Source organism: Drosophila busckii, chromosome 2L (genome assembly GCF_011750605.1).
Source record: "Drosophila busckii strain San Diego stock center, stock number 13000-0081.31 chromosome 2L, ASM1175060v1, whole genome shotgun sequence".
NCBI classification, from domain to species: domain Eukaryota; kingdom Metazoa; phylum Arthropoda; class Insecta; order Diptera; family Drosophilidae; genus Drosophila; species Drosophila busckii.
Genome location: NC_046604.1, coordinates 8673871 through 8745959, shown reverse-complemented (window position 1 = coordinate 8745959; position 72089 = coordinate 8673871). Strand labels below are relative to the sequence as shown.

The 72089-nt window shown below is 40.0% G+C and overlaps 2 protein-coding genes across 2 annotated transcripts; one reads left to right on the top strand and one right to left on the bottom strand.

Moving 5' to 3' along the window:
* The first annotated feature begins 16248 nt into the window (after positions 1 to 16248).
* Positions 16249 to 69297, top strand: LOC108601054 (flocculation protein FLO11). The gene is made up of 10 exons (XM_033294166.1): positions 16249 to 16672; positions 16741 to 17003; positions 17773 to 18188; positions 18279 to 18894; positions 65972 to 66505; positions 66645 to 66845; positions 67898 to 68372; positions 68430 to 68642; positions 68708 to 68829; positions 68924 to 69297. Exons 1-10 carry the CDS (start codon positions 16249 to 16251, stop codon positions 69164 to 69166), a joined length of 3507 nt encoding a protein of 1168 aa, XP_033150057.1. The 3' UTR covers positions 69167 to 69297.
* Positions 20202 to 21980, bottom strand: LOC108598462 (mucin-6-like). Its single transcript, XM_017985110.2, has 2 exons — positions 21893 to 21980; positions 20202 to 21834 (listed from the first exon to the last, which is right to left on the bottom strand). Exons 1-2 carry the CDS (start codon positions 21947 to 21949, stop codon positions 20305 to 20307), a joined length of 1587 nt encoding a protein of 528 aa, XP_017840599.1. The 5' UTR covers positions 21950 to 21980; the 3' UTR covers positions 20202 to 20304.
* Positions 69298 to 72089: the final 2792 nt, after the last annotated feature.

Sequence of the window (72089 nt, the reverse complement as noted above, 5' to 3'; positions counted from 1 at the left end):
ATTCTGATGTCCCCCGCGCAGTATGTCAACAATCAGCTGAATATTAAATTAAAACCAAGTCCTTTTCGTTATAAATTTCTTGCAATAGCTATCACATAACGACATCAAATGCCTATAAATATTATAAAATATAAAAACAAGTTGAGCAACAAAAGGAGGCTGCGCGTATGTATTAAAGTATATTTTGATTAATTCCTCAAACGTTGACAATCTGTTACATTTACAAAGCTTTTTCTATATATCAAAGAATTCGGCATGATCTTTTCCATTTCTCCTGCTACCTCCACTTTTAACCCATTTCAACTCAATTTCACATATTCTTACATAAACTATTTAAATACATATACCTACATCCTTTTCTACATATATCCGCACATAGATTTGCATGACTTGTACACCTCTTTCGAGATTAAAACACTAAATGCTAATCACATATTTTCATTGTCTTCTATGCTCAATGGAAATAATGCGCTGGGCGAGAGGTGGGCGAAAAGAATAATTTCTTACAACTTAATATTCTAACATATTTTTTTAAAGGAGTATTAAGCCAAGCAGCTACTTCCCCAGCTACCCTTGGATGGACAATATACAATATTCATAAGTTATTTTTTGTAATGTAATTAAGACTAAGCATAAGCATTTAATGTACAATTATTTACAACACTTGTTATTGAAAATAAAAAATTATAATGTTTGAAAGGATTATAATGTTTTTATGTTAAAATTAGTCGCAGCAGAATCATCTATAGTTAATCATGATATCTTAAGTATGTCTAAATAAAAGTAATGTTTGATAAATTAAGTATCTCAGAGAGTTATGAAACTTGTTGGAGCCATTAATAATATGTCCACATTAGTTATGGCTGGCCTTTCAAGATTAGTAACTCTTTGTAAAATCTCTTTTCACGATGTTCATCAGCTTATTTTCGAAATCGACGATACAGCAGTCATCTTTAACAGCAATTAATAAGATTTAGTTTCCACATGTTTATTAGAAATCTTGTTATATTATATTATATTGTGTGTCATATTATCAGTTTATATAAATTATGGTCCCGTTTAGTAGAGTCTCTCAACTCATTTTATTGCCATCTTTAGTAGGCAATTTGTAATTGTAACTATTTATCAAACTAACCATTTTTTAGCAAATTCTACAGAAGTAAGAAGTAGAAGGATGAGTGATGAGTGCAAGCTTACTTAATAAGTTCAGAGTAATTCAAGTGATAGGGTGTTGTTTTTGTAGCAGTGCAACAACTTATTCGAAAACAATAAATGAAAAAATTTGTGTTGTCTAAATTTGCAATGTGCGCGTTTATCCGGTTTGTTGGAAGGGGGAGAGAAAATTTTCTGCATAGTCAAAATGCACTTGCCTAGAAATTAGATATAAATATATTATTTAACAGATCAGCTAATTGAGAAACATTTCGGGATTTACAAACTAGGCCAATAAAATCCCATATGCGTCCCGTTGCAGCAACTTATTTAGTATTTTTACACGTTCGTATTTTTTTAAATTTATATTTAGCGCCATCTAGTGCTCAATTGTTTCAGTGTCAGTTTCGGCTTGCGACTTTGCTAAATTAGCTGGTGTACTTATTTGCTTTACGGATAGGATTGTGTATTTGCTTAACTAAAAATGTACCAACAAGTCCCGTTTATGGTCACTCTATTTGAAAATGGTGTGTTTTCAAATTAAAATTAAATACGTATCCCATTGTTTTTGTTCTTTTTTTTTAATTAAACGTTAAACACATTTTTATTTATTCTTTTATTTATTTATATAATGGGAGTGATTAACAGATCCAACATTTGTTGCAAGGATTGGGGAAAACCCAAAAACCCAATCATGTGCAGATCCAATAAATTACAATGACAGAAGCTTAATATATAAATTATACAATTGTTTTTATACTATAAAATCTGTGATATACAAACAACACACCAACAAGCAAACAACGTGCACAAATCATTTTAATCTTTGATTGCTATTTAAAATTTTATATATAATATTGCTTAAATTTATTAACATTTTTCAAAATTTTATTGTTATTATTGTAGTATTCTATTATTATTCTTGCTTCATATATTTTGGTTGATACAGATTATATGACATTAAAAATGTTATTTTGGTTTCAGCTTAATAGAAATTATAATAGTTTTTGTTATCATTTTATTTTTAATTTTTTCAACTACTATTAGTTGCTACTGTCGCTTCTAATTGACAATTGTCTTTATGTCTGTATCAAATTTTTTTGTTGCTACAGTTATTTAATTGCCTCGATTGCTATCAAACAATAATGTAGCATTTGTCATGTAATGGTAATTATTTAATAGTTAGATTCGTGCTTACTAATTTTTTATTTTTATAAACTATTATTATATACAAGTTCATTAACATTAAAAATTGCGTTTCAGGTTAAACTTATTACTGAAGCAATATAAAAAAATAATGCTTATGAACTATGAAGCTCCAAACGCAAATGCTATGAAGATAGATTACAGCAAGTTAAGAACTGACTGTGAAGAAACTGCAAACTAAGGTTGAAGCAGAATCAAGACAAAGGAAAAACTTTCCAATCACTCATTTACTAAGAATCAATTTCAAGCTAAGATCGAGTAACAGGAACTCACTATAAATAATCTACAAAATGCAAAAGCTCTATGAAGTTAAGATTGAACAAATGGAACTCACTATTAAGAAAATTGAGCTTCAAAAAAAAATATTCTTGAACTGGAACTCTAAATCACGACACAGGAATTTCCATACAAGGAACAATTTACAAATCCCTCCTCAATGAAGGTTGAATGTAAAGCTAAGTTTGAGAGCAGGAACTCACAATCAACGACGCACATAAAGAAGCAACAATGAAGCTAAGATTAAGAAATTAGAGCTGACTTAACTACAGTTAAGGAAAGACTCAGGAACTCACATAAACGAGACTGTATCTGATGACAAAGTTTCAGCTACAGGAGCTTTGCACACTATAGCAATTTCTCAATTGGAAATAAGGCTGGATGAATATACTGGAAATGAACACACACAAGAAATCGGTATCAAAAGTGAATTATAAATTAATAATCCAATAACACACATTTCATAAAGTCACATGAGTTCGCGTATAAGGAACAATTTACAAAACATTTTTTAGGGAAAAAACGAATTTGAAAGGGTCCAAGCTAAGATTCACGAACATGACATCGAAATTAAGAAACTAGGAACTAACGCTTATATACAAAAGGAAACTTCAAAATATAAAGAAACTAGAAACGAACCACACCGCACAAGAGGAAACAGAGAAGTGAAGTGACCAGTCGCTCGGGTATTTATACCAGAGCCAAACATATCTCTTGTCTGTTGGTTAGTTTCTAAGGCTGCTGCGTTATCAGTTGCACGCTCAGCTCCCAAATCGAATGTACATATGGTCTCAAGCATGAGTCGCTTGCATGGGTTTTCTTATCAGCATATGAAGTGGGAATGCTTACAATCTTGAAAATTCTCAAATGGTTTTTAGGGTAGCATCGCCACTTGAATAGGACACCCTGTATACTCTTTAAAATTGACAAGAACTACAAAACTGACTGGACTGAACTGAAGTAACAGTTATGAAGTTGTGTTCGGCTTATGAGAGCAGTTGTAAGAGCTTGGACAAAATTCTATTTTTTAGATAATCTAAATCTGATCTAGAAAAAGGAAAAGTCAAGGACTTAACAAGAATGCTGAACTATCTATTGCCCAAAATAAAATAGTGAAAGAATAATAAAGAGAAGCCGTCGAGTCATCAACACATTTTTAGCCAATGAGTATAACTATGTGAAAAATATGAAGAGTCGCACTCATAGTGCGGACAAGCGACTTATAGTAAGCAAGACTTTCAACTACTTCCAACGACTATTTGACCAAAATTCAGGAACAATTTAATGTAAAGGCAAATAAAGAGTGCTCCGCATTTGAAAAGACTAATATATTGATTTTACTGTTAGTATATTATTATAATTATTAGAACTATTCTAAATAAAAGTCAATTATTTATTTTTATGTTCAACACAAATAGCAAACAGATTTCAGTTCAGTTGGAAAATCTTTATTCATTACTTGAGACAAGAGCAACGCTAAACTGACAATAATGATTAATTTTGAGTAATTTTACAATAACTTATAAGTAATCAATACTTTTGAACAAAAAAAATAAAAATCAATAATAATGATTATTTATGATTTTTATGTTTTCGCTCAAAATAAAACTCACTGTAAAATTACAGCCTAAGTATAAAAGCTTTTCCAATCTTTGTCGCATGTAATCTTAATTAATTAAATAATTAATAAATAAACTGTAATTGTTTATATTGCAAATTTACTAATAGAATGCTATTTTAGTACTGGAATTCAGACTGTTCTTGCTTTGTTTTTGCTTGAGACAGATTATATACGATTCTGTTTTTCAATTCAGAGCGATATCAACCAATGTACAGTCCTATTCTGAGCATAATTATTTTTAGCTTGGTGTCAACTTCTGACTTAAAATGAGAGCAACTTAATTTAAGACGCATTTTAAATGCTCTATAATAAAATAAGTCAAACAATACAAATAAATGTGCCATAAATTATTATAAAATATAAAATAAATTTTGTAAGCTGTTTCAATGCTTTTTTATAAATATAGCTTGCATCAATGCTATCAAACTAATTAGTTAAGTCACTACTAGAATGTTATACAAGATTTATAATCGATAGTTTTAAGAAATATATTAGTTTTTTTTGACAAATTGCTCTTGTTCGGAAGATAAATAATGGAGACATAAAAAATATAAGAATTAAATTTGATTTACCAGTACAATTTATTCTCATGCTGACGCATTTGTTGAAATATTATTCATGCCACTCCAACCTGTGGCATCAGCTTTGAGCCTCTCTAAATCTTATGCTCAGTATTGACAGTGAAGACATGCAGAGTCTTTAGATTGCTAGGTTATTTCTATTTATAATTACAATATAAAATATGCAAAAATGTGGCTAACGCTGTTCATAAATTTCAATCTCAGTGGTCACATTTCAATATGTCATACATTGATTTATTGATTTGAGACTAGCTGCACTCTTTGCACCTCTCTGGACATGTCTAAACCATATCGAATGTATTAACTGAATGCCTCACGCTCTTGTGGCTCTTGCATTTGCATTATGTTTAAATATGTTTCGATTTTTTCGCACTTGCAATTCAAACACACGCAGCACAGTTTTGAGTGTATGAAGAATGCAAATCAACTGTAATCGTTCAACAACAACAGCAACAACAACAACAACAACAACAATTGACCATACAAAGTGTATGTAATTTTTTTGTAGCGCAAAATTGCATAGCAAACACTCAAACCTTTAATGGGTGTGTGTGTGTGGATGGGTGGTTGGGTTGGTTGGTTTGGACCGACGCACTGATGATGATAATGATGCTAAAAATGGGGGAACCAACAACATGGTCCCATTGCTTCTATGCACTCCCTTGATGGAGTTTGTTTGCTTTTTTCATTGCAACTTTTGTGCGTGTAAAAAATAATATGCATTTTTTACACACACACACACATACACAGTTAAACAAAAGCGATTTAACACACACACACACATATGTATGGTTGGAACTATGTAAATATTTATGTGGGCACATAAGTGTTCCCATGTATTTGTAGTTTACGGGTTATGTACTTCAATGGGGGTCTCTATGTATACAATACCCACGCACAATTGCACCAGCAACAACACCAGCAACAACGCCAACAACAACTACAACAACAATAATATCAGCAACAACAACAAAGGAAAATGTGACGCGCTTTTGTTGTACATTAAAATTGCTGCCTGTCTTACTGTCAGCGTGTGTCTATGTGTGTGTGTGTGTGTGATTGTATTGATGTACGTGTGTGTGTGTGTGCTCGCGTAGGCTAGTGTAAAGTATATAATTAACGGCGCTGCACATATGTATCACGTATCGCGTATATAAGCCACACATTTCCATCTCCACCACCAATTTCTACGCCCACACCACCAACTGATTACACGGGATACATAAAGTAAATGTCAAAAGCGACACACACACACAAACACACACGCGAATTGTTGTTGTTGTTGTTGTTGTTGTTGCTGATGCAGCTGCTGATTGAGTTTGAGTTGATGATGAGTGCAACTGGCGAACCCCAATGAACCCTCAACCCTAACCCAAACTTCCCAAAATAGCCAAACAACAAGCTCAAACCCTTTTGCCCATTTGGAGCCTACCTCAATATTAGCAACACACACGCACACACACACACACACACACACAGGCACATGTTGAGACATGTAGAAGTAAAGCTGTGTCTGCTCTTGTTCTTAGTTGTCAAGGGTCTGGGGCTCTGAGTGCGCCCGCTGGCCGCTTCTTTTGTGAACTGGGGTGTCTGCTTGCATCTTGCACCTCCCTGCCCACCACCCCATCACCCGATCACCCGTTGTCCTGCACAATGAGCACAAATTACGAGTAAGACTACGCATTTGACTGTGCCTTTGCCAGTGTGTGTTAGTTGTGAGGTTGTGAGTGGGTGGTTGACTTGTCCTGGGCGCTTGTCCTCCATGGGGGTCAACGTCGCCATCATTGTTGTTGCCCGACTTGATGGCGTTTCTTATGGCAAAATTTATGTGCAATCTTAATTTATGCATTTGGCGCTCCACTGCATATGTGGTGGGTGTTGTGGCTCTGTATTTCAAGAGCCAGCTTAAGGTTACGCAGAAAGAATTTAAATCAAATCAACTATTTTACAAAAGTCACGCACATAAATTAATGAAAAGTTACTTTTTGTTTGCTCTTTTTTTATAGACAGTTATAATATTTTTTTTAATAATTTTTTTTATTTTTATTTTCCAAGTAAAATATATAGATAAAACTCGTAAATTTGTGAAATGCTTTGGTTAATAAATAAGTATTCGTGCGTTTGTATGTGTGATTCATGATGAACATACACTAAATTATATAATAAAAAAAAAATTATATATATTTTAGAATTGTCGATGCTTTGTTAACTTGCGCATTATTAAATATGAAATTCTATTGTGTTGGCGTAGAAAACTTGGCGATTACATGACCTTGGACTAATTGACGAAATTATAATAAATGGCAGGATAATATTGAGCATAACAAGCAAATTGCAGCACAGCCGCTACTAACACCACACACACACACACTCCACGCGCGCAGGCACTCACACGTTGGCTTTATTATACTTTTGCTCTGGCAACTACTATGTGTATATAAATAAGATCTGTGTTGGCCTGCTGGCAATTTTAGTGTACATAGAAAACTGTACTCGGGCTCAACACATTAAATTATATACAAACACAAGAAGAAGAAGAAGAAGCAGCAGCACACTGACCAGGCGTCTCAATGAAAAATCACTTGAAACACAAGCAGCTCCCCCCTTTTCCTTTTTGGCATTACTTAAGCATATGCAATATGCAATTTGCAATATTTTCGAATGCTTGGCTGTAAAGACAATGGGCCAGGCCAGGCAACAGTCAATGGCAATGGGCAAGCAGTAGGCTTAAGATTTCCTTCGAGTGGACAAGACACAGGCTAAAATATAATGAAATATTTTTGACAAGACACACACACACATACACACATACAGACTTCAACTGTGGCTGCTTCAATGTATTGCTTTACTCATTTGCAGAGTAAAATGTAAAATGGAATTATTTAAAATTTAATAGAAAATCTTTGCTGCGATAGTAAAAGCAAAGAGTTTGCTATTACTCTGACTTTATTTTTTAATATTTGCTGCAACACTTTGTAGTTTATAAATAAATATAACAGCTGTTATTATTATTATTCAAATAATATTCTTCTTCTTATCTTATATGCATATTTATTTATGCGCAAAATGTAAGAGCATGCAATATTTGTTGTCTCAAGCTGCAGCATGATTTTCTTTTCAGTTTATATTAATATATACTGCATGCAACACTTGACACACACATGCACACATACATATACATATATTGTTATATCAACATCTTAAGTTGCAATTCAAAGTGGTTGCTGGCTACGTTTGGAAACCTTTTGCACTGCCGTTCATGTTATCATTTCAGTAATTGCATTTTTGTGCTCAACTTTGTTGTTGTTGTTGCTTTTATTGTTGTTGCAATTGTTATTGTTGCTTTTGCAACTGCAGTAGGCCTCAAGAAAACTCAAACCAATAAATACTTTCAACTCTCTCTCTCTCTTCGCCTCTTTCTCTCTTTTGGCTGTTGTACAGCACTGTATCTAATTTAAGACAAACGACACACACACAACCTACACATGCTCATAAGATGCACAATTGCATTAATAAATATGCACAGCATGCTTTTGGGCTGTTCAGCCCGCATGCTTTGTAATTTATGCTTCACATGTTGGCTGATGAGGATTTATACAACAAATATAAACGATTTTTTCCCCTCATTTGTTGCAGCTGCTGCTGCTTTGCATTGGTCAACTTGGAATTCTGTGAGCTTCTTAAGACGGCATCAAATAAATGCATTCTAATAATTGAAATTTTCTTTTATGTACTTGCTAAATTGCAAAACGGACTTAACTATTGTACTTAACATGTAGCTGCAGAATTCCAAGAAATTTGTCTCCTATTCTGATACATGAATGAAGCTTGCATTTAATGCGAACTAATAAATGCTGGGCCAAAATTGATTTCATTATAAATTTCAATTAATTTGAGATATGCGAATTAGCTATCAGCTGTGAATTAAGTGAAGAATGCAGGCTGCTGCTGATTTGTTTTTATCTAATATTTAACGTGAAATTATAAACGCAAGGATTTATATTAAAAATTAAAAAAACAAGAAAGCAATAAAGAAATTTTGTAAATAAGAAAAATATCAGTCATATTATAAATAGATTGAATTAATTATAAATAAAGGAATTAATTCAATATTTCAAATTAATTGTTCAAAAATGCATTTGAGCGTTACTCAAGTTCAAATTGGAAAAAAATCAATGCATTGAAAATATCTTATTTCAAGACGAATATTCAAAAATAAAAATAAAATGAAAAAAGATGAAAAAAATTGAACCAATTTAAATTAAATATGAATGAGTATTGAATATAACTTTTACTTTTATCTATTGATATATCATGCGCACCTTACACTTTATATTAATTCATATGAATATTAAATTAAAAATTTTTAATTAGGAAATACAGCTCAGCTTGCGATTAGTTACAGTTTGTTATAGCAATACAATATTTAAGTTTATCAATTTATTAACAAATAAACGCTTTAACTTGTTTGCAGCCTTTTTGCCAATTGATTGACAAATGGAGATGTATATATTTTTCACTGATCAATTGTACACAACCCTCTATATTAAACACTTTTAAGCTAGTATTGTATAAATATATTCGTAATTTATATTACACACATACCACACAATCTAAGTAAATGTACAAAAATAATGTAAATATGTAAATAATATAAATACATAATAAATGGCCTAAGAATAGGTCAACCAACCAACACGAACAAGCCGAAGACCTCGCTACTAGTGCTATAGAACATAAGTTAGTTTAAGTTTCTGAGCTACTCCTACTTCGATTAACAATAATATTAATAAAATTAATATTCAAGCGACTGAAATATGTATTTTAATCTTTAGATTTTAGTCATTGCTTGGTTAGCGTATAACCAATTAGACATTGCAATGTTTATTTAAATCACTCGAGCTTCTTTTAAGTTGTTCAACTAAGGCGCCTTAGCATCGCGATATGCCTTCCTAGAAATAAACAATAAAAATAAACAAACATGTTGTTACATACGATTAGTTCGCGTTAAGGCAGAGCAACAAGTGCGAGCGCAACTTGGCAACTGAGATTTTATGAGCTTAGTCATGCGAGCGTGGGCGTATAAAAATGATTTTTAATTCTTATGTATACATTAGCTTTGCTAAGTAATAAATCAATACAAGCAAGAAGCTGGAGAAAGCCATAGACTTAAGCTCATTACACTAACCACATCGAACTCAAAACTAGCTCAAGAGTGCTCCACCTTGCAAATATAATGAGCTCAGGAGCAATGTGTTTGTTTTTAGCTCGCGCCTCGGATAAGGCTCACACTAAACTTATTCAGAACTAGCATTAGCTTACATATATATTGGCTACAATTAGTTTATTTCACATGTTGCTATATCGCATTTTGTAGTTAAGTTTTTTAATTAAGACCAATTTTTATATATACAAGTTTTTTTTTTTAGATATGATTGCATATTGAAAAGGCTCAGTCTATTGATGTATAGCTAAAGAGGAACTACGTAAGTAAGTTTGATAACTCAACCCAGACCTGATTGGGTTTTCTTCAATAGCATTGCAAACGAATGTTGGGTCTGTTTAACACTCCCAATCTATAAGCTTAACAAATTTAAAAATTTTTTTAGTTTTAACTTGTATAATAATAATAAATTAATTAATAATAGTTCATAGACATTAAATAAATAATTAAATATATAAGATCATCAGGTCAAGACCCGAGCCAGCAGGTCTTGAGGGTGTACTTCAGTAATAAGAAGTGAGCAGTGGTTTCAACGATTTTAAGCCATTCAGCTGCTTGTTGTCTCTTGTTCAACTTGAGCGTAGCAAACTTAATTGCCCTTGTTAGCGTTAGTGCAATGATAAGAAAAATGCTTCATCGTTGATTTTGATAAAATGTAATTATAATCTGTTCTGAAATTTCAGAGTAATTGTTGTAGCTGAATTGTTTTTTTTTTTAGTGATGACAATATAAACAATCACAGATAGTTACCCTCCCTTACCAATATGTTTGTGTGTCTAAAATAAAGGCGGCCACTTGATTGATGTTGTTTTCAAAAATTAGTCTAAAGAAATTGTATAGAACCAAATTAAATAAAAATATCTAAGACTTGAATATCGGTTGTTTATTTTCTAAAATATTCAAAGCTTACATACCGACATAAAATATGTCGCACCCTGTATAAAAAAACGTGGAATTGAGTGCAACAGATTTTGAATAAAGCAAAATTTGTATGTGTATTTTGTTCTACAAAAGTTAGTTTAATTTTTAGACTGCACTCATATTAAATTAAAGCTTAAACTAAAGCCCTAACGTATTTTTTTTTAGTTCAATGAACTTGATTACAGCTCATATCAAATATAACACATTAAATTGAAAGCGACATAAAAAAAATTCATAGAAGTTGAAAAATATTATTCAAATGAGAGGCTCGAGATTGACGCAACCAATTGTGATATATTGAACATAGTTCTATAGCTGCGATATAGGAACTCGATAACAGCAAGCTTATGGAGAAATTACAAGCAGACAAGCAAACAAACTGATGATGGGGGCGCAAAGCGTAAACACGGCTTGAGGCTTGAGTAATATGTGTGAGAAGAAACGCAGTCTGTAGTTGGGTCGAGGCAGGCAGATAATGAGCGTTGGTGGAGTTGGAGTAAGAGTGGCGCACACAGAATAAAAAAGAGTATGTGTGAGTGTGCATCAGTGTGTGTGTGTGGCTTAACAACGTAGCATAAATTAACGCATATTTCAGTTGCAATTTAAAAACGCACAAAGCGTACGGAACTCTGCAATGGACAACAACAGCAAAAGCAACGACGATGGCAACGTTTCAATTAATGCGGTGTTGTTGTTGTTGTATTGGTATTATCATTAACACTGTTGTTGTTGTCAAAAGTGCCAGAGCAGCGCATTTTTTGTTGTTGCCGCCGCAGCTGCGACGTCGCCGTCGCCGTCGCTGCTGCTGCACGCACAAAAAATGAATAAAACAGTCAACGCCCCTTGACCAGCTGAATATGCAACAACCCCCAGCCAGCCCCCCAAAAGTCGTTGGAGCGACTCTCCCGCATGTGCATGTGTTGTAAAAAGCGTCGCCGCGCCTAAAAGTATGCAATACATTGGCCTGGCCGCCTGCCCGCCTACCCGCCGAACCTTCCCAGCCTTTCATGCTGTACATTATTTACCTCTTCTTCGTTTTTTGCGAATGCAGCCGCTGCTGTTTTTTATCGGTTTTATTGTGTGCGTGCGCGAATGAAAAATAAAATATATAAAAATATATAACGGTACCGCTCCAACACCAGCGTCGGCGTCAACGTCGCTGCCGCCGCCGCCGCTGCACGCACATTGTGGCCAACATTGGGATTGGGCTCCAGCTCAACGTGACGTTGCTGCTGCTGCTGCTGCTGCTGTATCAAAAAATGAACAAAAAGTAAAAGAGATGCCCAAATGCGAAAATGCGTGCAAGCAAACGAGCCGAAGCGATAGCACACAGCCCAGCACGTTGTTGGGTACTGGGCAGCGTCAGCGCCAGGATCAGGACACATGCACATAGGTGCACTGATTGCCACCGCCGCAGAGTGAGAGAGAGGGAGTGGAGGTGGTGGTGGGCCTGGGGGGCGCTCACTGTCAATGTAGTTGAGAGGTAGTCATAAAAAAAAGCCCTCGGACAGTCGTCGGGGCCAATGGTGCGTATGTGTGACGACGACAACAGCAGCAGCAGCAGCAACAAATAAGCATTGCAACAACAAAAGCAACAACAACAACAATAAAGGGAAATAAATTAAAAATGGTTTGAGCTGCTGCATGTTGCATGCACTGCTGTGAGATTGCCTCATTTGTTGTTACTGTTGTTGCTGTTGTTGTTGTTAAGCCCGGCAAATATATTGCAAATATTTTCAATTTTTCTTTTTGTTTCAGTTTATATATTTTTTGTTTGATATACAATATATATAGATTTTTTTGTGTTATTGTAAATGTTGTTGTGTTTGCTTTTCGGCCACCTAAGAGCGCACAACATTTTTTAATTGGGTTAGTAATTGAAATATATCGAACAGAGCCAAAAACAGTTGCGACACAGTCCCCAGATGAATTGCATTTGACAAAGTGCATAGAAAGAAACATAAAAGAATGCCAAAAATATTAAATACAATTTTTATACTTAAATATTAAGGCAACTTGAATTTCACAAAAAATAATTATAATAATGCAAAATAAATATTTGTCTTTAAACAGCAAATGGAACTGGAATTAGTAAGAAAATAATTACACTAATTAAATAGGAAATTAGCAGGCACTTATAGGATGAGTATTAATTTATAAAAACAGATAATTAAATATCAAACTGGTTTCCTAGATAAACGAATGTAGCAAATATTAAATACAATTTTGTATACCTAATATTAAGGCAACATTTAAATAGAAAGAAATTGATTAATTAAACAGTAAATTTCTCTTTTTAGCAGAAATTTAGAGTACGTTTATTAATTTATAAGCACAGAGCATTGAATATCAAACTGGTTTGCATTTCTTATAAACTCAAAATGTGTGGACTTTTTATTGGTGTCCTTTGGCAGCAAAGCGATCAACCCATTTGAATTTCTATGGAATTCTATACATTTTCACACACGCATAACAAACTGGACATTATTTGCCGAAAATAGACAAAAAGAATAAATAAAAGGTCTACAGCATGCGGGCCAGGAAGATTGCGAATCAAACAGACAGCATCAAGATCTTCAAGAGCCACCCCGAAAACATTCGGAGTGACCAGCTAAGGAACTGGTTCAAGCTAAGGGGTTGTCTTCTTGCTGCGGGATGCATGTCAAAGTTCAAAGTCTCAACGTTACTCGTCGTTGCTGATGCTGACGCTGATGCTGTGTCCAGTTTGAAAAACCGGACTCGGCTAGGATGCGAGAGTTTCGGTTCAGTTCTGGGCTCGAATCTGTTGAAATTTTGATGTGAAAGTTCAGAAGATTTTTATAAAAGTTTCATGTCCTGCCACGGATGCTGAGATGAGAGCGTGAGAAAATTTCCACATACCCAGACCGAAAACTTGTTTATGCCGCTTGTCCTGCTGCTGCTGCTGCAGTTGCACATTATGCTGTCTTGCTGGCCACTTAGCCAGCCCAAGCGAGCGATTTATTCATGCTATTTGGCAACTTTGCTAATTGCCAAGACTTTGCAGCCAAACATTAGCTCATCAAATGGCCACAAGACTGCTTCATTGTTTGCCTCCAAGTTGCCGCACTAATTGTCCTCTTAGGCCAGCCAGCCAGCCAGCCAGCCCATAGCACTAGGATCGACTTCTCGCTGACCAATAAGCTTACATATTCCATTAGGCGCATCGATTACTCAGACATGCATTGATTTTTTCACAAGTGACTGCCAATTTCAATGCATAAACGATGAGTCGCAGTCCTCAATGAGCTGCTGCTTCTGTTTAGCGAGAGACTAGATGAGTCCATTGCAGTTGAGCTAATGATGAGTTTGCTAAATTGTTTACGCTCAGCATGAGCCGACTGTATGTCGGCCATCAAAATCAATTGAACATCTTTAATATAAAACTATAAAATATCAAACAACTTTAAAGTGTTACAGATAACAAAAATAGAATATCTCTAAATATTGGGTCGCAGTAATTGATCTAAATTATTATAACTAATTTTGTCTTTAAAAGAAATTAATAATTTTTATTTTTATAATATGTAGCTGCTTATGGTAAGCATCGGACCAATTTAGCAATCTACTGTTTAAATCTCTACAAATGAATTGATTCAATTTAATAAAATATGCAATAAATAATATATATTGTATAAAGATTGTGTAATTTTAGCCGCCGACTGCCTTAATAGATTAATTAAATAAATTAAGGATCATCGTTATTGACGCCTTACATTTATTTTCACATAAACTAATACCATATTGACTTGTCCATCAGTTTTGATATCTGACCTTTAAAACCAACTTTACCATACCGCTGCGGGACAGTTGCTGTCTAGCTTAAAGAACGTTACAGAGCTGACTTGCAGTCTCCGGCAATTTCATTAAAAAAAGTCGAGAGAAAACGTTACAAAAACCAGTTAAAATTTGATTATTTAAACAACAGATGACAGTTGTGTGTTTGGCTTTTTTGGCGGCACAACTACTAAAAATTGTATGCAAAAAAATCCAGTTTTACTGGCTAAGTTTACTGAGGTCCAGTAATTAAGCTGAACTTGTTCTGCGGAAGCTGTGCTGCAGACAGAAGTCAGATGGGCACAACATATAATTGAAAATGCGAGGGGAAGTGCCAAAGATGGTGCTGCATCGTTTGCTGGGACAGCAATGACCAATCAGCAGACAATGTTTTTTTCTTACAAGACAACAAAGCAGCTAGACAAAAGTAAAAGTGAACCCTTAAGAAGCTAATCAAAACTCACCCCAAACGCAGAGTGCACAAAATATGAAGCACACTTTTGAGCGCTTGCAGAAATTCTTTTCATATTGAGGCGCAACTTTTTCTCAGCTTCAGCTGCCTGTAAACAGTTTAAGCCACAATTTGCATGCAAGACGCAACAGGCGTCTAAGCAGTGCCAACGGTATTTCAAATTTGTTTCTTGGTCGCGCTCAAAAATATGCTGCGAATATTGTACAAGCTGCTGCGTGCTTAGGGGTTGCAAATGATTCGCCTTAGCGGGTTGGTCTGCCGCTGCTGCGTTGAAAAGCGCAAGGCCTTGAATGGGTTGGCCGACAAAAATTCCTACAATTGCGCATTTATTGAGGTAGGCACAGCTTCTTCCTTTTCTTTTTCTTCTTCTTATGCCTATGCATATGTGTGTCTTACCCCTTTTGCAGTCTGGCCTTTATTAACGTTGATGTGCAAAGTTCAAAGATGACCGGTCAAGCAACCGGTTTGCAACGGGCCCAGCTTGTCTTCGACTGGACCCTGGATCTTCGGTCAGCATCCTTAACGTTGGATCTACTTCTACGAGTCGACGGATCAGTTGAGTTTAAACTTTCATTCGGTCGCGTCGCGTTCGCAATTTTTGTTTTTTTGGGCTTTGTTTGTTGCAACGAAATTCTCGCGTTGGTTTTTCGTTACTCTGGGATTTATTATGTTTTAAATTTATTAATTGTTACCAAATTAAGTTTGTGACTTTAGGCGTTGAGTTTTTGTGTTGTTGTTAAACTTTTTAAGTGTTTATAACGAAATTTTAAGTAAGTGTGTAGCGCATGAGCAAAAAAAGTGTCCAAGTGTTTCATAAATTGTGTTTATTCCAACAGCTTTTGTACATGAAATCCCACAATACGAAGAATAGCAAACAACAAAGCAAAGCCTCCTAGAAATTTTTACAGCAAATCCAAAATTTATACTTCAACCAATGCGTAGCTACAGTGCTTGGACTTTGCCCTGATTAACCTAAAGTTCTGTTAAGTTTTCAAACACTATGGAGCCCACCAATGGCAGTCGCAAACATAGCCTCGATCTGACGCAGCCCCAGCTGCCCGTACAATCGGCAACGGCTTCACTGGCGTGCGGCAGCAGCAAACGCAAGCTCTACGCCATTGATGAGTGTGATGAGGGCTCGCCATTGACGGCGGGCGAGCTGGGCGCTGAGGCAGCCGAGGCAGCTTACGATGCGGACGTGGATGAGCTGGAGCACTCGGCCAGTCTGCCGCTCAGCAAACTGACCAGCGAGCGCGAGGTTATCTACGAGCTGTTCCAGCCTTGGGCTCTCAAGACATACGGTGATCAGGCAAAGACCAAGACCATAACGCTGCGCAAGAAGGCGCGCATACTTAAAGCACTCGAGGGCAAGGAGCACAGTCGTCCGGACAGCTCCAAGTTTCGCTTCTGGGTGAAGACAAAGGGTAAGTTCCGCAAGAGCTGCAGCAACGAGCGTACGCTATATACAGTGAGTGTCCTGTCCTGTTTGCAGGCTTTACCACCAAGCGACCCGATGGCTTCGAGGAGACACCAGGCAGTCGACGGCGCCACAAGCAATTGCCACCCACGGCCGTGCTCTCGGATACTCCGGGCGCTGTCGATCTGTTTGCCGCCTCCACAAGCAAAGACTTTGGCCGTCGCATCTATCGCAAGGTGGCTTGTGTGGAGGAGTTCTTTGACATCATTTACAACGTGCACATGGAGCTGGGCGGACGCAGTGGCATGCATGCGGGTCAGAAGCGCACCTATCGCATTGTGAGTGTATTGTATACAACCAGAGAGCTACAGTAGTCAACAAAAGTATATTGACAACAAATTTGTGCTCGGCTTGTTCTTGCTACTTTGTAATCATTAAAAAAAACTTTCGTTCATTAGAAATTCGAAAATATTTGCGTCTGAATTTCCGGTAGTATTTTAAAATACCTTTTTTTTCTTTCCGTTTTCTTTTGCAAAATGTAAGTGAAAAGGAAATATTTCTTGAAAATTATATGACTTAATAATTCTAAGGATATAATTTTTAAGGCCGCTGCAAATTAATTACAGTAGATACCTTTTTATTTTTGTTCAATTAAAGTAAAGTAAATAAAATATTCAAACTTGCAGAAATGAAGCTTTCCGGATTAGAAAGGGTCACCGGGAGCCTTTTGTGTTTCGTTTTTCCTTTTTGATCAATAAATTATAGTCCTTCTCTTTGTACCGACATATATCAGATAAGTTAGATTTTTATATATTTCTATGTAGTACTTCTAGTTCGAGCAGACAAAATGTTTCCATAAACAAATTTCTATTTCTTTATTAGTTCTTGTGATGAAAAAAAACTTTGTTTTAGGTCAGTTAGCTCCCAGGGGAGTTTGCAACGAGAGTTATATATATTTATTTACACATGTTTTTATTTTCTTTAATCCCGAATTTTTCTCTTACTAAATAAAAAGTTACAACGAAAAAATGGCAGCAACTTTTAGTCAAAATACTTTAATTAATTTTAAACTAAACGTTATGAATAATTAAAATATTTTCTATATAGATAACCGAAACTTATGCTTTTTTGCCCCGCGAGGCTGTCACACGCTTCTTAACCATTTGCCCCGAGTGCAAAAAGAATCTGCGTCCCTCGTCGCCCTCGACGGGCAGCAAAGACAACGAGCTCGCTGGCAATGAGAGCTCCTCGGAAGTGGAGACCTATCTGAACTACTCATCGCATACGGAAAGCTCATTGGAGGCGGGTCCCACAGCCAAGCGGCGTCGCCACTCGAGCGCCGAAATCAAAGCACAGGCACCACCGCTGGCGACCAGCAGCAGCATTGCCAGCAGTGCCAGTGCCACACAACTGGATGTTATAGCTGCACCCACGAGTCCCACTGGGACACAGCTACCGATCCCGCAGGCTAAGGCTGATGAAACGCAGGTGGTCAGTGCGCCTGCACCCAGTATACGCGTCAAGTCGCACTTGCTACGTCCGCTTAGTCCGGCAGCACCAGCAGCATCAGCTACAGTAGCAACAGCAGCAGCTGGTGCCGCTGAGCTGCATAGCTTTGATTTGCAGCTGATCAAGTCGCGTGATAATCTCTTGCGTTATTATGATTTCATGCGACGCTTCTATGCCGGCGGCTCCGGCTCCGCGCTGAATCAACCGGTTTTAGCGCCGCCCCTCTACGGCAGCAGCCTGCTGCAAAGTCTTAGCTACCCAGCCACCACCACCACTCATACCCAGTCCCAGTCTCTAGCTCAAACTCAAGCACAGTCCGCTGTGTCTAAGACCTCCCCTCAGTGTTCCGCGCGCGCACGCACACCGCTGGTTTCATCAGCCACGCCCACAAGCTCACAAGCACCTAGCACACCCGTTAATCTAACAAAATCTTTATTTTCCAGCAATGGTCAGCCAGCATCGACTTCAACGCCCGTTGCTCTGTTGCCGCCGCCGCTCAAGCTGGAGCTGCCCAGTCCGCCCAAGCCGCTGCCCGAGTTACGCATTCCTCAGCTGCGTGGCAGCAGCGCAGCAGCAGCAGCAGCAGCTGAGCAGTTGCCTTTGCCGCTGCCGCTGCCGCCACTGGACTTGGAACGCTTGAAGCCCATTACGTCGACCTATTTGCAGCTCACACGCAGCATGGGCTTGAGTGATGAGGACGCGCTGCGTTTTGATAACTTGGTGAGTAAAGATTTTAAATACACACTTTAAATTCAAAATTTTATTACACATTTTACACATTTTTTCTACTCTAATATTTTGATATTATTACAACAAATCACATACTGTGCACACAAGCAATTGTTTGTGCAATCTACACAATTGTTTAAGAGCCAAAATTATAGTATTAATAACGCAGTTGCAATTGTGAATCTGTTTTTGTTCAGTGCAAATTGCATTTACATTATATTTCATTTATTACATTATGTTTGAAGTATTTTTCATAAATTTGAATGCCCTTGGCTCTTTTTAAACATTTATTGCAAACTAAACAAAAAAATTTAACGAAAAAAATCACATTGCTGCGATTTTTTTAATAAATAGTTATTACAGCAGCGAACAATGCAAATATGCAAATATTTTTTTAAAAATATTTTTGCGCATTGTTTAATTGTTTTTTCGTCGCTCTTTTATGCTTTGTGGCTTTTTACAAATGCGCTTTAAAGTAGTTCAATCCTTTTAAATTAGCTCAGCGCCTGGAGTGCAACAGTTTTTTACACACTTACAGCATTATTGAAATTTATTTATAAATTATTTATTAGTATTTAAGCAATTGACGTTCAATGATCCAACAGCTTTTTAATAATTTAGTTTCTCTATTCTATGACATGCTTGGCTTATAAATCTAACGCAACTAACGCAATGTACACGAGCTAATGAGAGAGCTGAAACAACAACAACAACAACAACAATATCTGCTACTACTACAACAATCAACACATACACAAACTTTTTGGCCAACACCAATGCGCACGCATCAAGCGCCGCACAAAATTATGCAATAGTTTTTTATTACGCTTGGAATTCAATTTGAATTTCGCTTGATTTGCTTTTGGTTTTTAGTTTATTTAAATGAATTTTGATCTCTGTATATTTATTTGCTGCAATTTATGCTTTTGCTTTAATAATGTTGTAAACATGCTTAATGCATGGCTTTTGTATTTATTTTTTCTATTAATTTGCTTTGTTGCATATTTTATTTATGTATTTATTTATTTCTTTCTTTTTTAATTTTCAGCTCAGTTATTAGCGCCAGCCAAAAATTTGTTGTAATAAATTAGTTAAATACCAATTAAAGGCTTTTTTTATTAAATCAATGCAAAACAAGTAAAATAAATTAGAATGCTTCTTAGAACGCTTTTGTAGTTAAATATTTTAAGCTATTTAGCAAGTTTTTACAGCTTTGGGGTGAGTATGCAATTTAATATTAAGCTTTGATTGCATTTCCGCAACTTTGTGATAAGACACGGCAAAAATTCAACGAATTCTATAATATAAGCTTGCTCTTATCAGCGGGCATAACCCATGCTGATAAGCATTCCGATTTATTTATTCTTTATACGTTTTAAAAATTAGCTACAACTGTTTTGTTTACTTTGTTGGCTCTGGCTGCTTCTCTTCATCGCCTTTGATAGTGCTGAGCACAAACCGAGCGCTCAATACGCGCCCCTCTCCGTCCACAATCGTCTTGACTACCTCTCCCTTCTGTGCCAGAATGTCCGCTGGGCTGAGATTAACTTTGGATAAAAAGTTATCTATGATATTGTCATTGCCCTGAGCTGGAGCTCCCACATTCTCGGGAGTTTGGTTGTCTGTGGGTTTGTCGCCTGGCCACAACCTTCCGCCATTGGCTGGTGTGGGGGTCAGGGGACGGCTAAAGACTGGATTAAACATAGCTGGCGTTTCCCCTCCTGGCCCATAGGTCTTAGTTCCCTCCGCTGGCATGGGCATTACCTCTGGGTGACCCGGCTGCGAATTCAGTCGTACAGTTGTCTTCACTATGCGTCCATCGGGCATCACACGCTCACGCGTGATCACGCCGCCCGTGGCCTGAGCTCTGCGCAAGTCCTCATCGGTAATGCCGGCACGACTGAGCATCTCCTGCACGGGTGTGCCCAGCTCCGCGGTGCTAGCTGGTGTGCTGCCGCTGAAGGTGCCACTGTACCTGGTTACTTTGGTGTTCATGGGCTGAACATTGCCTACAGTCGTAAGTGGGGTCGTCGAGCCACTTTGGTTGAGAAAATCCTCCAAGGAAGGCAGCTGCGTGGTGGTGAATAAGCCTGCATCGCTTGAGGCTGGCGTTGGTATAGGTGCCTCGCCCGTTAGCAAAGTAGGACGCGTGGGCTGCAGAGGATAGGGTAAAGGTGTGGGCATGGGTTGAGCAACGGGAACTTTTGTTGTTTGTCCATCGAAAGGATTGTTGAACCAAGTGGGCAGCGTTGGAGTATTTGTATGCCAAGTGTTGGTAATGGTTGGACTTTGGTAGGTTTTTATGGTCGTTGTTACTCTGTTTCCCTGATCATCAAGCTCGGTTTTTGTTGAGGTCTGTGGTGTTGCACCTGCAGGGATATTAAAGCTGGGCCAATTGTTGTTAAATCCACCGAAGCTGTGGGGCAAAGTTCCTTTGTATGTCTTAGTCGTGGTGGTCACTGTGTTGCCCTGACTGTCCACCTCAGTTTTGGTGGAGGTCTGCGGCGTTGCGCCTGCTGGAAAGTCAAAGCTCGGCCAGTTGGAGCTGGGCACGCCAAAGTTGGGCCAATTGCCACCAAAGGGCTGAGGGTTTAGGGTAAAGGTTCGTCTATTGCTGACAGCATTAGGCAAGTACTCCCAATCCGTTTGCGGACTTGTAGGCTGATCTGCTTGGACTGGAGTGGGAGTGGGTGTGGTCTCCAATCGCGCAGTTGGTGCCGCTTCCTGGAGCGTGGTGAAAGTTATATCCTGATTATCAGGTGTAAGCATATATGTCGTTGTATATAGCTGATTATCAACGGTCTTGCTGATTATCAGCGGCTGCTTAGTGCGCCAAAGTTCACCCAATGCCGACGGCGCCAGTCCCAATGCCATGGCGCGTCTAGTGAGCGCTACGCTGGGGCTGTTATCATCAGCACTAGCAATGCCAAACTGTGATAAGAGAGAGGGAGATGACGTCATTGCTTAGCTAGCTGACAAACTGACCTACCTCCAAACTGAGCAGACACAGGCTCGCAATGCTTAGCAATAGATTCGCGCACTTCATTGTGCTCACTCCGCTTGTTCAAATACAACTGAGCTCAGTTGCTCCAGGCAAATTCAAAAGAACAGAACAGATCTGTACGCTTACTATGTATATATAAGAGCTCAATGAGTTTAAAGGTTATCGCAACCATTGGCAATGTAAACAAATCTCAACTCACAGCGATTATTAAAATTAACCATATATTATGCTTATACAAAAAACGATTTTGCGAGCTTGCTCTTAATAGCTTGACTTCCCCCAATGCTTTCCATGCTGTTGACACATTCAAATTGCTTGCCAAGCAGCAAGTCACAAAAACTCGGCGCACTCATAATGATTTCCCTATAAAAATATAAACATACAATATAGTGCGTGCCCTTATTTTAAATATGAATTCTATTTATTAAACTTTGTCTTAATTGAAGCTTACGCTTAAGCAGATGATTAATTATCAAAGTACAAGTGGGCACGAGATAATCTTTTCTCATCTATTATTCTCATATATGGCAAACTAAACCCAAAACAAGTCGTATGCCTTTAAAAAAAATATGTAGAATAACAACACATTATAGTGGGGCGCTCATAGAAAAAACCGTTTTTAATATTTTGGATCAAGTAAATCAGGCTAAAAATGTTCAACTCTATTGAAACATACTAATTTGCTTCGGAATTATAATTATATGTTCTAAGTCTCTGAAATTCATGTGCTCATCAATCTACTCATTTCCTTCTGTTAATGAATATGCATATTAGGATCTTTATCTACTCCTGGAGTGGAAGGAGTCCTTTTGCACAACTTCATGATACCGCTTTCAATTTTTATCAAAATGGCAAAAATAATAATATACATTGTCATACTTGTATATATAAAAGTCTTATGTCAATAGAAGAAATAAAATAATAATAAATATATAATAAAGTTTTCCAACTTTGGTCAGCTTTACATCTTTGTTAAAAACTGTAAGGGGACACCTTAGGACAGTATGTGCATAACGATTTATTATAAACACATGTGCATATTTATATTTATGTTTTAAAGTATTGTGTCCCACAAATAAATGGCTATGATTGACCAGCAGTGCCACAGCAACTGTACAACAAAGCCAACTGGCAACAAAGCGTTGCAAGCGTTGAAAATATCTGTAAACAATTTTTCAAAAATCTTATTATACGCTTGCATTAATTCAAAACCCAGCCACTCTTATAATTCTGTTGAAAGATCTTTTATGCTTTAATAGTTTGCTGTTTACCCCCAACGACTAAATATACAGCTGATTCGTTTGCTAATCTTTAAAGCGAGGTCAGGATTAATTCCAAAAATTTCCAGAGTTTCACTTGCTGATAAAGCATTTGACACATATGTATACTATATAATTTTGTTAGTGTATGGAGGTGAGGCAAGTACACCAACGAAATAGAGTATATTCTGCTATGCTGCGAAAATAAAATTTTTTTAAAAATTTGAGTGGGAGATATTGAAGATGTTGTCTGTGTAACAAGCGGCGGGTCCAGTCCTATGTGGTCATTGTCTCGGACGTTGCCCACAGAAAGGGTGCAGCATCTAAAAAAAGAAAACTGTGAGTAGGTGAGTTTGTCTGCACGGCTTACCCAGCTATGGGCTATGCAGGATTTGTGCTAAAAAGACGCCGTAAAGCTTGAATGCTGTACCAAAGTAGAATAAAAAAGGGACCGAAATTGGAATTTGATAGACGCCTGTACCTCGGCCTCGGCCGCCTGCAAAGTTCAGAGGCCGTTGTACGGCCGTGCTAGCGACTGAGAGGACTGAGCATTCCGTGCGGGGTGCAGTTCCAAGTATTGACGACTTTTTAAAAGGGTCGAATGACGTCGCAGTTGTGGAGCATGGGTACAGGGAAGCTTCGGGCTTGAGCCATAGGTGTACAGAAGGGCTGCGTTGGCGCGTGTAATAAACCAAACGATTTTAGCGCTTACCAGCGAGAGAGGGAGGCAGGGTGAGTGGGGGTAGCTAGGGGTGCAGGTGTAGGTGGCCAGCACGTTCAAAGTTATAAAACTTTACAGTTAACTAGGCTTGGCAATCAAGCTAAAAGCAAAGGCGTCGTCCTCGTTCACATTTGTAGCTGCTGCTGTCTCTGTTCGGCGTCGTGTGTCTCGCCTGGCGCCACCTAGCGACCAGTACCAATCGGCAAAAAAGAATAAAAACGAGAATCCAAAACAAACAAAAAATTTGCCAAAGGGAAGCACCTCTAAACGTGCAAAGAGATACACACATTGGAGCACGGTCAGTGAATCCGCCAGGTTTGACTGTGGCTTGACCAGACCGCCGTTTGTTTGCTCAAATCGCTTCTCGCTTTAGCCAGCACTTTTTACACATTCTGCCATTTTGTCTATGGACATTGTCTGCGATCCCTTCTAAATAGCCAACGCCATTTTGGGTGAGCACATATTAAATTGTATTAATGTGCAGCAGTTTGAAAGTCCAATCAAAGATGTTTTAGCAATTCTAATTAAGCTTGAAAATTTAAGCAAATTCGAGAGCTGCAATATGTTTTGTTGTCGATTCGATTAAGCAGACACTGAAGACTTAAATTCAACACTCAACTTTATGAATTGTCTAATAGCAAAGAAAGGTGGAAAATAAAAGAAATATTTGGTGGACAAGCGTTCGGGCACGCACCCTTAGCAGGTAAGCTAACGACAACTGCAGCTTAGGGCGCTGTTTTCTGCTTCGTCTTCTGTCAGTCCCACAGGCAGTCAGTGAGTCCGTCAGTCAGTCAGACTGTGAACAAGCGGAGTTTTAGGGCCTTTGGACATGGGTCGGGCACACTTCTTCATTAATTTTCATGGTGGCGCAAGAACAATGCCCTCAACGCATCCCACTATACGACCCTGGTAGCCTTCCACGTCACCCCAATGTGTTCCGATACGAAAAATGTAGAAAACAGAAAATGTTGGGGCAGCGCAACAAAAAAGAAGAGCGAAAAAAAAGAAAAGTTACTCCTGCTGCCAAGTTGTGGGTGTGTTTGTGCAAATGAGTGGAGCTGGAGCTGAGTAGCAACCATAGGAAATAATAGTGGGAGTTGCTCGGCCTTTCTCTCTCTACCCTTCGCTCTTTGTTCGTGTGTGTGTGTGTGTGTGTGTGTGTGTATGGGTTGATTACTTTCTGTTTTAGGTGCCTGTCTGTCCACGCCCAATACCCAACTGCCAACTCCCACCGCCACCCGGCAAAGCAGCAAGCACAATTTCTAAAGGCAAGAACGCATTTTTATGTTTGTTCGCCTGGGTAGCAGTCCTTATTTTTTATCGTAGTATACGAAGCCCTTTTTTTTGTGTAGCACTCACTGTAGCCTGGCGACCCCTTACTGCTTGCTTGCTTGCTAGCCAGCTAGCAAGAAGTCCTTTTGCACAAAATAGACGACTGGCAGAGACAATTGTCGACAGTCGCTGTTCGCTCAAACTAACTGTGGGAGGTAGGGTGCTGGTGCTGGGGAGGGTAGCACAAGAAATTGCAATTTTTTCCAGAGAAAAAGCCAAGAAACGTCTTGGAAGCTGTTTGACAAGCTCAGCCTCCCTTTGGCCACTGAACGCTCTAATGAATTTCCGTCCAGGCAACTGGGCAACATCCCTCAAAAGAAAGCAAAGCACAAGAAACACACACAAAAAAAAAAAAAAGAAAAAAAAAACAATTAAAGAAGACTTAGTAAGCTATGTTTGGGGGAGCAGACGCACCCATAATCATAATTGCGAGTACGAAACTGCGACGACTTGTCGATGGTATTCTGAGTCCAAAGTCAGGACGAGCTGTCTAGTTACCCCTTTTTCTAATTGTTCAGTCCGTTTTATGTGCTCTCTTTCCCTCTTTGTATTTTAAACGTAGCTGTACCAATCCCTTTGGCTTAATTGTGTGTCCGGCGTGTTTCCCTTTCAAATATATATTTCTTCTTTAATTTTTTTTCACCACTGCACTGGTTTGAGTAAAAATTTCACTTGCTTTTAATTTGTCAATTTGGGTGCTTTTGCTACTTCATCCGATTTTTTTATTTTTTTTTTTATTTGCTGATGAGCTCTAAAAGTTACTAAACAAGGTGGCAATTACTTATTTTGGCTTGCTTGCTTGCTTTTTAATTACTGCAGAGCTGAGCTGAGGGATTCTATTTAAAAAAGGGTTCGCGGATTTACACTAAACTTCCCACGGTTAGAGTATGAAAATTTATGGACCTGTCTCAGAGCTAGCCCGAGAATTATAATGAGTTTCTTTTTTCTGCAAAATTCCAATTGAACTTGCAATAAATGCAATGACAAAGCGACAAGAGCCATAATATGATGATGATGGCAAATAAACAAGAGCTTAAAGCCAGACAATACTAAAACGTAGCACAGGACACAGCCGGAGACGGAGCCGGAGCCCGAGCACGTAAGGCACAGGGAAGAGAGAATTGCAAATAATGAATTCCTTTGGCAAACGCAAATTGATAAATTAAACGCCACTTATGACAAAGTGAAAGAGACATGGCAACAAAACAAGAAATTAAGCCAGGCAGGGGGGCCAGTCGACTTGCTATAAAGAAATCAAAATAGCGGCAAGGACACGCACTACAACAACAACAACAACAACAACAACAACAAAAAGAAAAAGAACGGGAACAACAACAACAAGTGCAAACAATACGGACAACCGCAAAGTGCACGCAAATTGAAGCAGCAATAAAAAGCAGAGCATAAGCAAAACAAAAATAAAAGTCAAAGACAAACAGACCACATGCTCTCGCACTTGCTTTCTCTTTTACTCCAATCACTTGCACATGCATACAGTGGCAAACGAGTCCAAATAAAAAATAGAAGCAAAACAATTAACGTCCTTGGCGAAAATATTTTTGTTATGTCCCTTCATTTTTTTGTTGCTGCTGCTGCTGCTGCTGTTGCTGCATCGAAAACAAGCTAAAAAGAAAAACATCGTGCGCCATACAAAAGTGCAAAAAGCAAACGAAGAAATTATCCACAAAGCGTGCGGCGTGAGCAGAAGGAGGCGTCGACGTCGGCAGCGACGCTTAAGAGAGAGCCCAAGCAAGCAAGCAAGCGACTGAGAGAGACATAGAGAGAGAGAGAGCGCAGGCTTGCGTGAGAGCGCATGCAAGTGCAAAGAGATGATGACAACAATATTGCGAATGCCGAGATGATAACACACACACACACACACACATACATGTGTAAAGAAAAGTGTTTGGAAGCAACAAATACGTGTGTGTGTGTGTGTGTGTGAATAAAAAAACAGCAAATAAATATAAAATAAAAAGACAAACTAGAAAGCAGGCAAAAAAGCTCAATGACAATGCCAGGCAGCAACAACAAGAACAACAGAACAACAAGAACAAGAGCAACAACCACAGACAGAGGCAGCGACAGCGACGGCGACGGCGGCAGCAGAGACAACAACCTGTTGCATGCAACTGTGCGAGAGACGTGCAACTCAAGCGGCAATGCAAATAAACAACAAGGGAGAGGCAGAGCTAACAGCCGTAGACAGCGGGCAACTCGCGTTGCCTGTCATTGTATTAGTGTACGCACACACACACACATAGAGGACATTAACATGCTTTGAATAACATTATGAGAGTTTCGCCTTTTACTTTTAACACGTCTGCTGTTTTTTTTTTTGATTCTTTTTTTGTTTGCTTTTGTTAACAAAACGCGCGCTAAAATGCAAAACAGCAAACAAAACAGACAGAAGCGAAAGTTGGTAAGGAACTAAAGGAATTTACGACTTTTGTGAAATCAATTGAAAACTGGCACAGCAATTGAGAAGGAACTTTGACTAGATTTTTGAGTTTTACATTATTTTGTTGCTGCCCCTTTCGTTTTTATTGTCGTTGTTGTGTGTGTGTGTGTGTGACAAAAGCGAATAGAATTTTGATTTATACTTTTGCATATATCGTGTTATCCCCAATAAGCAAAGCAAAGCAAAAAAATATTTGCTGTACAGCCTTTTGTTGTTATAGATACGCCAATTGATTGGTTTGTAATTGGTTTCTATTGAAACAGAGAGAGAGAACTGTGGAATGTTTTGTAGTCTTACTAGAGAGAGAGTGCAAATTCAATATAAATAGTTATATTCGAACAATATAAATTGGTTAGCTGCATTAAGTTTGCTTTTGACTACATTAAGAGCTATTCTTAGCTGAAATCCCTTATGTCATTCCCCCCAAATATTGTGTATTAAATCAAATTAAAGTGTTCATTATGAATATTTGTATTGCCGCTAAGGCTATTGACCTTTGCCGTGCAAAATACTTGTGGCAGCTAAGCCTATTATGCTGTATATATTTTTTATAAATCAAGTGAAATTTTAAATTGCTGCTCAGACCTTCTGATTTTCAATCTACCTTAAGTCTGGGCATGGGCTGTGAGCTTAGTTTGAGCTTGAGGAACATATTTACCAAAAGCTTGAATTATATTTTCAACTAATTTAGAGCACGTACTCTCAAGCGCATGCCGTCTCGCTCGCTTTGCCAATCCATAGCTCTGCCTCGCTCTATGACTAGCTGTGTGTCCTGCTAAGGAAGAAATGCATTGATTATGCATGCGTAAAGCTGAAACTCTGTGCTCAGTAGCTGCTACTGCTGCTACTTGGCCCGCCCGCCTGCCTTTGATCTTAGGAATAGTGTTTGCTTCTTTAGCATCCTTTCGAGCTGCTCCAGCTTCAGTTTCAGTTGCTGTTGTGGCAAGTGGAGGCTTTCAAGTAAAAAGATAAGATACTACGACAATTTACAAACGCATTCGTTCGTTCGTTCGTTCGTCCAAGGGCCCCACAAGTTGGTCCCAAGATTTGCTCAGACCCCAAACACTGTTCAATGTCTATATGTGTGTGTGTGTGTTTTGAATTTTCTTGAAAATGCTGCTCGTAAGGCACCTTTGTTTGTTTGTGTGCTATGCATGTGTGTGTGTGAGTGTGTCCTGCGCAAATTAAAAGCATTTATATGTGTACATATGTGACTTGAGTCGTCGTATGTGCCTAGTTGACAGCCTCCTGGGAGAAATTACTCCACACTACCATCAAAGCGAATTATGCACAAAACTTCATTCGTTTCTACATACGTTGCGTATACGTAACAATTTCTCTGACACCGACTGCTCAACTACGAGTGTGTGCGCGTGTTGGTTTGTGTGTGTATGTGTGTTGATTAGATTTTCTTGCAAGAAAACTGACCAAAGCGTCCTCTCATACATCAGCAGAGTCCATATAAGTATTTGTAAGCAGTTGAGTGTGCTGTGGTTACACACACACACACACACGCACACGCATACATATGCGCTTGGCCATATATATAAGAAGAGTGATGTATGTGAAAGGTTTGCTTTACTTTTACTCGAAGAATTTTTGGCTCTATGCTTGCATTTTAAGAAGCTGACCACACACACACAAGTGCACGCACACACATATAACGCACACACACACAAACACATGTATATACACATGCATTTGCAACCACATGCAGCTGCAGCTCAGCAACTTTTCAGTGGCTTTCTTGGGCTTTTCTAATGCACATTTTTGCATTTTCTCTAGAAAGAGCCAGCAGCTGTGCCAGAGCGAGAGAGCTTTAATTTGAAAATTTCTTATTAGTGACGCACACACACGCACGAGAAATGCATCTCACTCAAGTGCAAGCGAGACAGCTATGTTTGCGAAGAAAGTGCAGCAAAAGTTGAGCTTGGTTTTGGTTTGGGTTTCTCTTTCGGCTTTTTGGCCAACTGGGTGTTGGGCGTCAAATGCTTGGTCAGCCATAATGCAGCTACATTTGATTGTATGTGTGTGTGTGTGTGTGTGTGAGTGTGGGCTGACCTAGCACAATACATTTTTTTTTTTATTTGAGCAACACATTTAACTCTAATTGTAATGCATTGTGAAGAGCCGAAAACAATGACATCATATATTGAATAAATTAAATTGTGTATAAATAAAGTAACAATAGCCAAGCTAAGCGCAGTATTTAAGCCATTGAGAATCGAATTATGTTATTATGTATATGAGCAAATTTTAATGGTTCTTTTTCAACTATCAATCGATTATATATTTAATGCCCACACATAAATAAATAACTCAAGCAATATTTGTGCAACAACAACTCAAACCACTCAGCAGCCCATCAGTTCAATTTGCTAGCTAACGTATTAAAATTTTATATACGGCCTGCCACAGAAGACAACAAAAATAAATTATAAGCATCTTTAAATATAAATAAATTTGGCAAAATTCTGAGAATATGCTGTTGACCAGCTATCAAATGCAATAGCAAATTGCTCATTTATGTATAAAACACACACACACACACACACACGAAAGTCAGACATTGAGTTGTTGCAACAAGAAAATGCAATTTCTTAAGACAGAGTCGAAAACCAAAACCAAAACTTAGAGTTTCACCTGCTGCAATGCACATGCATGAAAAATCAACAAAGACACACACACGCATGTACAAATGCAGCAGTATGGGTTGCCCGTGTGTGTGTGTGTGTGTGTGTGGTGGTCGAAAATTTTAATCAAAATTGCGTCTTGAGAAAAATGAAAATGTTGCAAATGGCCGAATCGCATGCGTTAGAGCGAGATGACTCGAGTGTACTGAGAACTACGAGCAGGGCACATCGATTCGATAGTTCTAGGCCTCAAGACGTGGGCGTCAGGCTTAGGTTTGAGGCTAAGACCATCCATAATAATAATTATAGCACGGCAAACTACAAAACATTTTTAAGAGCTATTGTTTTGCTGCTGCTGCTGTTGCCGTCTCTGTCATGGCTTTGTGCGTCTAATTATAAAGGCCTAGGCAAGTGATAAAGGTGCAGGCAAGTCGAACTTGGCTTTATGTCTTCGATGATTAGGACAGCATGCCCAACTGACCAAACAAATAGTATAACTCATACTCACACTCATAGTGAGGGGGTAAAGGATCCAAAACTCGACCCCACCCCACCCCACACCCCAGCCCCGCTTTCAAACATATTGTGTGCGTGTCGCTGCCATTTCGTCTTTGTTCTCTGATGATGCATCGCCATCATTATGATTTTCTATACACCCACACACACTGACACTCACACACTGACACACACACACACACATACGCAATTGTGTAGGCATGATATGTTGTCATGTGCGCTGTGTATTTTGTGTTTGTATATAATTTTCCACATATAAATATGCATATGGAGCTCTGTTTCATTTACCCCACGCTGCCAATTTAAACGCGTCCTGCCTGTCTCTCTCTGTGTGTGTGTGCGTGTGTAATTATGTGTGTTTTGTGTTTGTATAATTTTTATATGTATTGCAATTTTTTGCAATTTGATTTTCATTGGCATGCCGGTGCAGCGTTCAGGTTTTTAGCCAACAACAAACCCCAGCCAGAGCATATGCATTCAATCAATTAAACGCATTAACTTGATTTTCAATTAACTTTAAATATGCACGCGACAAGAGCGATTTTTAATGTTCAATGTTCAATGCGCTGACTGATTGCAATTGCAGCCTATGATCAAGAAATTATGATGCATAAAAAACGTGCTAAATTAACAAATGATTGATTTCCTGATGACAGATACAGACTGCTCACTAAGACTAGATTGAGTTCAATAAACAGATAGAAACAGATGTATATATATTCTGCTGAAAATTAAAATTTCAAATGAAACTATAAATAAGTATTTGTTATATTTAAAACCATTTTTAAAAGACACCAATGAAACTCATTCTACGATTAGTCCAGTACCCAAGCCTGAGTTTGTTGTTGTTGACGGAAAATGGGTAAACAATAAAATAATTTACGGATTTATACATATGCCATTCACTGAATATTTATTTTTTGACTATAACAAGAAAGAAAGTATATACATCATTATAAATATTTAAAATAGAAAATGTTTAAGCTTATATGGTTAGATGTAAATGGAGCTGGTATATTATTGTTTGATGTTTATATTTTATTTAAAAATTATCTTTAAAACATTATAAGTAAATGACTTGGATGGCAATCAAAACTTTATTGGGGAACTAAAAGGCAGGTCAAAAGAGTGCTGCAACGGACTTTCGTCTATGAGATTTATGGCGTGTTGTTTGTTTTTATGTTTTTTTTTTTGATAATTTGTTAGTATCTTCCGTTACAGTTCAAATGAGTTGTTTGTTATGTAGCGATACATTTCTAATATAAGTAGTAAAGATCAGTTGCGCATTTAATATCAGAGGTGTATTACAGTTATTGGCGATTGAAAAAAATTATAGAAACGCACACAAGTTACTTCAGAGTTTTGGATTAAGCTCTGTCAAATTCGAAAACATTGGTACATTAATACATTAGTGAAATCTTAGCTTCACCTTAGCTAAGTTTCGACCGAAAGTCAAATTTACCATTTACCATATTACTATTTTCAAATAAAATCTTTAATTAATTTTCGTAAATATTGATTTCAATTTAATAAAATATTTGGCATAAAAAATATATTTCCGTGATAGATAAAATTTAATTCAAGCTGAAACGGTTTACTATTCGAATAAAAAGCTAAATAGACAACACTGGAATGATTAATGTCATAACCAATAGACATGTTTGTTAGAGATACGTACGTTGAAGCCGCAACGCTCATTATGAGCGCATGAGCTGCTTGAAAATAACTTAAGAAAGTTTTACTTTAGGCAGACAAACCCTTTTTGCTTTGTGCTGGTGCAACCCTTAAGCAGCCACCGAAAAATTTTCAGCACTTTTGTGCCATTATTTTCATCAAATACTCGAATGTTTTGCTTAAATGCAAAACACAATTAACTGAAATTAAAATAAGCACAGAACCAGGACAGAAAAACAACAACAACCCTTATTGAGTCGTTACCCCCAGACTCAGACCCAGACCAGTTCACCTGCGCAAACAGCGTCGCATCTTGAGCCCCTTTGACAACCCAAACTCAAACTCAAAAGCAAACTCAACCCTTGCCTGGTCTTGTCGTCTTGCCTCACTTTCTAATCACATTGCCACCCCTTAGCGCAGTCTAATACTAAGTCTAAGCCCTCACTCAAATGCAAATGCAAATCAGTAACATTTTTGGACCCAAAATGAAAATTCCGAGCCCATTTCACAAAAAATTTTACCACATTTGTGTCCCTTTTTTTGAGTTTGAAAGCAAAATTCGTTTTTGATTAGGAACACCCCTGGCAGCAGCAGAAACTCAGCCCAGTGCGTGCTCATCATCATCATCAAAACTTCAACGCACCCACCCCCAACGTTGCCCCAAACCCAAATGTACCCTAAGTAACTTTCGGTGGTCTGAAGATGTTGCGAACGGTTGCCATGACGCTGATACCACCACCCCCGCCGCCCGAAACGGCGCTACTCGTAATCCGCCAAGCAAGCTGCGTAAACTGAGCCCGCGTTGGCAGTGTCGTTAGCGCCGCCTGGAAGGACATCTTTGTATTATTTTCAACATTTAATTTGTTGCCTGCGACGACGACGCTGAAGTACAACAAAGTCACCAATGGCTCTGGCCTGCCCTGCCCGCCACTTACTTTGTTACACATTTTCGTTTGCGCAAATATAAAATAAAAAGCAAGCGAGTCCTCTGGAGCACTTGGCACCAAGCGAAATATGAGTGGGAGCGAGTGTGTGTGTGTGTGTGTGCCAAACAATTTCGGACGCTTGATTGTGCTTATGTAATAGCCTCGAATCTAATTACTTTTTGAAAATATCGAGTGGGGTGCGACCCACTTTTTCTTTTTCGCTGCCTTTATGTCGATTTCATAACTCAAATGTTTGGAAATAAAAAAGCTATTATTTGGATAAGCGTGTAGATAAATGAATTCTGGCTGGCAAATAATTTCAACGCTCCTTTTGGGTTCTATTTGTCAGCGTAGCAACAATTCTTAGGCACCCTCGCTCCCATAGTTTGATCCACTGCCTTCACCGTTCTCATATTTTAGTCGGCTTTTAAGGCCCTTAAGTTTGGCATCTTATGTGCCGCCGCCCCCTGCAAGGTGCGCCTTGTCAAAACTCTTTCGATTTTCCTTTTTGCAAAGCGTATTATGCAAAACAGCAGCCCAAGCACTTGATGAGAACCCTTTGCGTTGTGCCCCATTGCTAGAATCGAAATAAAAAAAAAGGCCCATGACTTGTAGGCAGGGTAGGTCGATCCGAGCAAACTTTTTGGTAGCCCATTTGGCAGCAGCGCGAAAAAAGTTATGAAATCCAAAAGAAAGTTTGAAAAAATGTAAGGGATCGACCCAAGCAATGAATAGCATGTAGGGTTAAGCTGGGGCATGGGGGGGGGGGAGGTTGCATGCCATGCGGCATATCCTTCATTAAATCGAAGAACAAACGAGCAGACAAGCAGCATGGAGTCGTCCAAGAGCCCAAGCCAAGGGGCTAAGCTAGCAGCTCGAGTACACATGTACCAAGCCAGAAAAAACGCTTACCCTTCACCTCTTCTTCTACCTCATGTGGCACCACCACCCAACTCCACGCCACGCCAGGGCATAAAAACCTAACATCAGCTTCAGCCCCAGCCGGATTTCTTTCATTTTAGTTTCCCATTTCTTTGCTGCTTGCCCATTTCCCCCACTTTGACTCCAGCTGCTGGGCATATGTGTATGTGTGTGTGTTGGTGTGTTGCGACCCTCTTCAAATGCTTTTGCCTGGCATGTGGCGCGACGACCGGACCCCCATATAGACTCCCACTCCTTGGGTGCAACAACGTTTCAAATTCAACAACGACAAGAACGAGGACTAAAACGACAATGATGAGAACGAGAAAGACGGCGACGATGAAAAAAATAAAAAAAAAAACTTTTTCTTGGCATTTGTTGAACAGGAAACAAAGTCCGGGGAGTGTGGGCAGGGCAGGGCAGGGCACACACTGCCGGAGAGTTGGGAAAAAAAAGGCGGCGTGCCAAGCTAGACGAATGAGCTAGGGCAGCAGCGCCAGAGCCAGCGTCTGGTGTGTCCTGGGCTGGGCCCTGGCCCTTGGCTCGCCCTCGTTCACTTTGGCTAACGAAATGGGTATAAGGATTGAGGATTGAGCATTCGAGTGGTGGTCGGGGAGGGAGAGCTTGAGGGCCGCTGACTGACGAGCGCGCATTTTCGTTTTCGGTTTGCTCTGTTTAGCTGTAGCTGGAGGTTTTATTTGGGCAAGGCCGCATATACTTGTGGCTAGGGGGAAACTCGAGCAGGGGAGGCGAATGAGAATGTGTTAGTTTGAGTTAGATGCCTGGCTGGAAAGCATTCGCTGGGGGGTTCGCTGCGGTAACCATGTCGCCTGATAAGACACAATGGACATATCAAATTGTGGCTTAGCTCATGTGTGTGCGCGCCAACTACTTCTCCGACTCTTTGGCTCTAGCTCTAGTTCCAAACAAGACTCCAAGTCGGTTCGCCCCATGGCCCAAGGGGCGTTTGCCTTGGGCGCGGCAGCTGCCATCGAAGTTGGGGAATTGGGTGTCACTCTGGCATGCTAGCAGCACAAATATAAATGGAATTTATGCGCCAGCAACCCCAGCAAAAAGCATACAAAAAATACTAGTAAAGCGAAGCGACAGCAAAAGCGTTTGGTTTATGTGGGAAACAGCGAGCAGCTCGCAGTGCCGCCAACCAGCACAGACCAGACCAGACCTGTCCGAGCACTCTGCCAACAACTAACTAGCCCAACGCTCTCTAAAAAGCTTGAACCCACATGCATATATGCATATAATGGCTAGCATATATTTAATAAATAGCAGCAACCAAGCCCCCGCCTAGGCACCTCTAGAGGTGCCCTTGACTGTCAGTTGATTGACACGCCGAGCGCTGTGGAGCACAAAATGCGTGCAACGCAAGGTGTTTGATGAACTGGCAAATGCAAAGTTACATAAATTTCAAATAGGATAAATAAGTTAACAAAAAAAAATTATAGATATTCAATAAAAATACTCGAAGATTTAAAGGTATTAGTAGAAACCATAAAATATGTGAAGCAAGCCAGAAGCTTTATTATTGTATGATGATTCGACTGAATAATTCATCATGAATTTAGATATTTTTGAATATACTCATTGTTCCGAACTGAATTTTTTAAAATTCCATTTTAATTGTAGTTTTGAATGCATTAATTCAAACAGAATGCATTCCTTAAGTTCTACATAATTCAAATTGAACGCAACCATTCACTTTAATTCAAAATTAATGATATTTTAGTAAAAGTAATACTTATCAGAAAGACTGATTTAAAAATCATCAAATTTCAGAGTCTGTTCTAAGCACTATGTACTTGCTTGACAATTCTGATGAATCGAGTTTAATTCCGAGTTAAAGAGAAAACCAAGCAATCAAGCAACCATGCCTCAAACTCTTGATCTGCTTGTGAATATTTCCTTCGAACTGTAGCATATATTCATCTAAATGTTTTATCAGTCTCTTCATCAGTTGGTGATGCTTTAGCCTCATTTTACCTTACTCGCACCCCAAAGCAGCCAAATCTCATTCCCCCCCCCACCCCCACACCTTTTATGACGATTATTTTTATACGCTGCCTGCGCTCTCCCCTTTCTGCAGAAAGCTTTGCTGGCTACCAAAAATGTTTGCGATTGCTTTGCCGCCCCCCTCTTCCCCCTGACTGACGCCTGTAGCTCAATAGACAGTGCCGTAACATTTCCAAGCTTAGAGCGCAATGGAAAAGGATTTTTGGTCTTTTATTGCACGTCAGACGTTAGTCCGCTCACAGGACTCCAGCCTGTCCGCCTTGGCTGCTTTTTCTGTCCGCTGCCTTGGACCATTATGCTGCAGCAACAGCAACAGCAACAAAAAAAAAAAGAAGAAATTTAACGTTTATTGCTTGCGCCAATGAGCCAGTCCTCCAACTCCTCCTGACACGTTCTACTGCGCAGTCCTTTCCTACATTTGTCGGGCGCCAAGTTGTCCCCGTGCCACCCACGTCCCTCGCATTTTGGGGTTTTCTTGGGTGGTCTTCGCTGCCAGCGCCAGCGTCAGCATCATCGCCATCTTGTTGTTTTGCTCAAATGCGAAGGACATTTGATGTAATGATGCCTGGAGGCAGCCACCAGTGTTAGACACACACTTCGTATGTATATATGTGTGTGTGTGTGTGTGTGTGTGTGTAAGGGGTCCTGCGCCCCTTTGCGAAAGGCAACTCTATGGGGGCAGTGCCTGAGTCGCCTGTGCCTTTTGTTTGAGTTCACTTAAGTTCAACGTTTGGATCCAAGTCCCTCTACTTGTGCCTTGTCTTGCCTTCTCTGAAACTTTTGCCAGGCGCTTTCATTATCCTTTTTGGCGCAACTGACTCACGCTCATGTGGGCGTCCTGGCCAAAGCCGTTGCCAGCGCCAGCCACAGGGAAAATAAAAGAGAGGCGAAATAAACGTGGAAAAAATAAGATGAATTACTTCTTTTGGCTGCAGCGCCAATGACCAGCAAACCCAAACCCCACACCAGCACCCACCCCACCCACCTCTAAGCCAGCTCTGGCTGGTCATCAGTTTTCGTTCTGGGCGAGGGCAAAGCAGCAGACCATCCAGCTGTCCGTTTGGCTTTTTTTTCGGCGCTTTGGGGTAAGGTGCTTAGTCCTAGCAACCGACCACATCAGCAGTCGCTAGGAGATTAGATTTGATGGGCTTTAGGTGCTGCCTGTCCAACTTCATGTCCTTGCTGGCTGTCGCCTTGAGAACTCTGTATGTCTTCTAATATTATGTGCCGTAACTTCAGCTGTTGGTCGCACCCCCTATCTCTAAACCCAATGACAAGCTCACGCTGCTTAAAGTGCACAGTAAAAAAATTTAATGCTAGTCGAGAATCAATAAGAATTTTATGACGAAACGTTATTTAGAAATACTGAAACTTGTCATTTATCGCTTCATCAAATTAAGTTTCAATCATAGTTGTTCTATTTCAACCACCGTTACTAATCTATTCAAGTATTTCTAGACAGAAATTAACCAGGTGACGGGCTTATGATTACAAAAAATTAAAAAGTAATGCAGGAATATTTGCACATGAATCAGAATAATAAACAGATTATTTTCTAAGTAAATCTTTCACATATCACTTTGAATAAAAAAAACAAAATATTTCTTTTACAATAGTCAGTACAGTTTAGTTTCAGTTTCAGTTGAAAAGATTGCCCCAATTGTTGATTACAATTATAAATTTGGCATACTTTACTATATATTTACAATATACTAAATGCATTACATTATAATATTTGTATTTTTTTTTCTAGGAAATAATAGTATAATAATAATCAATTGCTTTGAACTCTCATCGTAATCATTAAAAAGTGAATATTATTTAACATAAAGATAATCTAGTCAGTGATTATCATTCAACAGGTTTGCTTTAAATTAAACACATTTTTCGTTGAGTTCATTTCTTGCGGTGTATCTCTCAGTCTGTTGAGTCTTTAAAGCCACTTTTTGAATTACTCAAAAGTAATTAGAAAGCATTCAACGCACATCTGACGCTTGATTTCATTTGCAATAGTAACAGCAATAGTTGTAGCCGCTATGCCATGATTATAAAAATCCAATTCCATTTATTTGCTTCAATCAATTTTAATCAAACCAGCAACGCATACAACTTTTGGACACACACACTCAGACACACAGACACAGACACACAGCAGGAAAATGTCTTTGGGAAGGATAATACGACGACATGCACAAAGCACACAGTACCCCTAGACTGTGGACGGGTTTTATCTTAGGGTTATTACCGCTGAGTGTTGCCACACAAAATAATGCATTAAAGACATGACGGGGCAAGGGAAAGGAAGTTGGAAAGGGGATGAGTCCAGAGCAGTTGTGTCGACTGCAGCTGTAGCCAGAGCTCCCCTCTTACTCATGTTCACATTCAGTCTCTCTCTCTCTCTCTCTTTCTCTTTCTATTGAAAACTTGCTGTGCTTACAAAGTGCATTTAGAGAGCTCACCTCACCCCCCGAACGTTTGCATATGTGCAGGCTTGGACTTGCAACTACCCCCTAACAGAATTTATGATGCTTAAATGGCAAAATCAAATGCAAAGTTTGAGTTTTCTTGGGCCTACGACCAATACAAAACTCTATATAAATAAATACCCATGCCCAGGCTGCTGCTGCTCTGTATATAAGAAGGCCTAGGCACAACAAAAATTGCCAAACTGTCCAAAGCTGCCCGCCCAGCATCTTAAAATTTAATGAAAATCTGCAGCTTTTACACATACATAGAGCCTAGGCACATTGTCTACGTTACGCCCTCAGCCCATTCACCCGCCTGTATTATTATGTGACCAAAAATCTATATACATATCTACTTATGGCTCTGTGTGCGTGTGTGTGAGTTTATCTATTGTAGGTGCTGTTGCTGTTGTTGTTTTTTGTGCTTGTCAGAGCCTGCAATAATAAGTTTTCCATGCACTTAATGTCAAGTAAACAGCAAGCAACACCCCAACCTTTGCTCCAGCCCAGAGTCTAACGACACACACTTGAGGTGCAAGTTGAATTCTTGGCACCGAGCACTCACACATGCATATACTGATTGCATTTTCGGCAGCTTCAGCTTCGGCAATGGCTGAACGACGGCCCACATTACGCATACGCAACGTTGGTTCACACTAAAGAGTGCAACTGCAAGTGCAAGCTGCAGCAACTACTTCCTATGCATTTTCTTAAGATTTTCACAGCATGCTGCATTGCTTGCACAACTATTACCTTCTCGCTTGCACCCGCATGACTTGTGCATTGCGACGTCTTCGGTAAAATGTGTTGCTGCCTTGCATTTTCTTAAAATTCTGTGCAAATATGTGAGTAATTGCTAAAGGTCCTCTCTATGTGCAACTTGCATTTAATTTTAGCAAAGGTGCACTTTCTATATATGTATGTATATATAAATCTTATGTATATAACTGTTATATAATATTTGAGGCTGTTGAAATATATTTTGCGTTTTTGTTGCCACAGCTGAGAGACTTACATGAATAACTAAAATTTTAATATATGTTTATTAGAGTGCGCTGCCCTGGCCTCGACTCAGTCCCGGAGCACAGCTTAAGTGCTGAACTAATTGCACAACTTTTGATTGGTCGCCTAGGCCTGCATTAAATTTGCAAAAGAAGGCAATCACATATCAGCAGCAAACTAATGTGATGAGCTGCAAAAATGCTTACATAGCTCTTACTTATGTATTGTGGGCTGTGAATTCGAAAATAAATAACTTATGCTGACGACGACGACGACGACGACGACGACGACGACGACGATGATGATGATGGCGAAGCGTTAGGAATTAATTTATTTTGTTGTAGAAACAGGTTCAATGCACTTTGCACTTTTGCGAGTTTATATTTAAAAGCTATGCGATTGCATATCAAATGTTGTTATGATTATAGAGACCACACCCATCTGGCGGCGCTACAGCTGATTAACCAAAGCAAACCTCCAATTGAGTTATAGCTCCATATTATATACAGGCCAAGCTGCTTAGCCTACCTCAACAAACTCGCATAAACGGCTAACCAAACGCGACCGAAAAAACAAACAAATGCAACCAATCGGCAACAGCGGCCAGTCAGCAGGTCCACCCCACCCACCTCATACAATCACAGCTGTAGCCTGTGGAACGTTTTTGAAAACTAACCGGCTATTCTCACCCATAAACCGTTGCCAATTTTTGTTACGCGCGTCAAAGCAGAAAAAACACTTTGGGAGGCCATCATGTTGTAGTATAGGTGTTGCACACACACATAATCACACACACACATGTGTGTGTTTGCGCGTGTTTTTTTTTTTTGAGTTTTTTCTGTATTGCGATGAGGCGTAAAATGTGCACAAAATTCAAATGGCAAGGGGTTTGCCTGTTTGTGTGCGCTTTATTATTTATTATGAATACACACACCCACACACCAACACACACATGCACACACACACATGTATGCAGTTGGTCACGCGCAAAAAATAGACAAAATGCAAGAATAAAAAACGAAAATATAACTAAAAATGCATTCAAATAAAATGTGCTATATACAAAAATTGTGGCTTGTGTGTAGGTGTGTGTGTGTAGGCTGTATATTTTCATATGTAAATGTGTGTAGGTGTAGCTGTGCGCTATTTAGCTGCAATCATTGCCAGGGCTGACAACAGCTAAATTAGATAAAAAATCAAAAAAAAATTAGAAAAATATATAAAATTAAATTTTACTTTTGTTTTCTTTAAAATCAAATTTTATTTTTGTTTAATTTTATATGTTTTCTATTTGATTGCATGCAATACTCACAGCTTGCAGCTTAAGTGGCAGATTTTTAATTGAATTGGTTGCAGTTGCAGCTGCCACCCCCTTGGGCCACCCCCTCGGACATACCTTGCATTTGTTTTTTACGCAATATTACTAACCATTTGTTTTTGCATTAGTTTGGCCAGCATGTCAGGCAAAAAAAAAAACGATGACATTTTGTACATGCAGCCAGAGTATATAGTATACACTTTTTTGTGGGGGCGTGCCTACGCCCACTGCTTTTGCTGACATTTGAAAATAGAAGAGGCGGCTGCGCATTTTATGCATTTCACTAATATTTTTTTGTGTATGCCTGTGCAATTTATATAAATATTTTATATATTATTTATTTTACATATAACAAATTTCTTTTTGCATTTACCAACTCCCTGTTTTGTTTTTTTTTTTGGTTTCGAATTTGTTTCGCTGCGTTGCATAAATATTTCATTAATTTAGTTTATTTTTGCCTTTTTTCGCATGCACATTTATGCATTTTTAATGAAAAATAGTTTTTTGAATTTCATGCAACTAATTTGGTTGTTTTTATTTAAGAGAGTTAAAGCGCAATAATAATTAGCAAGCAATCGAATCAAACTGCTGCCAGCCAAGTTGTCTTGACGTTAAACATAAGTTGTAAATCTGTTTACCATCGGTTTCAATTGCCTTATTAAACAATAAGCAGTTTCATTAACCCAATTATAGCCGTGTCTACTATACATATATATATATATATATATGTATAGGTGTAGACTTGACTTATGGCCAAGCACATGTCGCTTGCTTGGCCAGTAGACACCTAACTTTAATTATACATTAGCCAATTGACCAGTTAACACACACACACACACACACACATTTGCAACTTATATTTAGGCAAGTCGAAAATGTGACCGCGTCGGGGTCGGGGTCACACCGCTTGTTATGCTGCCAGCTTACAGTCGGCACGTGTTGCATGCTCTGGCTGTTATGTATAGCTTATAATAAGCCACGTCCAAAATGCTAAACAATGCTGTGTGCTACATAGTCCTTTGTCTCTTGTCTCAGATGTCTTCAATTGAAAGCGACAGTTTACCAAGTGCCCGATGAGTGCGCAACTTGATGCCTTTACTCGTTGACAGAACAGATCATAATTTACCTCAAACTCACCCCCAGTCCCACCGCCACTCCCACCCCAGTCCAGTGTGTGTGTTCAGTTTATCGCGCTTGTTTATCTACCCTCCATTGTTTTTGTTTTTTTTTTTTAAATTTTTTGATTGCGTCTAATTTGAGCTCCTCAACTATCAATGCAATGCCAAGCTTATCCACAGTTATTTTGCTCAGCTTGGCGTAACGAAAAAATGTTTACGAAGTAACAGCAGAGAAAAAAATCATGTAGACAATCATCAAATAGACAGTCCAATCGATGCTTGAAAGCATTTTCCCACCCAAATTCAAAAGTTAAGAGTTTCAATGCATTGGGAGTGGAGTTTCCTTCTTCCTTTTTTTTTGCCCCTTTTGTTTTGTTTGATGATTTCTATGTTTTGTGGCTCCACTTGGGGGAGTAGAGACTCAGCGCTGCGGTTGCCAAGAGACTGCTATTTAACTGGCTAAAAGCAATAAACTATTTGACTTTAAAAAAAAAAGAGTTGCTAGAAATATGAGTGGAATTTTTGCCTTTTTCCAAGATATTAAAATTTTTATATATGCTGGGGGGGACAACATGAACACTAACAGAAGGGAAAGACTGGCTAAGCGTATTTGACTTAGTGAAATTAGGATAAGCATATTATAATAATCCAATAATTATGAGATCGAAAACCATGTTTCATTATACAAATTTTAAAGTCGAAAATATTAGAGCCATGCCAAAATGATTCAGAATTATTCAACAATATTAAACGTATTTGTTTAAAAATATTTACTCTAAAAATAAAACAGTTTTGAATAACTTTATTTAATAAAAACTCAATAAATATTTTTTTTTAATTAGAAGTTAAACTATTATCTGAGATTAAAAAATAATTTCCTAAATTGATAGTTAAGCTATAATTGAAGATAAGCAAATTATTCATGAAAATTATTTCGTTTTTATTTAATTTAATAACTTTACTATTACAAATTATTATTATTAATATATTCTTTCAAGTCCTCTAATCTTATGAATGGGTCATATTTTAAAAACTGCTTTTGCTTAGAAAATTTTAATAATATTCTAAGTATTTAAGCTTAGTGCACTTTTTATCTACTGACGCAAACGATGTGCAAATATTTTATAATCGTTAGCATAAATCGAAATATTATTGCACAAGTGCACTTCAAATAGTAAGACACAACCTACCCAGTCAAACTGCTCTCTATACTTATATGTTAAAACGATAGATGTGAGAAAAAAAATAAAAAAAAAACCTAGCCTAGATCAGCAGTGTGAAAACCTCAAAAATGTTGAAGCAGCGACGGCGCTCTGACATTTAATATCGAGAACGGCGGCGGTTAGCTTGTTACTCACGCCAACCCCTGCCGCTAAAAAGACTCTACCCTTAGCTGTAGCATTTCTTTGGGTAAAGGTACATAAGGCAACGTCTTGACCCTTTTTGTGCTCAAACCATCAAAGAAAAATGGGAAAAAAACATGCAGAACCCAAACAAAACGGAACTGAACTGAGCTCGCGTCGCCTTTTTTCGCTTCTATACTTTTCAAAAACTTCACGCTATATACACCACCCGCACCCACCCAGAAAACACCCACCCCATCCCTCAACCCTTAACCCCCCCCGCATACCCTGCAGAAGCCAACGCACACGGCAGACAAGCGACAACAACGTTGTCCATTTTCACACCATCCTGTGCCCTCACCCAGCGCTCACACACACACACACATACACACAAACACAAGCACACGCACAAGCCGAGTTGGTCGAGCTCACCCTCCTGCTCTTGCCGCTGCCGTTGCCCCTGCCAACGGGATAACAGCAACAACGTTGCCGGCTCGTATATTTTTCTCATTTATTTTTCCAGCTCCCAACTCCGGTCTGCCAACTTCACCGCCAGCCTCCCCCACCCAAACACACACAAACACTCATACATACATATAATACAGCGAAAAAAAGGCGACCGAACCCAAGCCAAAACGCCGCAAAGCATGCTTTATTTTTTGTGCGTTTTTCATATCCGAAACGCCGACGAGCTACGAACCAAACACCCAAACTCTCATCACACTCCCCCGCCCCCCACTCCTCTCTTCACCCACACCAGTGACCGATCCAACCGGTCTTTTTTTTCACCATGCCGGCGAAAGACAAAACCAACAACAACAACAACATCAGCAACTCATTCACCCACTCACACAGCCCCCCGCCCCCAACCCCTTTTGGGCACTCAGCCTCTGCTGACGCTCTCTAGCACGTTGTTGTTGTTGTTGTTGTTGTTGCTGGCGTCGCGCAAAAAAAGCAACAAAAATAATTGCCATGAACCCCGCTCCTCGGCCCACACCGCTTACGCTATCAGGCTCCACTCGAACTCAACCCGACGACACCGACGGCCCAAACCATTCACAAAACTCGGCACTCAGCTGTTTGTCAACTCATCTGCCCTCGCGCCATCCGCTGTGGCCTCCACTATTGTTTGGTTCGTTGACGCTGGCGTCGCAGCTGCCGTTATCGGCGTTTCTCTGTTTTTGTACTCATATCCCTCGACTCGACTTGACTCTGACTCTGGCTCTGGCTCTGGCTCGACCATGGGCCATGCCCATTGCCCATTGCCCTGGCGCCCGTCATGCACATTCTATTGCATACTTTTTGCCGTTTGCCTTACACACGCACTTTCCGCGTATTCTCCATGTGCTTTTTGGCGGCGTCCCACATTCGCCCAGCTAAGCCCATGCGCAGGCTCGCTCGCTCTCTCTCTCTCTCCTCTCTCTGCTTGCGCTCTCTCACGACTGTGAGTCGCAGTCGGCGTCGCAGTCGACAGTCAAATCGCAATTGTCTGTCTCTGTTTTGGTCAGTCAGCAGTTGGCTTTCGTCGTGTTTGGTTCGCCTCCAGTTGAGCGCTCTGAACTCTGAGATCTCCCGCTTCGAAGCAATCCATTCACTCATTTAGCAAATAAACAAACGTTAGACGCTCAGTGTGCCAAATTAATTTAGCTTGTTGCATGCGACGCGAGACCAACCAAGAGTTACTGGATTACAATTGACAATAGGTTTCGCCTATTCAAAGTGTATCAAGTGCCATAGAAACAGCCACAGCAAAAAAGGCGCCAAAAGTATTTGGCTCATACTCTCAATATACAGTGAACAGTGTTTCGTGCTATCAGATATAAACAAAAGTTGGGGCTGCATTGCACCTTTGAGATTGGCAAGTTTTGGCAACGTTTGCATCTGTTTAATACTTTATTTCTTCATCGAATTCCTAACACCGAGCGGGTATTAAAAAAATTTGCCAAAATTCCGAAAAATCCGAGAAAAACACCAAAAACATCGTCACGTACCGCATCGGCAACCGGTGGCGGTGGCGGAGGTGCTGGCGGTGGTGCGACCACCAGCACAAAAATGGCTTCTAAAAGAAAAGCATCGGTGTTGCTGCACAAGGTGAGTGACCAGCTCTCCATCCCCCCTAAAAAAAAAGGGATCTCAAGTTTCGTGCTGATTAAAAATCTATAAATCCAAGCTAGTTAAGAAATTAAGATTAAGAAATATCGAAGAAAGGATTTATAAATTTGCAGATGGTTTAAAAATCTAAATTAATTAATGGGTATAAAAATATAAATATAATATGTTTAGGCGTTAATACATTTCTTTTCCAATAGTTGCTAGATGAGATTACCTTAGAATTGTCGTAAAAAAGTATCTTAAAAATAATGAAAAATTCTATACTAGCTCATATTAAAAAAAGAGTTCAGTGTTATTAGTTCACTATAGAGAAAGCAATTAGTTAAGTCATTATACTTTATACTTACACAACATATTATAATCTTTTTTACTTATCTGTGAACATTTATACGTCTCCACTTCCCAAGCTTTTTACACCCAAGAGATCGATCTCCTCATCCATCGAGCTCTGCTCCATTCATTCTATCGAAGTTGAAGGTGGCTTAGAAGTAAGCAGTAGTCATCCTACTACGTTCATGCCATGTTTCCTTATACGAAGCCACGCACCTGCCCTTATCATAGCCAAATTATCTTGGCTATAGCATAATTTGAGTTACCTTTAGCCTCAATGAACATTCAAACCAATACGAAATCAATTTGCAGCCCATACCAATGCAGACATTTCTTATTTTACCCAACTTGGACCCGCAGACAGCGTCGCCCCACCGTTAAGCAAACAGTAACAGTAAAGAATTGAGCAAAGCTAAAAAGAAAAACACAAATACACACACACACTCACACGTAGAGACGGTGGCAAAAATATTACTAATACGCAGCGTAGGCAGCAGCAGCGTACAAAAACCTGCTCATAATGCTTTTTTTCGGATAAAACAGCGCCTAGACGTGGGGACACTCTAATGATATACGACAAGACAGTCACGCTGTATATGTTTGCCTATGTGTGTGTGTGTGTGAAGTATATAAGTTGAAGCGCGAAGTGAGTTACGTGTGTGTGGCTGCTGGGGGGTCCCAAAATGAAACGTAACTCAATGTCCTCACATCTTCAAATACACACACTCATATATATATATATATATATATATATAAATACACATGTACGTGTGTGTGTGTTTGTGTCTCGCACCCATACCTTGCCAGAGGGCGCACATTTGCCCTGCACGAGTAATTCATCAAATGAGGAAGACGCAGGCAAAGACGAAAGGCGTACGTCAAATGGCCGACGCGTCGTTTGGCGAGGGTGAAGCTAACTTGGGAACTTGGGCGCCAATGTAACCGCCACAAAAGAAGTAAAGCTTCTTGAGGCCAAAACGCCACCCAATACCCGCCAAAGTACAGTGACTGTCCAGTCAACACTCCCCCCAACGCCACCACCACCACAACAGCCACAAAACCAAGCAAGCTCAAACATATATGTGATAGTTATACCTTAAACGTAATTGAGGGCATAACGACTATGTCAATGGGTTTGATAGAGCTGAAGATAGAAGCAAAAGAAAACAATAAGTAAGAAGAACTCCAAAAAAAATTACACAAATTTTTTATTAAATCAAATGAAATATTTTTAATGCTAAAATAAATTTCATTTATATATAGTGAGCAACTTAGTAATATCTAATTAAGGTCATAAAGACTATGTCAATGGGTTGGAGCTAAAGAACAAATTTTAAAAAATAACTTAAGCTAAAAAATAAAGTTTTCTTCATTAAAAAAAATTAATAATTTAAGAAAGGAAATTTGATTTAAAATTATTCTGCTCTTTTTTCGGATAAATTATCCAAGAGCATTTAATGTTTATTTATTGTAAATCTTCTGCTTGAGGCATTGCTAAGTCGAGCCCCCCAGACTTGTCAAGGGAACAAAAGCATTGACTTTTGTATATAGTCAGCGGCATTTGTATATAAATAGTGTGTGTGCATCAAAGGCCACCCTAAGCCAATGAGTTTAGCTCTGGTGTGAGAATCTTATGTACCCATGTGTGTACATATGTGAGAGACTGTTTGTGTGTGTGTGTGTGTTTTTGGGCGGTCAAGCTTTGTGCTTAAGCGCACATAAGCCGCGCTATGCAGGACGTGGTGTTGCCTTTGAGTCTTTTGGTTTAATTTGTAGCTCGAAAAAGAAAAATTGCATATTTTGTTTGCTGTAAACTCGAAGATTCTGCAAAGTTTTGCTCAGCATACATAACTTGCTATGCTGCTCAGCTGTAATCAAACATGATTCGATGTCAGAGTATAGGTATTGGTATTAGTATTGGTATAGCCCGTATAGTCATCATCATCCCCGATATCAATTGGGTACAAAGTTTCGAGCTCGTACCCCTGGATCGTAAGACATCTCAGCATTAGTGTCGCAGGCAGACAACGTGCCAAGCGAATCGAAGTAGACACACACACAGACACACACATAGAGAGCTAGTCAATGTCGTCAGTAACAGCAGCTCGGGGCCAGAAGGGATTTGGCAATGGAGCTGGCAAACACTCAGCGAGTGGGAAATAAGAAGTTGCATCTTTTGCGACGACAACGTCTTTGCCTCAACTTCTCTCCCTACCTCGGTTAGATGTTACGGAAAATTGCTTACGGTTTTTTGCACACACCAGCACACACACACACACACTCACTCACACACATGTGTGCCACACATGAATAGAGCGGCAAAGACTGGATGGGAGAGCAGGAGCGGCAGCGGGAGCGGTAGCGTCACATCATACAAACAGACAAGTTAGACAGCCCAAGACCCTCATCTGCTCAGCCATTGCTCTGGCTCTGGCTCTGGCTGGCTGGCAAAATAGAAATAGATGACATGAACACCAAACGAAGACATGCCAAAGTCGAATACTTCTTGGCGGGGATAAAGGGTCGTGGGTACAGGCTGCCACAACGACGACGACGACGACTTTGGCTAAGGGCAAGCGACAAGCTTGACGGGTTACATTTTGGCTGATACCATAGACACTGAGCGAAAATACTGAGAACCAACCAAGTTTTATTTTTTTTTTAATTCCGTTGAACTGCGCTAATTAGAGATTCGACAGAAATTTGCAAAAGTGAAAGACTAAGCTACTGCTTTTATTGCAGTGTAGCTGAGCATTCGCTGCTAAGCTTACCCACCTAGTGGGGCACCCAGCGACCCAAGCACACCCATATAAATAACAGCCATCAGCTCAGAGCGCTCCCTACTCTCTCCCCTCACGCTCTGGCAACGATTTTCCTTTCACATTTCCACACATACGAGACGCGTTCACGAAAAACCTGCCATAGAACGTCTTTACGTACTGTCAAGCGCAAAACAGACAAGCCTAGCCTCCCACGCTCATCGACACACACACACACATAGCAGTGAACTCCATCTTGGCCAAAATGAAGGCGCTTGCTGCAGCAGCAGCCACAATCAAAGTTGCTGTGAGCATTGAGTTAGAAGAGCGAGTACAGAGTTTGCCCGCTTGCCAGACTTAGCTCATCCTAGAGCACACACACACACATGTGCATAGAAATCCCACATCACTAAAGGTTGCCGCCTTCAATACACATACACACACACACATACACAAAAACAATGCCAAAAGTTTCTATACACATAATTTGGGGTGTGGGCTGGGGCGCTCACCTTCGTGCCAAGTTGAATGCTGTCTTGCCATGTTGCCAAGTCAAAGGCTGATGCTGCTGTTCGCCCCAAAAATTGTATGCCTCTCTATCTCTCTCACTCTCTCGCTGACTCTCTCTGTCTCTCTTCGAGTATGGCTTAGTATTTTTGGTTAATTTTCTTGCAGTTTTAGGTTACAATTTTGGCTTTTCCCCCTCAGATGTGTGTAGAGCCACCCTTAGTGTAGCTAAGCCCACACTCCAGCCAAGCCTGCAGGCCTTACACTTGTAAAAGACGTTTGCTTAAAAGCCACACATGCACACTCTCACACACACACACACACACACACTTGCTTTTAGTTGTGTGCTCGTAGTTTGTGCTGCTTTTTAGTGCCGAGACATCTTAAAGGGGTGCCAACCATCCACTCACACTACTTTCTGCTTCTTGTGTCGCTAGCAGAGCTGGCAGGCAGCATACAAATGAAACCCATGTCAGGGCTGTGGGCGGGGCAGTGGCAGAGGATGGGCGGTCTAACTGGCTGGCTGATGAATTACAATCCAAAAGGCAGCAAATTTTTTATGCCTCGCTCGCCTTTGTGCTACGCTACGTTCTTCATCAGACGCATTTTACTTTTATTACTTGGGACAGAGTCCAAAAAACTGTCGACTGGCTTGGCTTGGCTTGGCTTAATGAAAACGCAACAACAATTCGCCTCAAAGCAACGCCCAACTTAAGTCAGAGTCCAGTCTGTGTATGTGTGTGTGTGTGTGTGTGAGTAACCAACAGCGACAGCGTTGCCTTGGCATACACACAGGCACAGAAAAAGTAAAGCAACACCCCATTGCCCCCAGAAGCGAACGACTTAATGGTCGCCCACTCAGTTACAGAGTTGCTCACTCGAATGCTCAAAACGCCAACACAAAACGATTCATCTTCTTGTGCTTTCAAATCCTCCAGCCCCAACCCACCAAACAGTCCGAGCTCCGAGCTCCAATCGAGCCAACTTTTGCGCTAAGCTAAAACGCTCGCCTTCAATGTTGTGTGCCTTTTTTTTTTGCGCTTTGTTTCCTTTTCGACTGGCGGTCTTATCTTTGGAAACGTCTTCGTTGCCATTGCCTTTGCCGCTGCCGTTGCCGTTGCCTGATGCTGATTCACAGTGATGCCTCAGCGCTTCCTCTTACAATCCCTGGGCAGCTGTGAGCCAGCAAGAAAGCAAGACAGCAAAAAAAAAAAAAAGAAGGTTTCCGGTTGCGACTTCCTTTTGAGCCACAACGTTCTTAGTCTGTGAGCGCGCTGCTCCTCCCAGCCCACGACTCGGACACCAGAAACTCAAACACAAATTAGAGAACTTTGCAGGCAATGCTCGAGAGCAGCGGGCGCAAACTTTTTGAGGCACAGAAATATTGGAAAAAAAATTTGCGCTGGCGTAATGAATGAGCAAGCAAGAAAAAAGAATAACAACAAAAACAACAACAATGTATTGCTTATGGGCTGACGCTTAAAGTCGTAACGTGTTGAATTTTAGTTGCTGCAATAAAATTAGCTACGAAGTGCATGCCCCACCCCCTTTCCAATCCTTTGGGTTGCCGAGTGCCGAGCACTCACTCACTATTAGAGCTGCTAATGAAATGCGCCACGTAGCATGCGCTCCCCCCTTCCCCACCCACCATGCAGTAGTCAACGGTCCTGCTATTGAATTACCCCAGCGATGGCTCCGAGCTCAAGACAGCAACATTTCAACAGCAACAGCAAGCGTTGCACCCTTTCAACGCGCTGCCAGGTCTTTGCCACACAGTATCCAACGTATGTAGGTGGAACACCTTAAATAAAGAAAAAGGAAAGCAGCAGTTTCCACTGCAGAGCCAAGACACACAGTGGGCCAAAGCTCTAAATATTTTATAAGTTTTATTTATTCCTGTATTTGAAAATGACTCAACTGTTGCTTTTGGATTTAATTGAACAAATACAAAGTTTGTGATTTAATTTTAGCCCCTGTCTTGCCCCACTGTGCTTTATTGGCAGTTCAGTTAGTTTGCCTTTGATGCTGGCATTGCTGGCAGCTTTCCCATCAACAGCAACGCCTTCAAGTCTGCGCTGCTGCGCCCCTTTTCACATTTCATTGCTGACTTTGCTACCCACGAGCGGGCTAACCCTTCATCAGCTAACCCGCCCGCTCCGCCCACCTCTCGCTTGAATGTTTATCCTTGGTGCTGGCGCTAGGGCTTGTCGTTTGCTTGCTGTGCCAGCCAGCGCAATTTTTATACAAAAAATGCTTCTTGCTCGCCCACACGAAACCGAACCGAACCCGCGCCCACTCCCACGCCACACGGGACACAATTTTGGGGTGTGAATGCTTAGGCAAGGGACTCGCTCGGCCACATTGGTTAGAGAGAGCGTGGGTGGGGGACTAGTTCACGCGGACGTCGTCCGCTACGCTTTTTATTAGAGTATTTCAACTGCTTCGCGTTCACCCCCTGCTGCGCCTTTGTAGCGTGTCCTGTTCATATACTCAGCAGCGTCGTAGTCGTAGTCGTAGTCCTTGCTCATCAGCGAGTTCTAGCCGCTACCTCAGCAACCCATGCCCAACCCCTCACCCTTCACCACACAGTCCCCGCGCTTATTTCTATTGCTGCCTTTGCACGTTTGTCCATTTTAAGTTCGAGCTGGGCCCTGCCTGTGGCACTCATCCAGCAGTCCTTCAGCATGGAGCTGCTATCGTATCTGCCACTGCCTTGCTCCCTTTCCCCTCCCCTCGCTCTCATTTATTTTGTACCCACACTTTGCCTGGCAGCAAAGTTTGTCTTGCATTTCGTTTGGGTTTTCATTTTTTAGATTATTCCTTTCCCCCACACACTTTTTTCTTTCAGTTTTATTTATTTTTTTTTATTCCAAGCTCTAGCCTGGCTTGGGCTAACGAGCATGTTACTCCTTTGCTTGCCATTGCCGTTGCCGTTGCTTTGCCTTGCCCGTTGCCTTTCGCTTTTATTATTATGCTTTGGCGCACATTCCGACAAAAAATATAAAAAACGTAAAAGTTGCGACCCAAACCCCCCCATTCCCAGGCAAACCAATCTCATTGCCGTTGCCCATGCCTCGTTGCCTGGCTACGAGCTAACGGATCCGGGCTGCTGCGCTGGACGCTGCAAAAGTTGCAGCGTTGCCTTTGGAGTCCGACTGGGGCCATATAAAATAATAACAACTAACTAAAAATCCGTACGCTTTAGCTGGAAAATCCTTTTGTTTTCTGCACAAACAAAAAAACCAAAAACTACTCGCAACGAGAAAAAACGAGAAATGAAATAAAAATAGAAATTGTTTGCCCCGCTCAAATTCAATGCAAAAGTTTGCGCCTCTCTCACTGACTGTGAGTCCAGAGCTGCCCACATAAATCCAACAGCCACCCACCCAGGCACCCAATTCGCTTTTTGGCCTGCTCGGAAAGTTTATCAACGCGTTTGTCTGCCAAATGCTGCCGCCCACTCCGCCCCACTCCGCACCGCACCGCACCGATCGCTTGTTTGTCTTACTTTTGACCTCTATAAGCGCGACGCCGGCGGACGCAGTCGATAATAATGAATTAGCAAGCAGCAGCCGCATGCAGTCAACTTGCTTACAATTATATAAAAGTTGCACAGATTTAGGCTAAAGTAGCTTTATAGTTTATAAACTAGACTAAACAGCCAGAGCTAAGTAGCTTGTAGTATTAGTATTAGCTTCAAAAAGTATGCTACACTATTTACTTTGACTAGTGAAAGTTTTCAATTTGGTTAACCTAATGACTAATGCCACATTTTCTCTCTTTCAATTTACAGGTAAGCATGAAACTGAAACATTCAACTATTTGCAATTTATTGTAAGTACAAGCAATGCATTTTAATTAAAGAAAACAAGCAGTGCACCCATTTTAAAAGCAGCTTAAAACTCGTTTAGCTCCAGCTACAACTGCACGCGGCTTAGAATTATGTGTTGCTGCCGCCGGAAGTAGCAAGTGGCCGAAGCGTTGCTCACACGGCCAAACATATGCAATTACTTGTATGAAAGTTTTAATACGCAAACGACTGCTAAAACCCATATCAAGCGCTCAGCCCACTCTCCCACTCTTTCTCTCTCTTCTCCTCTTACCGCAAGTGCCCAACCACACACTTAATAATAGGGTTTATTAGCGACATAAGCATATCCGACGCTGTCGCTGCCAATGCAGACATTTTAATTGGTAGGCGAGTGCATGGTAACATACAAATTATAGTCGAGTGCCGCGTAGAGTGTAGGGGAAGAGTGCCAAGTGAGGCGCGGGGGAGACAGCACCCAGCATAGACAGCATGGGGTGCAAAGCTTGGCGCAATTGAAAAAAAGTAGCATTATACGCAACGTACTTCAATCATTGGCTGCTTTTGTCTCTCGCACAGCCCAAGGGTCTGAGTGAGGAGTCTGAGTGAGGTGTGGGGACAACTAGTTGCTGTTGCTGTTGCTGTTGCATTGCTGCAAATTAAAAACTGTAGCATTTTTTAATCAAAGCAGCATTACGAACTTATGAATGCGGCAAACAGTTGGGGTGTTCAGCACTAGTCAACAAGTTTGTGCTAAATAATCAATTGCATATCGATTTCAACAGAAAATTAATAAGTAAATAAATCGAAAAATAAGATATCACAATTAACATTAGTAATCAATTAATTGAACAAATAATACAAAATTGAGAATAATCCAACTCAAATATTTCAATTATTTCAATCTTATTCACACAATTTCGCTTCAAAAACAAATAATTAAGATTAATTGAAAAGAGTCAGTAGAATATTTTTTAGAGTATCTAACCTTATTTGAAGTACTAAATTTTGTAGAAACAATTTTTCTTTGAGCAAGCAGTCAATATCAACAACAAAAACCTTCCGAATCAAAACCAAAATAAGTTTACATTTATAACAAAAATAAATCAATTAGTAAGGATTATAATTACTAATAGCTAAGTAGTTTACAGCTATGCTTGATAGCTATATCCATATCTATGTCTTGGGAGCTAAATCTGCTTCTCTTTAATATATATTATTAGTAGTTAGTTTTTTGGAGAAAATTGATGCATAAAGTACTTCTAAAATATTTTCTAAAGCACTCTACACGTCAGTACACCAACCTAAACTTGAGCTAGTCTTTAAAAAAATATATGAGTGCATGGTATATTTTATCGCAAGTTGTCTAGGCAATGCAAACTCTGCGCTCCTTTGGATTATTGTAGTTGCATGTTCATCACTTAAACCCAGACTGCTGAGCAGTGTAATTGAGTGCCTTTGGCTATGCGTGGAGAGGGAGCTGGGGGGTGGCGGGTGTAGGGTCTTAGGGATACACTGGTCTGGTCTGGTCTGCTCTGCACATTTAAATGCGGCAAAAATTGTTGCGCTGAAGTTGCAGCTTAACATTTTTCGTACCACGTTGCTGCTGCTGCTGCAACAACAAGAATTCTAACGCTGTAGCGCGAAAACCCTTTTCATGTCCCTTTTCGTCTGCTGGCAGCTTTCACTCTGCTTGGAGTCGGGTCGAGTTGCCGTGCCAGACGTACGAAATTTTCCACATCCCTAAATCGCTAATCTGCTACGCATTTTTGCCGTGCCACATGCACAGCCCACGCCACGCCACAGCTCCAACCACTGCTACTTTTTGTAATAATTTTAACCCCACCACCAACACCACCACCAGCAGCAGCAGCAGCAACAGCAGCACCATCAGCACCACCAGCACTTTTGGCCCTTTTTGTTGTTGCTCCCTTTTTTTTTTTAGCGCCCAAGCGAAAATCGGCAACTTTGAGCCGCAAAGTTTGGCGCTGCTCCGCCTCCAGCTTCAGCACCGGCTCCGGCTCGGGCTACCCAAACGGGCTTAGCGAGTTAGGGCGCTGGCCACCACATACATATGTGCGAGGGCGCGATAAGGCGCCAGAGAAATTGAAATTGTTACCATTTGTGAAGGTTGCCGCAACGCTAGACGACGACAACACTGAGGCACACACAAGCACACACACACACACGCACACACATAGGTGTGCCAGGCCAGGGACGAATGAAAAAAAAAATACAGTGAAGCAAACTCACACACACAACCCACAGCGCAAAAGGGACTAGCTATGAATTGTGAGATGGCAACGCAACTTTCGCTTGTAAAACCGCCAACGCCAGCATGGGAAATGGAAATGGAAATGGCAATGGAACCCCGTTGAACATTTCGTGTATGTGTGTGTGTGTGTGTGTGTGCGTGTGTTGCCAACTTTTCTGGCGCGCTCGCAAAACTCAAGTGCGCTTCTGGGACGTAAAACGCAAAAACGCGTGCGTTTGTTGTTGTTGTTGTTTTTATTGTTGTTGCTGGCGTTAGTCGGGGGCGTTGATTATGATGATGACCAGCAAGTGCAACTCACTAAGCTGCTCACTGGACTTGAGGCCAACTGCAGTGGCAAATGCTGGACGGGATTATAAAAATTTTCAATTAAAATATGAGCTACATCTCTTAGTTATTTAGATTTCGCTGTAAATCAACAATCCCAGCCTGCTACGTGACAACAGCTCAATGCTACGCACACATCAAATGAATTTCAGCCCGCTGCTGATAATCCAGCCCCAATAAATAGAAAACCCTTTGTGGCTGTTGGCAACAGCGCACGGCAACAACAAAAAGCAAAACTTTTCATTTCTGAGCGTTTGCCAAAATATTTGTTGTATTATCTAGCTCAGCTGAGGGGGTGGGGGGCCATAAGGCACATAAAGGCATAAAAAGAAGGACGCCCATTTTTACGAAAAATATATAAAACACAAAAAAAAAAGAGAGAGCGAAGTTGAGTGGAAGCCCACGGTGAACTCATGCCAACAAAACGTTTGCCGCATCTTTTGGGATTTCTTGCCTCGTTTAAAAATCATTCAAGCAGCAGACGCAACCCAACCTAACCCAAGCGCAGACCAAGCCAACCACCCAACACACTCACACACATACACACACACACACAGAGAAAACGAGACTCACACAGACAGTGGCACAAATTGTGTCAAAAACGTTTGGCGTTGTCGCTAGAGGCGGGCGCTGTGTAAAGCAATAGAAAAAGTAAGGGAAAGGGGTTGGGGGCGGGGTGTTATTTTGGGTCCGCGTGCCCACCTCTAAAGCGTTTGTTTGGTATCCCCTTTTTATTTTTTTATGTTTTTACGCAGTCCCAGGACCCGGCCCGCCTTCTTGCCACACCGCAGCAGAGGCAGAGCCAAGCCCGAGCCTGAAACTTTGACGCCTAACGCAAGAGCCAGCAAATAATTCATCATTTCGCCTTCAGACTTCAGAGCATTGCCTTGGCTTGCCAAATCCTGTGCTTCGTAAGATGTAGCCACCCCCTGCTAACAATTTAAGGGATTGGGGGGGCGACGTAAGGTGGCTCGCGGCGTTGTTGCGAAAAAAAAAATAAGAAAGAATATTATTTGGAACGGTTTATCATCAATTTTATGTGCGATTTTTCTTTTATTTCCTTTCCATTTTTGCTGTTGCTTTTGCGCCCTCAACCCTCAATCACTTGGCTTTGCTTATCTTGGTCTTGTTGCCTGGAAATGAGTGCCGTTTCCAATCTCTGAACCGCTCACTCGCTCCGACTGTCTTTCCGAATGAAAATCAACTGAAATTCGATTTGATTATGATTTGTTTCGATTGCAGCAGCAACTCCTCCGAAGTCCAAGCGTACAGTTCGATTGTATTGGTGACATAGCTTAGCAGTTTCCGTATTTTTTTTTAAGCCCTACATACCTGAGTAGTTGCTTCCAAATAAATCTTAAATTATAACATTTTCCATTGAATTCGAACCAGTTTGAAAGTGATTGTTGATTCCAAAGAACAAAGCAGATTTACTAATAACTCGCAATCCAATTTAAGCATATTTTTTATATATTTTAGTTACTAATTTAGTAGCAACTAAACGCATGTTTACGCAAATCGTCATTTCATTAGTGAAATCGGCATTTATATTTCATAAAACAAATGTTTTTGCAATTCAAAAAAAAAGTCAAAACATTTATTGCTACACAAAACTGTCAAAGGCAGGGCTCTGCATCAATCAGCAACAAATACACTGAAAAAAAGAGAAAAATTATGTGCATTGTTAGCGATATCATTTTTTAGATTTTGTTTAATTTAGCAACGTATTTGGTTTGATTTTTTAGCCAGCGCTTCAGTTTGTTAAATAATTCAAGCAATAAATATTTGATAGTTCGCATGCAGCAATTGTATGCGTGTGTGTGTGAGCATAAATAAGCATGTATATGTTGTATAGCAAGCATACACAGTTACATGCATTGTTCATTTGTATAAAAAATATAAAGAGCTGCAAAAATAAAAGCATTTAAATTAAAATTATAAATAAAAGCAAAAATTGCCAATGCAGCTTTTTCGCTTGTTTCAGCATTTGCATATTAAAATACACAATTTTTTTTCACTATAAAAATATATGCACTTATGTATAAATATATTTGATGCGAGTGCGCGCAAAAAAAACGCAGACATAGAAAAATCAGCGCTGTATTAATATAAAACTCTAGAGGCCCACGAGATATTCTATTTCAATTAATATTCGTTATTATAAAAATATTTGCATGCTGCATATTTTATTGAAATTTGTTTTACGCTCCATAACAAACAGCATTTTTTAATGTTGACCAAATGTTTGCAATGCAGCCACAACGCTTCTTCTTTTTTTTCGCCCACAATGAAATTGTTTAAAAGCCTGTCAAAAGTTATTGCTGAGCTTAACATTTAATTTGAAATGTAATGCCAGCGCGTCAATGAATTAATTCAAGTTGCTGACAACGCCTAAGAGCAACAGTCAGTTGACATTAGTGACGTTGCAGTCACTTTCACTGCTTGCTTAAACGCCTCCAAAGGCAAAAAGCAACAAATAGCAGTCAACAGCCTGCCATTGTCTATGTGTGTGTGTGTGGCTCGTGTCTAACGCTGATTTGCGTTTGGGGCATTTGCATATATGAATGCTCATCATGAAGTTGGCTGAAGATGCATTCATGCTGTCAACCTGCCCCTTTCCCCGCCTGTTGACCTGCCTGGCTGGCACACATTACTCATACGCAGCGTGTGCGTAACAGAGTCTGCTGTAAGCAGCTACCATACAATTCGATCAGCTGCACTTTGCATATTTACTGTGTTTGCTACTTGTTGACCAGCAATGCTAAAAATGCAAATTGTTTTTTTTTTCAAATTCTAAGCACTGCCAATCGCCAAGCGCCCAACTGTAGCCTGCTAAGGCAGCTCAGACAGCAGCAGTGGCAGCTAATGCAAAAAAGAGCGTCAGTGTTAGCAGCAAATACCAAAAATAAAATGTGATTTCTCTTATTGCTGCTGCTGCTGTTGTTGTTGTTGTTTGCATTGAAATTATTGCATTTGCCACCCAAAGCGCAGTGGGCGGCATTAACTGCTATGCACCTCATTTGTCTGTGTGTGTGTGTTTTATGCATGCGTGTATGTGTGTGTTTGTGCTGTTTGGGGTGGCATTAATTGTGATGTCTGGCGTGTTCAGAAGCCGACTGATGAGTAAGTAGATTTTCTTGTTTGCAGCGCTTGAAAAGTATTTTTTTGTCGTCATCGTTGTTGTTTGTGGTGTTGTTGTGGCGGCTGTGGGCCTGACCAGCTTTGGTTTGCTCTGCATTACCCTGGTGCGCCTCATTGATAATAATGCCCCCTCTGCTGCAGCACTTCGGCTCCCACTCGTTGGCTTTTATTTTTTTGTTGGCCGTAGCGTATGCGTAATATTTTTAAACAGACACGCACAAACAGAGATCGGGGATTGCCCATGCAAAGAGCGAGAGAGAGAGAGAGAGAGCGAGCGAGCTCGTTGTGCGTGCGTCTAGCACGGAAAAAAGAACCAAAAAAGCTCCGCCTTAAAAATACGTGCGCACCAATTGCCATTTGTGTCTGTTTTTCTCTTTTTTACTCGCATACGCACCGTGTGCCGGCGAACGAGCATGTGGGGGCCTATATGCCTGCCATAGTGTTGCGTCTGTTAAGTGCGCGCGTATAGTTCCCACTGCTGCTGCCACTGCCGTTGTTGTAGTAAATAATAAAAAAATTAAATAAACGAGTGCAGTTTGCAACGCACGCGGCGCGGCGCCCCAACGGCTCGCTGGCTGACAAATGAAAAGTGCAAAAAGGCGTAAAAATCGCAGCGTCCGCCAGCGAAGCCATCTCCCTTTAGTTGTAGTTGTTGCATTTCGGCCACGACACGCTTCGTTACTGGTCCATATGATGGCAGAAACTTTTACATACTTGTAGGCGTTCTTTTTTTATTTACGCACCTCTTTATGCGCACAGCTCACGCCGAGGGGGCCAGAGGGCGCGGGCGAGCGTGTAGCTCATTCGGGTTGCGGTTAAGTGGTCGGGCGCAAGGAGCAAAGCTGTTGCGGTTTCTGAGGAAATGGGCATCAATGTCTGACAATATTATGTTTCAATTTCTTGCCTGACATGGAGGGGAAAAGAAAAACTGCAGCTGGAGAAGAGCGACAGGCAGTGCAACTGTTGCCCATATAAAGTATACGCATAGTGTGACTTGCTGTTTGATGTTACAATAATTATGTCCCACACAATAGAGACAGAGAGAGAGAGGGGGAGTTGGGGAGAGTGAACTGATTGCTATTTATATAAAACGCTTATTGTCTGCTTGAGCTTGATTTGTTTACGAATTCCACATAAGCAGCTGCATTTTTATATTTCACAGAAATCTCTTCAGATGAAAGCCTTAAGTCTTGCAAATTAAAACGTCAAAGATGCAGAGCATAGAGACAGTTTATTATTCTTAGCTTGTAGTTATTTCTGTAGTTATATAAAATATAATATATATGACAATATAAGCAGCACTGATAGATAGATAAATTTCTTAAGAGAGTCCTCCAGCCTCCCAATTTACATCGTGCCTCTAAAAATTTATCCGGTGTATCGTAGATACACAAAGTTATTTAAAAATCTATAGCATCCCAGCATAAAATAAATTAGCTTGCAGCGGATATGTTTACTACAAATATTATGTATTATAAATTTTTAAAAAATTAAATTCATCTGTTCTTTAATATTATTATCCTTCAGTTCACAAACATATATAATATAATCGCTTTTGAAAAGAACGATGCGCAACTTAATTGTTCAGCTGCTGCATCGTCTTTCCTCTTTGTTAAGCAATTTGAATCTCATTCAACATTGCTTATAGAATATGCTTAATTTATATAAATATTATTGCTATATGAATTATTTTGCGCACAAAACTGAAAGCATCATCTTCATATTTCGCATCCAAAGCTAAGCTGGCCGCAATTGCATACGCCGTGTGTGCCATTATAACATTTTAGCGTTTCCGTTTAAACTTTGGTGTTTGTGCACACCCCCCAGAGTGCGATACAGAGCAGTAAAAATAAAGCGAATGCGCGTCGTTTGTTGCAATCGCAAAGGCAACTAAAAAACAGCTGCATTTGTATAAACACACACACACGCACACACATACATAGACTTTGCCCTTTGTGTGTGAATGAAATTTGCACATTTTATGCTTTGCCTTTTGCACAAATAGAAATAAATAAACGTTGAAATTGAACAAGCCTAAAATCAAATATACACTGCCTCGAAGCCTCAACACTATGTCGTGCATTAAGGCATTGATCGAAGCTCAATTTGGGTAAAGCTACAGTGCTTTATATTTATTAATTCACACGCTTACTTGGCATGAGTAAAAGCCTGTCGGCCCCCTAACTCATTTGATGCTGATCGAAACTTTGCTTTGTAGTTGATAACATTGCCGATACTTTAGTGTTTCGTTTTCTGGGCCGCCTGCATTATGTACAATGCAAAAATATATATTTGTATATGAAAGGGTTAAAGGGTCTCACGGCTTTTGATTTGTATTCAATTTTTTTCTCGCTTTTTTTATATTTGGGGTTTTTCCATTTTCTGCTGACTGCCCACAAAAACGGGTCAAAGCTACTCACACACTGTTGATGTGGCATGTGGGGGGGCAGGGAGGCTTGTAATTGTTTCGACATCGCATGCAGCATACTTTGCAGACTAGCGCTGCACCTAACGCTGCATGCCATTCAATCGCGCAACAGCGGCTCGGCTGCTTTTTATGCGGTACGCGAGTATTAGTTGCAAAACGCCATAAAGTACGCAACATTTTGTTGACCAGCCACGCAGTTAGACATCGAGTGAGACAGTCTAACTAGCTAACAACGCGCCCAGTCTGTCTGTGTCTGTCTCTATCTCTGCCTGATGAGTTTATGTTGCGGTTGTGGCATCACAGTCAACGGCTGCCACTAAGTCGTGTTTCCATATTTGTTCTGTAGGCTCCGCCAACACTTGTGAAACTTAGTTGCTAATAAGTGCCGAGGCAAGTGGGAATTACAGCTCAAGCTGTGCAAAGATCTTTGTAGTTTATCAATTAGTTAGAGAATTAGCGTTAATATCTGAATTTTTCAATTGCGCGTTTCTGAATGGCAATATTTATGTATAATTTATTAAATATATAATTAAATTTGATATGTATTTAAAGCAGCAAAAATATTGTCCAAGCTGCGTATGCGTAATATTTGCACTCTAAGCTGTTAAATAAATCTACATTTTATGAATGGAATATTTGTTGACAAAAATAAATAAAACATAATATTTTATTAAGTAGCTAATACATTGACTTTATTGAGAGAGATAAGGTTTTATTAGAAACTTTAATTGATTACATACATATAAGGGGATGAGGGTTGTAAAAAATGCATTCAGTAGTAAATGCTTCAAGTGAATAATTAATCTTGCATTTATATATTTTTGAATGTATTCATTTTTTTGCTTTCTTAACGAATTTTGATATTAAATTAATTCAATTCAAATATTTTACATGTCTACAATCATATTAATTTTTTGTATGAGATCGTTCAATGATCTTATTAAATTATTTATTGTATCATTGAAGTCACAACTTACATTTAGTTGCTTAAATTTGTGGTTTTTTTTTAATTTAAAAATAGATTGCACCTCTGTGAAATATTTTTGTACATACATCACGCTTGTATTATGTGCATTCATTTTCTATACTGTACACATAGAAAAAAGCGCACATACTTTTATTACGATTTGGTGTGCCTATATATATATATATATATGTATATAGCTCTCTCGCTCGCACACACGTGCAATAGCATAGCTTAAAATACGACGGCTAACTAATTTAGCTGCCTGTTGTCAAGCAGCGCCTGCATTTTTATATACACACATGCGTTCTCTATATACATATTCAAATATATATATGTGTGTATATATTTGCAAATCAACCATTATTATTTTTTGTATATATTGTTTTTTTGCGACATGCGTCAGTCGCAAAAGCGCCCAAAAGAGCGCTGCGTTTCTTTTTTTTTTTGTCTTTTTTGTAATTGCTTTGACCAATGCATGCGCTTTGGGGCCTTTGCCCACGGTGCGCGCGTTAGGTCCCTCTGTATTTTTGGTTATATAGTTTATAGTGGTGCAGGCATTAAATGCATTTAGACTGCAGCTGTAAAGGAGAGCAGGCAATGACGCAATGCAACAGAGCTGAAAAACTGAAATGGAATATGCATATGTTGGGCAAATATTTATGTGCATATTGATGTGTGTCCTAAAAGAAATGGCCCAACAACGTTCGCTCGCTCTCTGTCACTCTCTCTCTCTCTCTCTCTCGTTCTCTCTCAGTAATAGTTTATAAACTATAATTCTGGCAAGCTTAAATCAGTTAATCAAGTAGTGCTTTAATTCAATAGTCAAGCAAGTTCATTTGCTCTAACTCAATCGTGTTGAGTGCTCAACACTTGCTTATGCTACATAAATTTTGATTGCACTCTTAGGCCTGCTTAAAGCAGAATATTTTCAACTGTGAAGTGAGAGGGAGAGGCAGAGTGACAATGTAAAAAGTGAAACAAATATTTGCTTTATTGCACTCTTCAACTTTGCAACAGTCGCACTGAGCCCAACCATAAATTTATACATATATATGTTATATGCTATGTATCTGACTTTGTATGTGCATATTTCTAACGTTCAATATGCTCACACATCATGTGCAATTTCTTTTAATTTCTTCAGCACGATTGCGTAGTTAAGTTTCGAATTCTCATTAGACTAAGTTGCCAGCCCACAGCTCAAGAGCTAGACAGACTCTGACAGACAGCAGCCCACACTAGGCTGGGCTAGAGCTCAAGCTCAAGCAGCAGCAGCAGCCTCCACCACCGAAAACGAAAACCCAATGTCGTAACCACAAAAACTTTTGCCATGCGCCTCCCACTCCTTGCAGCCGCCCACGTGAGCGAGATGGCAATAGTATGTGCAGAGAGCTTGAGACAAAAACTAATGCATATGTTTAGGCATTTTAATTTATATACGACAAGCAAGCACTCACACAGACACAGACACATCTACACAGTTGTAGAGAACTTCTAAGAAATCTCACACACACAGACACATACAGAGGCACACAAGCACTAACCCCAACCCTTTGGCTTAACCCTGCCCCACACATTGCCGGCGTCGTTGATAAAAGCAACTTCCATTTCATTTAAACTACAATTTCCTTGACAGCGCACAGAGGCAGAGGCGCTACGGGTAGGGGGAGCAGCATGAGTTTGGGACTTGGGGCTGCTACAATTTGACTTGACTCAAGGAACGAAGGCTATGGAAGGGGGCCGGGGGCGGCTTGGCAACCCTTTCACGCACTTATGAGTTAAACGCAAATTTTCTTAGCTGCCTTTTAGGCGCACTACTGTAGTCGGGCTCGTCTGCAGAAATATGTCATCGACAGTGGGTAGCACACACACTCACACTCTCACACACACACACGCATATGCCAAGGCTCGAGTTCGGTGGTAATTCATTATGCGTATGCTTAGAGGCTTTGCTGCCATTGTATTGGTGTCTGTGTCTGTAAGTGAGTGTGAGTGTGAGTGCGTTGCAGTAGTTGTAGTCTGGTTTTAGGCCCAGCAGACAGCATCAACAATAATAATAACAAGAACGACAACAACAACAACAACAACAGCAGCAACGATAGCAACCCCCTGAACTTGTGCTGCCCCCTTTTGGCTTTTGCTTTTCTTCCAAGATGCCATAGAGCCCGCACATTTCTGATATTCGACTTGGCAACCCAGATTGCCCGTTCCCGCTCAAACTCACAGCTCGCACTCATTTTAGGCGCAACCGTAAAAGGGTTACAAATTTTGTCTGTGCTCCCCATAAAACGAAACTTCAAAAGCAACTCGCCTTGAAAATGTTGTGGTAATGGAAATAAATGCTTGGATTTGTCTCTCTATCTATCTGTGTGTGTGTGTGCGTGGGTGTGTGTGTGCCTGGCAGGTGTTACTCATACGCCTTGTGGGCTGACAGCACACGCAACAAATTGCTTGGCAGTAAAAGGGAACAAAGTCAAGGTTGTGCTGGATGAGCTTAATGCAAGCAGCTGGCAAAAACTTATATATGTATATATATATATATATGTACGATATGTATAGCAAACCCCACTGCATATTCCATTCTCAAAGACTCCCACTGGAGTTGCTCATGTCAGTGGCTTGGCTCCGCCTTGGACAGCGCCGGGGCTCTGGTCCGGACGAAGCTTTAGCATTTCTTGTAGCATTTTAATTAATGGAAAATTTGTACGTTTTCTTCTTAGACAGCGCTGCTGCTGCCTGCCCCGCCTGGAGGCAAGCACTAACTGCTACTGCTACTAAAAAGAAATTGCAACACACTTGCCCCACACACACACACATGACGTCGTCTGAGCAATTTCAGCTTTGACAGTGGACATGATCCAATTGTCAAGTTGATTGCTAAAAACTGTTGCCGAAGACCTTAGACTTCATTAAGATCAGTTTTGTCCGTAGCAGTGCAGTGGGAATTGTTAGCCAGACTAGCTTCAATTGAAGTGCGCCTTTACCTTTGCTTACCTTTTGATTCCCCCGAGTCAAAGACAGAGCCGAGTGAATGTTAATTAGGAGCTGTGTAGCCAAAACTCTCTGTTTATTCCTTTCAATAGCCAAAGAAAAAAGCAACACACACATACACACGCACACACACTCGAATAGCTCACCTAACCACTGTCCTGCAACCACAAGCAGGAAAAAGCTGAGAAAACTGTTCAACGTCTTGGGGCGTGCACAAGCTTCGGCTGAAGCAAATGTTTCATTAGAGCGACCCAAGCAGACTCCATAGCACTCGCACTCGCAATTCCTTCCAACTAATTTGCAGTGCAGCATAAAAGCAAAGCAAAAAAAAAATAACACAAAACCCAACTGAGAGGGGAAAAAAATACAAAATAGCAGGCAACCCATTTGGGTTTCGGCTTTCATCTTGGCAAGCAACTGCTACTGCTGCTGCTGTTGGTTGAGAAAACTTTGCTGCTGGTTTTCATGCAGCGTCTTTGACGCTTTTTGCGCATACTTTTCAATAGTCTAACGAACATACAGGGGAGGGGGAAAGGGGTGGCTGGTGCTGCTGCTGGTGCTGGGGCTCCTTTCTAATCATTGGGATTTGGCATATCGAACGCTGTCCCAAAAACTTTGTGCGGTCATCGAAAGTTCCGAACTTCAATGCTCATCTTACATTTTGCTTTGCTCTCGCCCTTCTCACTCTCTCTCTCTTTCTAACAGGAAACCATTCCAGCAACACCGGCCGCAAGCGCCGACACCAGCAGCGTTGTTGGCGTGGGTGGCGGCATTGCGGGCGCAAGCGGCGGCCTGGGACTGGGCGACATTGCCAGCAGTCTGGCTGGCGGCGGCGGTGGCGGTGGAGGCGGTGCTACCAGCGAGTCGGAAGCCTACGCGGGACTGATGAAGGACGCTGACAAACTGAAGCTGATGCTGCTCGCCTGGAACTACCAGAACTCGACGGCCGTGCGCAACGGCACCGAGGGACCCGACCTGAGTGTGGTGGGCGGACTCTGGGCGCAGTATCAGAATGCATTGGCACAGAATGCAGCCGCTGTGGCAGCAGCTACCAGCAAAATGGACAGCTCGCTATCGCCGGTGCCGAGGCAGGATACGAGCTCGCCGATGGAGGCGCAGGACGAGACAAACTCGTCGGGGCAGAAGGAGGAGGACGAGGTCTCCGAGGACGACTCCGATGACAAGATGGACGAGAAGCTGGCCACCACACACGATCCGGAGCGCCTCAAGGCCTTCAATGTGAGTAAACTGCGAGAGTTTGTTCGAGTTGAGCAGCGAATGTAATGCAAACGTTGCCAATGAATGCCCACCAGCAATGGTCAGCAGCTTCTTCTTCCAGGCATGTGTATTTCTAATCTTTTCTTTTTTCACTTTGCAGATGTTTGTGCGTCTCTTTGTCGATGAGAATCTGGATCGCATTATACCCATCTCCAAGCAGCCAAAGGAAAAGATTCAAGCCATCATTGATTCGTGTGCGCGACAATTTCCCGAGTTCAGCGACCGTTCCCGCAAACGCATTCGCACCTATCTCAAGTCCTGTCGCCGCAACAAGAAGACACGAGACGGCTGGGAGAATACGGTGAGTGAAGGGCTTCCAATTAACTTAACCAAATATTTAGTTTTTTTTCATTATTTCAATAATAAAATTATATCGCTTAGGGACTACGATTATTAACAAAATGAGAATGATATTTTCTGCAATTTATTACTGAGTTGTGTTTATTTGTTTAGCACTTATTACTGTTTGGCAAAAATGTTTATGTTTAACGAGCCATATATAAAAGCCTTTATAATTATTATCGTTATTAATAATAATCGTTGATAAATTAAATAAGCCATTATTTCAATTATTTGTTCCTTTAGTTACTATGATTAATTATCTTGCAAATTAATCTTAAAGTGTTTCAATTTTTGATTAGAATCTCAACAAATAAATTTCACTTACAATTAGACCAATTGGTCAAAGCCTGTGTAATCTTGTGTTGAATATTGTTTATATTAATTTGTCAGGAACACTATAAAAAAAACATTTGTTTGTATTTTAAAAAATAAATAAAATATTGGAGGATACTTTGTTAATCTTAAAATAGAATTCTTCGGGCAATGAACTCATAAAGTTGAGTCGAAACTCTATGCTACAAAGATTATATGCCTAACATACTCATTTGTTGGCCGATTTTTATGAACGATATGTTTTTATATAGTGAATAACTTATTTCTATTGAAAATCCAAACTTAATAATCAATTTTGTTATTTTCGCAAATTAGTATAACATTCCAATTTTAAGTATTTAACGCTTCAAACATTTAAAACATCGAATAAGCTTAATAAAGCATACGAAATTTTTTGTATCTTATATTTGTATAAGGATGCAAAACTCTTTATGGAAAAAAGTCGCCTTATGCAATATGCTTCTAAGATATTTGATTTAAAAAGTGCAACTTAAGATGTGTTTCTTATTTTCTTAACATTAAAATAATAACACATTTGCATAATAATAATTATTTGAAAGCTTAACTGATTAACTACTGCCTTTTTCATTTACATTTATTATATATTCAAAAAATATTTGTTTATATTTTTATAATATTACTAGCTTCAGCAATTAATGTCTTTCATTTCGCTTGCAGACCCGACCAACGCCCGCTCATCTCACCTCCGTTCAGGCAGAACAAATCCTGGCCATTGCCTGTGAGAACGAATCGATGAATGCGAAACGAATGCGCATTGGCCTCGAGCCAATAACACACGCGGTGCCAGCGCCGGGCAGCGTTGTGGCCGCTGCTGCAGCCGCTGCGGCTGTGGCAGGCACGAGCAGCTCATCGGGCAGCAATGCTGCCTCCTCCGTGACGTGCACGGCTGCCGATGCGGCCGGACTGACTAGTGTGGCAGCCGCTGCATTGCCGTTCGTCAGCGCTGTTGGCTTCTCGCGCTCCACGCCCAACTCGGAGCATGCGGATACTCCGTTTGGGGCGGCGGCTAACCTCGCGGGCGCTGGCAGCGCAGCTGGCGGCATTGGTGGCGGCACTAGCGGAGGCGGCACTGGTGGCATGAGCTCGGCGCGTAGCTCACCGCTGGCTTTAAGCTCGAATGCTAGCGTTGGAGGTAGGTTTTGGTTTATTCTGAATTTTTAAGAGAGAGCTAACCTTAAACTTTTTACAGCCACGCCCACCGATCTGTCCGGATTGGCGCTTGCCAACGGCGCTGGAGCATCAAATGGCGCCGGCCTGCCCTCCAGTAGTCCATACACCACGGACTTTAGCTCGCCCTCGGCGGCCTCACCGTTTGTAGCAGCTGCTGCTGCAGCGGCCGTGGCTGCCGGACGTGCTCCCAGCTATCCCAGTTACTTTCCAGGCGTGGCCGGCTTGGGCAACGGTAATGCCAACTGCAGTTAATTATGCATGCAAGGAGGTTAACTGAACTTTGTGTTATTTTTGCAGTGACGCCCACCGATCTCTCCATGAAGCCTACGGCGCTAAACGCTGGCAATGCGCTGGGCAACAGCAGCAACAACCCACACACCCACTCTACCACCAGACTGTTGCTGTATTGTTTTGAGTCCGTTAAACATAATAAATTTGGTTATGTCGCAAATTATTCAGCGGAAGCGCTTCAATGAATCCAGGCAGCAGCAGCAGCAGCAGCAACAGCAGCAGCAACAGCAGCAACAACAGCAACAGCAGCAGCAGCAACAACAACAGCAACAGCAGCAGCAGCAACAGCTGCTCTCCGCCTCCGCTGATGGTAACTGCAATCGCGTGGCCCCCATACTTCCCCACAAGCTGAGCCCCAATGAGGTGACTGCCGCACGTCAGGTCATCTCCGCGTACAGGGAGAGCGCTGCGTTCCTGCTGCGCACCGCCGATCAGGTGGAGCAGCTGCTGGTGCAGCAGCAGTAGGCGTGGCTGGCGCTGATGCTCATTGGGGCGCTTTCTAGACCCAAGCCACGCTAGGCGCGCTCGGGTTGTTCCTATTTAAATTTAAATTTTAATTGAATTACACACACACACACCGAAACAGACACACACACATACACGCACTTACACACATTCATACAGCAGCAACTATGCAAATATGAAAGAAAGAAATAGTCAATACATAGCAGCAAAAAACAAAACCGAGAAATTAGTCAAAAACAAAAAAGCAAAAAAAAGCATTTTAAGTGTTTTTCCTCCAAACTACGTACAGCATATTAAAAATAGTATTAACTGAACTAAAGCAAAACAAAACCAAAAATCAAATTAAATAAATATACATATATTGCAATTATCGCAGCAGTTCAATTACTAAGCAGGCAGTTTGCTGGCCCTGGAAACTAATTTAAGGGATTTCAATTGACATGCTGCCTGCTAGTAAGCGACAATTTAAATACAAGCAATGATTCAACTTACTACAGTGTCTACTAAAAGTAAAACTACAATAGCCAACACAGCAAAAAATACACACACAACTTTTTGTTAGAACATTTTTCAAATTTGTTATTACATTTTGTCGATTCGAGGCTTGTAACAAAGCAACAATTTCCGGCCCAGTTTGATGTGCGCGTTTTGTTAGAAATATTAAAAAAGAAAATGCCTAAGAAAAAAAATTAAATATTTATACGAGTAATAATCTTGTATTGTATGTAACTAAGTTGAAGTATTGTTGTAAATTTTAAGCGTGAAAAACTTTTTAAGACAACAAATCAATGAAAACAAAAAAAATGTATGAGAAACTATGAAAAAAGACAGGGTGATACTTTGAGAAATTATTACAAAGGCCTAAGCTAAAATTATAAAAGAAGAGAAAAATACTAAAAAAAAAATTAAACTTTAATGTATGTAAACGATATGGAAAATGGCAAGACGTTGGTATATGTGTACTTAAACTAAAGAAAACTTTATTCATATGTTTTCATTTCATTTTTGATTGTTCATGAATTGATTTTCTCATTGTTTGTCGAATTTTTTAGACCACTGTTATTACGTATGTGACTCATTAAACGTTGTAAAAATTATATTTATGTTTGCTTTCAAGTTTTGTTCAATTATTGAAATACATAATAAATATGAACTTTATATATTTAATAATACAAAATAGCCATTCATGTTTTTTGCAACTATAAATGTGCATGTAAAATAAACAAAAAAAAAAAATATATATATATATACATAACACAATTAAATAAAAGCCAATGAGAGACGAATCGTTTAAGTATGAATGTGAAGTAAATTGGTAAATCGCTATGCAAAGCAAATTATAGAATTTAATAATATAAATAAAACACAAGAGTATTTAATCAGCAAAGTACTTAAATAAATATTTAATATAACGAACAAAATGTCAACATTCTTTGCGAGGAGGCAACAGATGCGATGGCTTCTGATCACAGAAATTTATGAATTACCATTTATTGTATTATTGGTATTTGCATAGAAAAGTAACCTAATTAAAATGATCAAGTGAGCATGCATAATAAAATACAATAAATTATTTTTGAGAATTCTTTTTCGCAGGTGCTATAAATATTTATTCGTTAATTATAGCTTAAAGTTCTGCATTTGAATATTTATCAGTTTTAATAACTTATTTTAGAATTTAGGTTGTGAAAGAGTTAGCATTTTCTGTTATACGTTTAACATATTATTATAACATAATGTTAATGTACTCTTAGTACTCTTAACAGTTTTAGTACATAGGTTCAAGACTTGGCTAACATTGTTAAATGTTAAGCAACGGCTAGTGTTAATTAACATTGCAGCCTTCCCTGTCTTTTTTTCGCTACATAACATAAAATTTAAATATTGCTTCGATTAACTGCGATAAGCCTCAATAATTCGCATGTGGAAAATACAAATTATTCATGTGTACCTTTCTTAATAAGAAAGCAGCTGGCAAAAAAATCTATGTTATGTAAATTCTGCTTAATGATGATGTAGTCAAAAAGAAGCATTCAATCTTACTGCTAACAAATCAAAAGTTCTTAAAAGTTACAAATACTTAGGTATGTATAATAATTTTAATTCAATACACATTGAACACAGTGAAATTAATATAATTTCGTATCAATACATCTTAAACGTTGCTGAGCTGTAGCTGTTAATAACATTGCTTAGTTGTGTCTGTAAATAACATTGCGCAATTGGGGCTGTAAAATAACAAACATAATGAAAAAATGTTAAGTATATTAGTATCTCAATAACTCGCAAACTGACAACACCTTAAGAAACGGGAAGAGTGTCTAAGCGTCACTACTGCCCTAAAAATGTATATATCAAATAAATTTAATATAGATAAAAGATCCTTAAATATGCAATATTTAAGGCCACATCAATATTGTTGATATATCTTAAAAATTAATAGTTATAGAAATATTCAGTATCTTCTTCTTCGAGTAGAGATCAAGCACACTTGGATATTTTTTTTATACACTTTGACATTTTTGTAAGTTGTGCAAATGTATGTAACAGATAGAAGGAGGCGTGGCAGACCCCACAAAGTATATATTCTAGATCAGCTCGACGAGCTGGAGTTTATATAGCCGTTTATATAGTCCGTCCGTCCGTCTGTATGAGTGCATGTTTCTTAGTAACTGTAAGAGCTAAAGCAACCAAATTTGGTATGTAGGTGCTGCTTTTACCAGGACACTACGCTTTTATTTTTTTTAATTTCCTCCCCGCTCCCCAGCAAATCGAAAAACACGATATAAGAGAGTAAAAAATCTGAAATAAATCACAAAATTGCCTAGTCATTCGACCGATTGGGAAAATTTCAGAATAATCAGATAAATAACTTAGAAACTATTCACATTTTAATTTTCAATATAGACAGCGGGGTGCGCTT

What these genes read in the sequence shown, in the direction of transcription:
- LOC108601054 (XM_033294166.1), top strand. Translation starts at nt 16,249, where the DNA reads ATGGAGCCCACCAATGGCAGTCGCAAACATAGCCTCGATCTGACGCAG. An exon ending in GCACCCAGTATACGCGTCAA is followed by an intron (nt 18,189 to 18,278) that starts GTCGCACTTGCT and finishes TGAGCTGCATAG; the next exon opens with CTTTGATTTGCAGCTGATCA. An exon ending in GAGACGGCTGGGAGAATACG is followed by an intron (nt 66,846 to 67,897) that starts GTGAGTGAAGGG and finishes TTTCGCTTGCAG; the next exon opens with ACCCGACCAACGCCCGCTCA.
- LOC108598462 (XM_017985110.2), bottom strand. Translation starts at nt 21,949, where the DNA reads ATGAAGTGCGCGAATCTATTGCTAAGCATTGCGAGCCTGTGTCTGCTC. An exon ending in TGTGTCTGCTCAGTTTGGAG is followed by an intron (nt 21,835 to 21,892) that starts GTAGGTCAGTTT and finishes CTCTTATCACAG; the next exon opens with TTTGGCATTGCTAGTGCTGA.